The sequence below is a fragment of the Silene latifolia genome, chromosome 7 (genome assembly GCF_048544455.1).
Source record: "Silene latifolia isolate original U9 population chromosome 7, ASM4854445v1, whole genome shotgun sequence".
Taxonomy (NCBI): Eukaryota; Viridiplantae; Streptophyta; class Magnoliopsida; order Caryophyllales; family Caryophyllaceae; genus Silene; species Silene latifolia.
Window position 1 is genome coordinate 120,502,369 of NC_133532.1, and position 70,009 is coordinate 120,572,377.

The 70,009-nt window shown below is 38.7% G+C and overlaps 7 protein-coding genes across 9 annotated transcripts; 3 read left to right on the forward strand and 4 right to left on the reverse strand.

Annotated features, from left to right (window-relative positions):
* Window positions 1-591: 591 nt before the first annotated feature.
* LOC141591320 (uncharacterized) lies at window positions 592-4,780 on the reverse strand. Its single transcript, XM_074411642.1, has 2 exons — window positions 3,579-4,780; window positions 592-1,955 (listed from the first exon to the last, which is right to left on the reverse strand). Exons 1-2 carry the CDS (start codon window positions 3,829-3,831, stop codon window positions 1,888-1,890), a joined length of 321 nt encoding a protein of 106 aa, XP_074267743.1. The 5' UTR covers window positions 3,832-4,780; the 3' UTR covers window positions 592-1,887.
* A 770-nt stretch (window positions 4,781-5,550) lies between these two features.
* Window positions 5,551-13,182, forward strand: LOC141592785 (carboxyl-terminal-processing peptidase 1, chloroplastic). 2 transcript variants are annotated; one of them, XM_074413609.1, is made up of 12 exons: window positions 5,551-5,982; window positions 7,176-7,295; window positions 7,716-7,853; window positions 8,339-8,443; window positions 8,539-8,707; window positions 9,065-9,141; window positions 10,355-10,399; window positions 11,126-11,206; window positions 12,112-12,150; window positions 12,228-12,290; window positions 12,611-12,740; window positions 12,833-13,182. In XM_074413609.1, the coding sequence occupies exons 1-12, from the start codon at window positions 5,602-5,604 to the stop codon at window positions 12,886-12,888; spliced, it is 1,404 nt and encodes a 467-aa protein (XP_074269710.1). In that variant the 5' UTR covers window positions 5,551-5,601; the 3' UTR covers window positions 12,889-13,182. The 2 variants fall into 2 exon arrangements, with proteins under 2 accessions (XP_074269710.1, XP_074269711.1); XM_074413610.1 differs by having other exon boundaries at window positions 5,568-5,982; window positions 7,677-7,853.
* Window positions 13,183-14,985: 1,803 nt separating this feature from the next.
* Window positions 14,986-17,654, forward strand: LOC141591321 (uncharacterized). 2 transcript variants are annotated; one of them, XM_074411643.1, is made up of 4 exons: window positions 14,986-15,357; window positions 16,022-16,615; window positions 16,953-16,992; window positions 17,071-17,654. In XM_074411643.1, the coding sequence occupies exons 1-4, from the start codon at window positions 15,300-15,302 to the stop codon at window positions 17,297-17,299; spliced, it is 921 nt and encodes a 306-aa protein (XP_074267744.1). In that variant the 5' UTR covers window positions 14,986-15,299; the 3' UTR covers window positions 17,300-17,654. The 2 variants fall into 2 exon arrangements, with proteins under 2 accessions (XP_074267744.1, XP_074267745.1); XM_074411644.1 differs by having other exon boundaries at window positions 16,031-16,615.
* An 829-nt stretch (window positions 17,655-18,483) lies between these two features.
* Window positions 18,484-28,051, reverse strand: LOC141592786 (uncharacterized). The gene is made up of 14 exons (XM_074413611.1): window positions 27,734-28,051; window positions 27,397-27,535; window positions 26,157-26,278; window positions 25,315-25,353; window positions 25,071-25,163; window positions 24,873-24,989; window positions 24,425-24,520; window positions 22,922-23,035; window positions 22,063-22,116; window positions 21,559-21,606; window positions 20,042-20,192; window positions 19,293-19,458; window positions 18,989-19,058; window positions 18,484-18,852 (listed from the first exon to the last, which is right to left on the reverse strand). Exons 2-14 carry the CDS (start codon window positions 27,470-27,472, stop codon window positions 18,595-18,597), a joined length of 1,404 nt encoding a protein of 467 aa, XP_074269712.1. The 5' UTR covers window positions 27,473-27,535; window positions 27,734-28,051; the 3' UTR covers window positions 18,484-18,594.
* Window positions 28,052-35,016: 6,965 nt separating this feature from the next.
* On the forward strand, window positions 35,017-40,498 carry LOC141592793 (uncharacterized). The gene is made up of 10 exons (XM_074413622.1): window positions 35,017-35,292; window positions 36,360-36,496; window positions 36,581-36,715; window positions 36,995-37,105; window positions 37,270-37,539; window positions 37,658-37,857; window positions 38,155-38,449; window positions 38,995-39,105; window positions 39,331-39,522; window positions 39,926-40,498. Exons 1-10 carry the CDS (start codon window positions 35,097-35,099, stop codon window positions 40,271-40,273), a joined length of 1,995 nt encoding a protein of 664 aa, XP_074269723.1. The 5' UTR covers window positions 35,017-35,096; the 3' UTR covers window positions 40,274-40,498.
* A 1,669-nt stretch (window positions 40,499-42,167) lies between these two features.
* LOC141592794 (pentatricopeptide repeat-containing protein At5g46460, mitochondrial) lies at window positions 42,168-44,702 on the reverse strand. The gene is made up of 2 exons (XM_074413623.1): window positions 42,703-44,702; window positions 42,168-42,349 (listed from the first exon to the last, which is right to left on the reverse strand). The coding sequence occupies exon 1, from the start codon at window positions 44,570-44,572 to the stop codon at window positions 42,863-42,865; it is 1,710 nt and encodes a 569-aa protein (XP_074269724.1). The 5' UTR covers window positions 44,573-44,702; the 3' UTR covers window positions 42,168-42,349; window positions 42,703-42,862.
* Window positions 44,703-52,537: 7,835 nt separating this feature from the next.
* On the reverse strand, window positions 52,538-56,267 carry LOC141592796 (uncharacterized). The gene is made up of 9 exons (XM_074413624.1): window positions 56,113-56,267; window positions 55,359-55,776; window positions 55,174-55,275; window positions 54,771-54,852; window positions 54,623-54,642; window positions 54,483-54,543; window positions 53,750-53,829; window positions 53,367-53,468; window positions 52,538-52,867 (listed from the first exon to the last, which is right to left on the reverse strand). The coding sequence occupies exons 2-9, from the start codon at window positions 55,764-55,766 to the stop codon at window positions 52,844-52,846; spliced, it is 879 nt and encodes a 292-aa protein (XP_074269725.1). The 5' UTR covers window positions 55,767-55,776; window positions 56,113-56,267; the 3' UTR covers window positions 52,538-52,843.
* Between the last annotated feature and the right edge of the window lie 13,742 nt (window positions 56,268-70,009).

The following is a 70,009-nucleotide window of genomic DNA, read 5'->3' on the forward strand; positions in this document are numbered from 1 at the left end:
AATAATATTATTATTATTATTATTAGATTATTGTTTTATTATTATTATTATTATTATTATTATTATTACTAGTAATTAGTAGATTAGTAGAAGTGGTATAAAAAGACCACAACACTTACTCATAAGACATTACACATTACTAGACTAGAAATTAGATTAGAAATTAGTCTCTCTTACTCTCTCAATATTTGTAGAACCCTAAATATTTCCCTTTCAATATTTCTTCAATAAAATTTGTAATCATTACTTAATTAGTTTAATCAATCTCTTGTTTATCCAAGTTATTCATTCCATCAATTCAAGTCCCCATGTTATTGGTATAATTCCTTACTCTTATTTCACTCTTTAATTTCAATTGTTTACATTTGCCTTCTTGTAAGTTTTGTTTAATTGTTTATGTTTGAATACTACTTCTTATTGTTTAATTGATGTTATTCTCTTTCTTGTTCATCTTTTCTTTGTTTTCCATTGTTGTTGTTCTCAAAGATTGAGTCTTTAACTTTCTTGTGTCAAAGATTGAATCTTTGAGTTGTTTGTGTTAAAGGTTGTGTCTTTTAGTTTAATTCTCACCCATCTTTAATTTAATTTGTCTTTCTTCATAATTTGTGTTGGATATTTGCATGATTAATTGTAGAATCCATTTTCACACCATGTTCATGATTAAAGACTCCATCTTTGTTGTTTCTATTGCTCTTAGCACCATGATTAGTGAGTAGTCTTCTACTAGGACTCGGTTTGACCCGACATGAGTAATTTCACTAATTGAATCTCATAAAGGCTAATTATTTGGGGAAATTGGTGAGGGTAGTTTGGAGGATTGATTTGGGATTATGGATTGATTTTTGGGTAGTGTTGATTTGCGACCCTTGTCCACCAACGAGAGTTGGTTAGGTTGTGATTTGGATACCCTGAATTCGACCCTATTACTAACCTAGGTTGAGACCGAAAGGGAGAACCAAGGGAGGGTACCTTTAGGCTAGCGTTTGAAATCGACCTCCGAGAGGAGGAGTGGGATGACCCGGAATACGATGGGGGCTTAATGACCTTGACCAACTCCTTGACCACCTTGGAAATATGCATGTTTTTGGGGTTGTTGGGTGTTGAGTTAGGGATTCCGACCTTCGAACCCGAGAGGGGGGTTGGTGGGTAGTGCTAGTGTCCTACTTCGAACCCGAGAGGGGGGTCTTAGGCGAATTAGAGTCATCTCCTCCTTGCCCGTTTACCTAAACGATTAGCCTAGGGAATTAGTATGTGGAATTACGAATTGTTGTGGGAGAACCGAGTTCTAGGCCTTTTAATTATTTGATTAACTCTTAATCTATTTTAGCTTGTCTTTACTTCTCTTGTTTATTTGCATTCCATTTTGCTAGCTTAGTTGTTAGAATTTTATAATTACCTTGTTATTGTTCACGTAGCTAACTTATAATGTAAGACAAAACTAATACTCAAACCTTGATCTCCTTGTGGTTCGACCTCGACTACCCTCCTACATTAGTTGAGTTATTTGTTTGATTTGGGGAGTGCGACAATCCCCGTTATCATAATGCCATTTTATAATGAGGTGGTCACAAAACAAACTATCTCTTAGATCCCTCAGACATGAGAGACTATAATTATGTTCCAAAATAACATATCCTATAACCAACTATCAAGTACTAAACATAAGTCTTATTACAAACTAACAGTTAAACATATCATAGTCCATAAATTGCCCCTGTCCCCTTCTTTACTTTTTCTTGGCAACACCCTATTTGTGAGGACCGCCTAAGTTTGTTGCTTCATGTTTTTCTCTAGCACGGGTGTACTCAAGACTGTACTTGGTGTCTAACGGTGCATTCTCAGTGGCGGTAGTTGTACCTCCTCGCAATTTCCCAATGCCGATGTCCTCTAGCATGATGCCCAAGTTAAATGAGGGTGAATGTTGTTGTTAGCTAGGTTGACTTTCTCTTTGAGGTCTGACAACATTTCAAACAAGGTTACATTTCGATACTAAACTGGTAACATTTATAACACAAATCATATGTCACCATGTTTATTCATAATTGTTATCATTATAACATTCATTCACACATTCTAACTAATATGTCAACAATTCAAACATGGTTACATTTTGACACTAAAGTGGTAACATTTTTAACACAAATCATATGTCATCATGTTTATGCATAGATGTTATCATTGTTACATTCATTCACACATACTAACTTATATGGCAACATTTAAAACACGGTTACATTTCGTGAGTAAGGTGGTTACATTTTTAACACAAACCATATGTCACCATGTTTATTCTTGGATGTTATCATTCATTATAACATTCATTCAAATCCAAACAAACATATTGTATAATGGTTACATTTCGTTCTAAGGTGACAACATTGCTACAAAAACCCCCATGTCACATTTTTTGTCATATATGTTTCTATTTTAAGAGGTTTTGAGGTAAAACCAATTAACTCGTATAATAGTTACATTTTCCAGCTAAGGTGATAGCATTTTCTTATGTCACCATGCTTATTCATAGATGTTATCATCATAACATTCACTCACACATTCTAACTAATAGACAATATTTCAAACAGGGTTACATTTCGATGCTAAGGTGGTAACAATTTGAACATAAATCATATGTCACCATGTTTATTCATATATGTTTACATGTTAAGATTCATTTAAACTCAAACAAACATAAATATAATGTGCAACACACTTAAACATAAGTACATTTCTCGGTTAAGGTGGTCATATTTTCAACAATAACACATATGTCACCATATTTACTCATTTATGTTAACATCTTAAGATTTATTTTAATCAAAACAAACATTTCTATAATGTTCAACACACTGAAGCATAGGTACATTTCTCAGCTAAGTTGGTCACATTTTAAACATCAACACATATGTGACCATGTTTACTCATTTATGTTAATAGGTTAAGATTCAATTTAAAACCAAAGAAACATAAATATAATGTGGAACACACTCAAACATAGGTATATTTCTCGTTAAGGTGGTCACATTTTGAACACTAACATATATGTCACCATATTTACTGATTTATGTTAACAAATTAAGATTCATCATAAACTCAAACAAACATAAATAAAATGTGCAACACGCTCAAACATAGGTACATTTTAAAGATATGAAAGATATGAAATATGTTATGGCCACATTTATAAATTCAATTGATCACATTTTGCAGATAAGAATTTCACATATATATTAACAGGGTCACATTTTACACATAACAAAAATGTCACCATGTGATAATTATAGCTGTTACCCTGTTAATGTTAGTTCAAATCACCCAAATTGGTCACTTTTTGCCGATAACAATCTGACGTATATATTAACAGGGTCACATTTCTGCATAAATTGGTCACAATTTCCAAATGTCACTATGTCATTGATAGATATGTTATGATGTTATCACAAATGCAAACAAGTTTACTAATTTACCATCTAATACCCACATTGGTCACATTTTACAGCTAACAAACATGACAGGGTCACATTTATCAGTTAAAGTGGTCACTTTTTGCAGATAAAATGGTCACATATATAGCTAATTACCATCTGCCGTGCTCCTCTCTTCCTTGCTTATCTTCTTTGCACCAAGAAATGCGGCCATTTTCACCACTTTATTCAGCACCTCTGCTAAACCACCATCACCACTGCCTTCCTCCTCAGCACTGCCTCCCTTCTCCTCCTCACCACTGCCTCCCTCCTCATCAGTGTCTTCTGTATCCTCTGAGATGTCGTCTGACGCATCACTTTCTTCTCTTTCATCTGTTTCCATCGGCTCTCTAAATGAAACCCCTAACATTTTACCAACAAAAACACGTCTAATTAATTCATTTTACCAACAAAAACAAATTCAATAACCCTAATCTCAACAAATCTGACAAAACTTACTACCATTACAATTTCTAAACAAAACCCGACTTCACCTGACATTATTGCATACTAAACAACACTAACAAAACCAGATCTGAACTTTTTTTTTCCCATTACACTAATGATACCATCCTTAATAACAAAACCTGATCTGATTTTAAATACATTAACCATACCATCCTTTAGAAAATTAAAATCACCATGTTCAACAACTGCATTTTTTAAATCTACTCATGCATGCACGGTTCATCAACAATATTTAACAATAAAAACCATTTTTTTACCTTATCTTTTCTGACAAAACATTCAACAACAAACAACATTCAACAAATTCAATAATATCATACCTTCCATATTTTTCTTCGGGGGTGTCCTCCTCGCCATTTGTTTCTTGCCCATCGAATATTCAATTATTGAAGAGATTAAGTTGATGGACGAAGCTTTCGAAGCTGTAAGACTGAGAAAATGGCGATTTTTAATGGCAAAATGTCTATTATTGTAGATGATACAGTGAGAGTGATGAGAGAGTGTGAAAAAAAATGGTGTTTACTGAGAGTGATGAGAGATGAGAGAAGTTGAGGTTGAATTATTGTTCTGACAGTAGACGAAATATGGGGAGCTCCCCATTTCTTTATTATTTTTCCTTTTGCTTTCCCAACATGCAATATATTAAGGGTATTGCTCTTTCACATACGCCTTTTACTTTTTCACATACGTAGTTTACAATGTTACCCTTCTCATTTCTTTCTTCCTTTACCCATTCAAAAAAAATTCTCCCTTTGACAAACCCCTTCCACCATTAAATCACCACTATCCATCTCCATTAACCACCACACACCTCCATTGACCAACACCTTGTCGAAAACTCAAAGTAAAACTAAAACTAAAATTAAAAATAATCAATAATGATTTTCAAAAAAAAAAAAAAAAAAAAAAAAAAACGATGAACAAAAAGTAGCAGTAACCCAGTGACCCCTCCCTTGCACTTCCCCTCCCCGACACTCCCCCTCCCCTACGACTCCGATCACCACCGACCGGCCGACTACCTGACCGACAACCCTCCTTCACAGCCCACCTCTCCCTTTCCCTCGCACTGCCCTTCTCTTCTCCGATCACCACCGTCCTCTACCATATCCCTGCTCCGACCACCGTCTTCCACCATGCCCCAGCCCCGAACACCACGGTCCATCAAACAAACCACCATGCCTTCCGTCATCAAATTAATTGAAGAACTTTTAATGTGATTATAATCCCTAATTTTAAGACAAAATAATTAATAAACAATGAACATGAACAAATTTTTAATAATTGCTAAACAAATTAGTACTCGTATTACTTCATTAATTGAAGAATTTGAAAAATTGTAATTCATTGTTCAAGTTTTAGAAGAATTAATTTTTAATTTTAGGGAAAATGGTATATAAAAAACCTAATTTGATTAGATTTATGAAAAGGGTAAATGATGGAAACTTTATGAAAAAAAGTATGTGAAAGAGTAAAAGGCGTATGTGAAAGAGCAACACCGTATATTAAATAATAAGTTACACATGGCTCACTAGTATCCACATTACTCAATTTGGTATCGAATTGGCCCGTCTTCACCTTGTGACGGATATACTCCGTCACAAGAGAGACTAATTGTAACTCAAAACAAATCACAAGCGCAAGTAAATTAGTGTACCACTTAAAATTGGAGAGGATGAGGCTCCTCCTTCCCCTGTCCTCACCGCACTCCACACTAATCCACTCTCACCACCACTCCCTTCATCCGCCACCTCATCTCCACCGCACCACCACCGTCACTGCCGCCATCGACGACACCGGAACCATAAATTGGCTTCGAAAGCCGTTATTCAACGCCGCAATCTCGTTAACTATCTTACTTAATTCTCCACTCTCTTACGCTCTCGATTCTCCCGCCGCCGAGGTTTGTCGCGAGGACGCGACGGAGATTGTAGCGCCGCCGTCGCCGGAGAATGTAGGGAGTAATGAGGGAATAGTGGAAGAAGCTTGGCAGATTGTTAATGACGGTTTTCTTGATGCCGCTTCTAGCCGTCGCTGGTCGCCGGAGATTTGGCTGGTATGATTTCCGTATTTTCTCGTGTTTTTCGTTATTTTGAGCTTACTGTTTGTGTTTAGCGCGTTTTATAATTGCACAATGTTATGTTTAGTCTGTTGTAGAATTGGCGAATTACTTACTGTTTTGTTTAGTGTGTTGTAGAATTGGCGAATTACTTACTGTTTGTGTTTAGCGCGTTGTAGAATTGGCGAATTACTTACTGTTTTGTTTAGTGCGTTGTAGAATTGCTTAGTGCTTTGGTCAGTTGCGATGTAGAATTGCTTGGTGTTATGTTTAGTGCGTTATAGAATTGCTTGATACTCCGTATTATGTCGTGTGTTGGCGAAATTTGTTGTTCAAATGTTCAGTAGACGATTCCTTTGCTTCAATGTTGTGGATTCTTTGAGTTATCAAATGATCAATGGTGAAAGCATTTGTCAGAAGTCAGAACCAAGCGCGTTTAGTATTATAGTCGACTAGTTGTAGTCAATTCATCAAGTGCAAGAAGTATACTATTGGAAATAGCTAATTTACATAGAAGCAAAAAAGAGAACATGTAAATTTGCGGTTGAGTATGTTTCATTGAGAGCTAGTTGGTCGAGGATTCTATTTATCTTACTCTTGAAGCTAGTTGGATCTTATTATCACGGTTTTACATTTCTGCATTAACTTGAGTAACCTGTACAATGAAAGTGTTACGGAGTAGTAATCAGTATGTGATGTAGTGTAGTTAATACTACTGTAGGGTTTAAACTTTTAACCGTTGAGTTAAGGACTTCTAGAGGAAGTGGAGCTATTGTAAATATCATTGTATTCTTCTATTACGGTCCATGATTACTATGTTGTGAAAAATGCAGCAAGGAATGAGTTAGTAGGCGTAGTAGTAGCTAACTAGCTAGTAGCTACTCGTATGTAGTAACATGGTTTATGGAAAGAGGGAGTAAGATTAGATAAGAACAAAGTAATGTTAGGTTTGTTGGGAATTGATATGATATGATATCACTTGCAGAGTTGCAGGGGTTATTGTTTCCTCTTCTGTGCTTTATATAAAATAACACGGAGTATGTTACTAATGTTTACCATCAGATAATTTTAAGCATGGTTGTTGATTTCTTCTGTTGGAGAATTGTTGTTCCAATCTTTAAATTTGATTGTATTTGTCGGTTCTGTAATCTGTGTACAAATGCTGAAAAAATGTCTCTTTATATGTGCAGAAAAAGAAAAAAGAAATATTGAATAGCCCTATTACGTCAAGGTCAAAGGCCCATAATGTCATTCAGAAAATGCTGGCCAGCCTAGGAGATCCTTATACACGTTTTTTGCCTCCAGAACAGGTAATCAGTTATTCAAGATTACGTTTTACTGTTTATGTCTGCTATTACGAATCCTAGAGGTGCTACCTGAAGGGTATCTCTAACCTGTACTTTGTGGATATATTCCTGGAGTTGCTGCACTGTTTAGAATCTTTGGTTGTTCTTGCTAGCATTGAATTCAGGTTTATCGATGTTTTTGGCTGCTATGAGTATCTTCATACTTCAGCTTGCATATGTATTATATTCCTATCATCATTTGTCCACTTCAAAACAATTTTTTTTTATATGAACTTGTTTGATTCATGGTTAACATTGTTTCCTAGTTTGTTGAGATTTTTAGTTGTCTGGATTATGGTTCTTAACTGCGTAGTAATCTCAGGTGTTAACTGACATGTTTTCTAGTCTTTTTTCATTGGCATGTGAATCATTGGTCGATGGAAGTTTTCCAAGATGGCAAGATATGACATGACTGGGATAGGATTAAATCTCAGGGAGGTTCCTGACAGCAATGGAGGTTTCAAAGTGAAGGTGCTCGGGATCCTTCTAGACGGTCCTGCTCATACTGCTGGGATTAAGCAGGTAGGCTATCTGTTGTAAACGACATTGTGTTCTATATCTTAAACAAGCTTCTGATACGACCTGCTCATTTGTAGTTTATGGTTATAATCTAAACAAGCAGTACTTGAACTGTAAAATAGAATTTTCTGTTGCTATGAAATCACATTGCAGATTTAACCCATCATCTTTAATATTCTAGAAGAGAATTTTATATTGTATTGTTTGTTCTGGTCACTTCACTGATCTGTGTTGTAACCACAAGCACTAATAGTTTAGCTCTCTTATATTATTATGTTCATGCATGAGGCATATATGAAGTGTGTCACTCATTAAGACTTTTGTCTTCGTCAACGCTCTAGTCGGCTCTACTGTCTCTACTTTGATCGCCTTCTTCGGTCACTTGGTTATTTCTGAAGATATGTGTAGGAATCATTTGATCGCCTTCTTCAGTCACTTGGTTATTTTTTTTCTAATTATTTTATTGCTACTGTTTTTTTTCCTACTAGGGAGATGAAATATTGTCTGTCAATGACATGGATGTGAAAGGCGCATCAGCTTTTGAAGTATCGTCACTTTTACAGGGGCCTACTGAAACTTCTGTGATAATCAAGGTGGTGATTTTTGAATTACTAATCCTGAAGATAGCATGACAAAGTTATTTTTACTGTCTTTTTACTTTGTTGACTAAGTGCCTATCATTATGTAGGTAAAGCATGACAACTGTGGCCCTGTTCAAACCGTTAGTGTCCAAAGGCAGCTGGTAGCTAAACCACCAGTGTTTTATCGTTTGGAGCAAATTGACAATGGTGCAACATCTGTTGGATATGTGCGCTTAAAAGAGTTCAATGCACTGGCGAAGAAAGATATTGTAATAGGTACTTAAATTATTTTGATGATAGAAAATGGAAAAATTGTAAATGAATAAGTGATGGATAAACATTTGCAAATCATGCTGAGTCTTGGAGAGAGTATATGAAACCAGCAAATAACTTTCTATGTAGTCATGTACAAATGCGTTTTTCACCAATTTCAGAATGTCAAGTTGACAAGTTGATAATATTTCTTCATGAAGCTGTTGTTGCTGATTTACCCTTGTGTGATTTTTGTGTATGTTTCATTGATAGGTTCTTGCACCACTAGATGTAGATAAATATGTATTCAGAGCATTGAACTATTTCCTTTTACTTATTGTCTTAATAGCATAGTAATATTGTTTTTAAAACTGTTTACAGCTATGCAGCGTCTTCAAAACCTAGGTGCTTCATGCTTTGTTTTGGATCTAAGGGACAATTTTGGTGGCCTAGTGCAGGTAAATATCTTATTAATATGTGTGTCAGTGTACAAATGAGCGCCATTTAGTTGGATTCTTCATCTCTTGCATTTCTTGTACTATTGTTAATGCTGGGCCAATGAAGCAATGAGTCTCGTGGTGCCATAGAAACCTTGCAGGGTTGCTTATTGGGTGATTACTTGAAACTCTTGACAGTGCGGAGACCACTGCACCAGGGAGTGGTGTGATTTTTTTTTTTTAGAATACGACGGTAGTTGAATACATCTTCCTCCTTCTAACATGAGAGGGGCTTTGACGTTCCAGCGTACAGGTCTTACAGGAGCCAACCATTTAAAATTGATCTTTAGCAACACGGATATAATGTATGCAGCAGAAAAAAAAAATGCTATGGCAGTTTGACCTATGATGACCTGGCCTCTTGGTTTAAGGAGCAAAGATCTGAGATTCTGATCTTTTTGTATTATACATTTTTTTGTTTTAGTAGTTTGGACACTTTGACTTTCACAATTCAAAAAGCAAATGGTATGTTTGAGCCTTTGAGGTTTTGAAAGGAGGTAGTATATTCATGTTACAGTGAACAAAAGAATCTTGTTTTCATTGGATGTGGTTCAGGGAATGGGATGGGGGAGGAGGCAAGGATGGTTTGAGCCTGAGGGATGGATGGGAAATTGGGATACACTGATGTGGTGTAAGTAAGAGGAATGAAGAGGCAATCAACTTTTCTATTCTGTTTTATTCTTAAACGCACTTGTAAATGCATTGTGAGAAAACCTGCAGCTTGAACAAAGAATTACATTTGGCTAGTGGTAGCATAAACAAGGTCTAGTCTATTGGATATCATATGTATCATTTTTTTTAGCCAGGCTCGTAATCATTACGGTCTTATTTTGAAAGGCGCTGTTAATAATTCCATGGAGTTCAATTGTTTGAACGAGTCTATATATAAACCTCATCCTAGGGATATGTTGCTTTTCAAGGTCTTTGCTTTCAGAGTTGTTCTTGATGCACAGATTTAAAAAAAGAAAAAAATTCAAAAGAATTGTTTTTAGTGCAGGTGACACCATGACAGCAGATTAGCCATTGCATAGAACTATATACCACTAATTGTTCAGTTACTCCTACAGACCAATATATTTGTCTTATTACTATGAAGGAACGAAGCAAGTTGTGGTTTTCAGATTGGTAGTATATTTGCGTATGTAGTGATTTGTTCCTGACTTGTTTGTTGCAGGCTGGTATAGAAATTGCAAAGCTGTTCCTGGATAAAGGGGATACGGTATGTTGACAGTTGACACTTCCATAGTTCCATGTATGCTTGCCCTTGCATTCTTTTTGTCATTTATCCCTACTTTCCTTTATGTTTTTTCAATTAGTCTTAGATTACATGTTGCCTAGGAGTGTTATAAACATTGTGTCTGATGTAGGAAAACCTTGGTGTTTATGTTGACGTCAAACTTTATAGACCTTTGCATCCCCCACTATTGGTTAAATGTTCTATTTTGTTTTGGACGCATAGCAATATCCAAGAAGTATGATAAGTTTAGGAAATCTGGGGTTGCTTTGTACTGTTTATAGTCCTATAAAATGTCTCTTCTATTTGACAATGGAAACAAATTCGGAAGAATGATACGGATCACATCTTTAACGCATCATCATGATGCTGATCATCATCATAGTTCATTTCTCCAATGCTTTAAACTTGGCTCTTGTTCCAAGCGTGGTGTTTATATGGAAGGGAGTGGGGTCGGTTATGGCTCTTGTTCTAAGTGTGGTAATGATATGGGTAGCCTTTCCTGGGGTCCGGTTGACCCTTCTGCCAAAAAAAAAATTAATGATTTTTGTAAGTGAGTAAAATTTCATAAGATATAAAACAAGACCGTCTTTCTTTAAGTGAGTAAAATTTCCCAGGGTCCTGTTATTTTTCTTTTACCTGCTTCAAGACTGTCTTTCATTAAGCGAATTTATGGCTACTTTTATCAACTTATTTTGTGTCCGTGTACAGGTATTATATGTTGCTGGAAGAGATCAATCTCCGAATGCTGTTGTAGCAGAAACGTCACCACTTGTTACAGCTCCGGTTATTGTAAGAATTATTACTTTGTGGACAGTTCACTTTCCTTCTCTTTATTGGCTTTATTTGTTAATTTTCTGGTATGTAACCCATTTCTTGAGTACCAAGGCTAGAAATTCACTCCCAAGTTTTTGTTAGCTTTCGATCAAATAAGAAAAGATAAATCTCTATGGTTGCTAATTTTCTTTTACTTAGATATCTATGGATAAAAATTAATTTGATCTCTAAACACTGGCACAATGTTTACAAGGCACAAGATTGGATTTAATTCAGTATTTCAGTGCCATCTTGCCTGTGGCTTAGTGCAGCATTCTGCTAAATAAAGTCTTTCTGATGTCATTGTATGAATATAATCGCTGATGCTCATAAGCTATTAAGAAGACACTGAGTGGTCTGAATTCGTTAGTGGTGGAGCAGGATCTCGACAGTCTGTAGTCTTACTATGATCATCATTTTTAATTTTTCTCTCTTTTGGAAGCTTCAGTATACCGTTCTTGTATGTCCCAGATGGAGAAACAGTTGGTCTCTCTTGTGACGAGTCACAATTCAAATTGTGACTCAGGAAATGTGACCATTTTATGATAAAAAAGTAACCCGCCCACAAATTCTTAATTATCAAATAATGGCGACATTTTATCATAAATATGGTCACATTTCTTCGTCACAAGCTTGTGACGCGTCACAAATGAGAAATTGTGATGGAGAAATATTTAATTGCTTGATATTTGCATGTGTTGTTTACTGTTCGATTTTGCTGTTACTGTATCACTATGGTTCATGGCTTGTGCGTGCACCGAGTAAACAGAACCTCCTTTTAACTGGAAATTTCCACTTATTAACAAACTTTTTTTTGCTCTTCTTGTAGCTTTGGAACACGTTATAGTTTCTAGGTTTCTCTAACACCTGTTTTTATCCAGGTTATGGTGAATCATAATACCGCAAGTGCAAGTGAAATAGTAAGCTCATCGTAATTGTATTTATCTACTGATGGTGTGATGCCCGATTGTCGCAGCCTAACTCTTGCGCTATATAGGTTGCATCTGCTCTCCATGATAATTGCAAAGCTGTCCTTGTCGGAGAAAAAACCTATGGAAAGGTCTGAAATCATTTTATTGGTATCATTCTTCAGTTAGTTCGTTTAGTTTATTGCTATTCTATTTGGACCCGTTCGAAATGGAAAGGTCTGAAATCATTTATTGGTATTACTGCCATAGTGCCATGGTCATGATGACCTACTTCTTTCTAAATAAGAATGAAACCGAGTTTTTTTTTTTTTTTTTTTTTTTGCCAACGGTAAAGAAGATTACAAGCTCAAGGCTCTTGAATGACTGAGAGTTAATACCATGCATCAGTGTAAAAAAATATACTAGAAAGAAAATCACAATGTAGATAACCATGTCAAATTATCGTGCACAGGGTTTGATTCAATCAGTTTTTGAACTCAATGATGGTTCGGGCGTTGCTGTGACAATCGGAAAGTATGTTACACCTGGGCACTTGGATATCAACGGCAATGGAATCGAGCCAGACTACCCTAATATTCCACGTAAGATTCCTGTTCGCTCTCCCTGACTTTCACAGTTCGATATATCAGATTTGTGTTTCCTTAATGTGATACTGATCACAAAGTGACTACAGGATGGAGCAAGGTTGCAGAACGTCTCTCAACCTGCAATATATCAAGACAGGGATGAATGAAACAAGCTAATTTTGTTTCTGCATGTTGTTTCTGTGACATGAAGTGTTACGGAACCATATCGCAGGCACGAGAGTATAAAAAAACACTGCCATTAGGACCAGAGCACATCCCTTTTGTGTCAACACATGTAAATATGCCCCGGGTGCCCGATTGATGAACCGTTAATGTGTTCATCAAAACTCTTCGATGTATATTCTCAGTTATGGCGCATTGGTATAACTATGGTTGAATTATACTCTGCGTGTTCTTTTCTTAATTGTATTACCGCCGCCACCACTCTCTTCCTTCATTTCCAGTATGCATTTTTTTCATGAATGGCCGTCATGTCGTATCAAGAAAAGGCTTAGCAGACTAATTCTGTGGAACTAAGGGTATGATTATCAGTCAGACTCAACAAAGTCTTAAGACTCTGCCACATCAGCTATCAACTAACTTTTATTATTTTTATATTGTTCAGACTCGGCTCAGACTCTATACATTATCAGTCAGACTCATCTCAAACTCTATTTTTTACCCTACTTATTTTTTTCTCCTTATAAAGAAAAATGAAAAATAAAAAAGTACACATGTCAATTGCTAATTGGAAGACTTCAGACTTTGTCAAGATATCAAGACTTTGGTAGCTTATTGGTAGTCTTGAGTGAGTCTTGTCTTATCTCAAGACTACCAATAATCTTACCCTAATTTAAATCGGTTTATTACATTCAGTCAACTTTAATAATCTCTATTGGATGTTTCATACATGCACTTTGGAGTTGGGATTAGATCTACCGGTAGGATTGTTCGTGTAAAATACAATACGTCACAATATATTATTATGTCGAGTTGGATTGGGTCATTTTTAATGTTCTGGCCTCTTTCGAATGTAGTATGGTGTTTATTTACGGGGAGGGCCTGTCATGTTGTCGAACTCAGCATTTTTGTAAATTAAGGTCATTTTGGATCGACTCATATTTCACAAAGACTATGCTGAGTCGCTGACGGGTAAAAGTGAAAAGAATCACTTCAGTTTTTCACTTACATTTTGCAATTCTATTTAGGTCTCTAATCCAATTATTTTTACGGAGTCAGTTTTACGAGTTTAAAATTGTAGCAATACTAGCAAAACAAGATATCATTTTACTGCTGGCAGGAAAAAAAAAAAGCACAAATTCCTATTTAAGACGACAATATCCACTTAAACTTAAAATAGGTTAACAAAAGATTAGTCCTATATATGCAAGTGAGCATATTTAACCTGTTTTCATCTTAAGATGAATATTGCCGTCTTAAGAGAGACTGAAGAAAGAAATTAGCGGTTGCCAGAGACGATTTACAATGTGGAATCTCTTGTATAGTGTACAGGGGAAAAGGATAGTTGCTACTTTAGACAAGTAGAATTGATACTCTTAAAGTATCCAAAAACAAATTGGATATTATGTACCACTTGGCATTCTTCAATCAAAAGATTTCAACAAGCCAAAAAGGAAACCAAAGATAACAGCTGAAACAATTTGTACCTTTTATGATCAGCTAAAGAATTAGGTAAACTAAAAGAAAGATAAAGTTCACAATAACATGTAAATGAAGTTTTTGCATGAAATCTAACCAAAGAAACCTTAAGATTCAAATCCCAAACAGATCAATCTTTCTTTGCCCCTTTTTTTCCACTTCCCCTTTTCCCATCTGAACTCATTTCAGGGTCTTTGGACCACCTTGGAAGCCAACATTTAGTCTATTATAATGATAAACCAAAAAGAACAAGAGATAGCTCAAGTGGTAAGGGCTCTTTTACTCCAACCGTGAAGTTGGGGGTTCGATTCTTACCCGCGACATAGTCAAGCTTTATTTGAACCAAAACAAAAAAAATACTGATAAACCAATTACCCCACGGATGCAGAAAATAGACATCTCATTTGCTACGGTATAATATATAAGACATTAAGGGGAAACTTTTGATAATATTATCATAAGACTATTATATGCGAATTTTTGACATGACCGAAGATTGTTCATAATGGCCATTAAATCAACGACTTTATTTTACGGAAAAAAAGAACACACTACATGGAAAAGAGGAGATATATATATTTATATTTGTACTACTCAGAACATAGCTTGTGATATCCAACTATTCAATTGCCTCAACTTTCAAGTTTGCCCTTATTCCTTACCTCTACTTCTTAGTCTCTCTTTTCAGCTATAGGGAAAGCATTGATTCTGCTATGTTCTCACTGCAACCTTATAATACAATGAAGCCAACTATGATACTCCCCTCTTTGCTCACACACCATCAAGGTTTTCCTTATTTCTCAAGCCTCGACTGCTATTGTCGTCACCATTGTCGCACCATTGAAGAGATTACTACTGACACTAAACCAGGACAGTTATATAATTTAAATCACAGAGATTATAAGGCAGCTCAAGATGGATGTTGCGCTTCTTCGATGCCTATCATTCCTTATCTTGCTGAGCATCATTTCAGGTGATTCATATGGTCTTACTATATAAATTCATGTAGAAGAATGTACAATATCGATAGTTTTATTGTCAGATCAAACTAGACTCTTATTTTCAGATGAAACTAGACACTCATTTATTCAATACCCCCCTCTGCTCAACAGATTGTTTACATTTGATTAAAATGCTCCTCACAAAATAGTAAAAGTGGAAACTTCCTTGTTGAGCCGGAGGGAGTATTTTAGAAATTGTGTAAACGAGTACTCGTATTTATCTTGTTAAGACAACAAGCTAGTGTTGTTGAATCTATCAAAATTTGCTTTGCCGGCATAATAGGGAAGGGGAAAAATGATATCACCCAAGAACATAAAACATAAATTAGGTTTTCATTATTCAGGAGTCCTGAGCTGTGTTACTCCGACACGGTGTCGTGTCTTACACGTGTTGGAGTGTCAAAGTGTCGGATACGGCTGTTTTGTGTGAATTTTTCTATATTGTGGTCTAAAGTGAAGTGTCGTGTCGGACACGTGACGCGACACGGCAGCTAAGTGAAGTGTCGGATAACAGAGGTTCTGAGAACCATGAAACCCTTGTATAAAAAGTGTGAAGATTATTTCATCACAAATGGCAAATGAACAAAATGACAAAGAAACAAGGATGAAAGTGTTGAATAACTTACAAATGTTCAGATTGTTCAGGGTCAAATGCTGAAGTAAACAAGCGAGCACAGAGACACAGCAATCCACAGGGCCAGATGGTGTTTGAATCTTACGAAGCCATCACAACGACAATGCACGACGCTTACCCAACAATCGTTGGCAGTCCTGGCGACATTCCAACTCTCGATCCCAGTCCAACAACCCCAACCACAACACCGTCCACTATGCCATTGACGCCAATGACAGGTCCACCAACGATGCCCACCACAGGCCCACCAACCACACCAACCACCACTCCAATGCCACCGTATGGAGGAGCAGGAGTCATAGGGGGAGGAGGAGGAGGAGGCGGAGGTGGAGGTGGAAGTGGGAGTGGAGGTGGAGGTGGATCTTGGTGTGTCGCAAACCCGGGTGCTTCAGAAAAGGCTTTACAAGTAGGCTTGGATTATGCTTGTGGATATGGGGGAGCTGACTGTTCTCAAATACAAACAGGAGCAAGCTGTTTTAACCCGGACACTATTCGCGACCATGCATCATATGCTTACAATGACTATTATCAGAAGAACCCAGCTCCCACTAGCTGTGATTTTGGAGGAACTGCCCAGCTTGTCAACTCTGATCCAAGTAAGCACCAATTATATCAAACTATCAAACTATCAATAATCTCCGATAACTACCACGTTTATCCTATCCAAGTAAGCAACAATTATATCAATAATCTGAAACCTCACGTAGGATCATGGTATTAAATCACAATTTGAGATTTGATCTAGAAATTGATCATCACAACCAGATCTTTGCTGTTGCATAAAAAATCTGGCCGATGCCGCTTCAAAAAACCTTCAAAACCTAATGTTGATCACTATTTTGTCGAGTATCACAACCAAGAAACAATCAGATTCATACTTTATATCACATCACAGAAGTATATCAATTAACATCCAATTTCATTGACTGGCAGGCTCTGGAAGCTGTCACCTTCCATCAAAAGGATCAACAAGGTAGGTATCTTACCCTAGTTTTTCAGCTTTCAGATCTCCAAAAGAAAAGCAAAGACATAACTCTTGTTTCTGTGACAGCCTAACACCTACAACCCCAACACCGATCGTGCAAACACCACCAGCCATGTTGAGCCCCCCGAGCCCGTCAAGTACACTTTTGCCAGGAATTCCTCCTGGAGGAGGATCGGGTTTTGGTCCGGAACCAACAGCAAGCCCTAATATGGCAACCACCACTCATCAACAATTCTTGCTTTTCTTAAGTTCAACAAGCATATTAATATACGTTCTTCTAGCAAATCCTGTATAAAAATATGAAGAATAGGAGGCATCCACCTTTTTCCAGACAGAAGTAAATATCAACTTCAGTTAATGTAGTTGTTTGTAGACATCACAGAACTCCGCAGAGACTATTCTAGCTTCCAGAGCCTCAACATAATTAGAAGATTCATTCCTCACTCTCATAAATCATAGCTTTTGCTAGGCGGAGGATCTGAGACATTGCCACTAATGGAATATAGCAGTACATCAGATAGATCTTTTAACCCTTTGTATTTGTAGAAATCCCTATATTATATTATGTGTCAACCGCAAATAAATAAGCAGGAACATCATATATTCATACGGATTTAGAACATGTAAAAGAGAGCACAAGAAGTAGTAACAGCATATTATTTAAATTGCAGCCTAATAAATGGGGAAAATGATAAACTGAAGGTAAGAACCCAGAAAATAAGAGGATAAGAGGGGAAAAACGAACAATCATGTATCAGGAACCTATTTGAACCTAGCAAATTAAATCTTCAGCATCCGTGTTTAAAGAATAAAGAACATGGGAAGAGTTACCGCAATTATCAAAGAATATCAGCCATCCTTTTACTTCCGTGGAGGAATTTCATCTAATTAGCTTCCAAAAATGGTTTCTCGTCTGCTTCTTGGAATTACTCCGAAGTCCATAAACCTACTTTTCTAAAATTTATTATGCTGAATAAATATCATTCTCTCTAAAGCCACAATAAAAATTGCAAGCAGACAAAAGACTTTGGGCAACAAAGTAACGACCCGTTGATTGCAAGCAGACAGCATCGTAAAAACATGAAAACGAGCAAAGATGCAAGAGCATAAAAACAAGGGGGCAAAATAACCTTTATTCCAAGATATTAGATGGCGCCAGCCATAACAAAACTCCATCAGTCTAACTATACAAATATAAGAGCAACAATGACCACGACAGACCTGTCAACTGATGACTAGAAGGTTTTGTACTCCTGCAGTCCTGTCCATGTCCTGGAGCTGGTCTCTGTTTCTCGAACAGAGGACCTAATGAGTAATGTCCATGAAAATCAATCTTGCTGGCCTCAGTTTTCGCCCGTTCCACCATCCAGGGACAAAGACTTACATAAACGCAATAACACAAGGACAAAAAATCCACACAACCATAGTTTCAACAAAATAACATGGCACGTCTCAAAAATGAGCAAAACAACCAAGAAAAGAATGAAACGTAAAATTTTATAAAGAATGAGGGCAAATTTCGAAAAAGAAATACACCAAAATGGTCTCTATAGAACATCAGATACATGTGAAGAAACAAACTCCAGTATTTCATACATTATGGTTCGCAGCGTCTAACAATTTAGTATCCTCCCCGACCTTATCGGTTTCTGATAACTGAATATGTGATTTAGCACTCATTTTATTCCACTCATTTTCTACACGGAAGAAAACCCATTGAAAACGGCGGAAAATTTCCAGTGCTGCAATCGTGAAAACCGTTAAGTAATTATGTCGAAGATGAGCAGAAAGCTTGTAGGTCCATGTGCATCGCAGTATCAGGTTGCTCCCAAGCACCCAGCAATAGACCTAGAAATTGCAGAGTAAATTTATCAACTAACAACATTGCGATGTTCAACATCCCAAAGCCCCTTTATTCAAGATTCAAAAGCATTAGCATCACCAAAGAGGGAGTGATAAGGAAAAACAAGAAGTGAATTATTACCCATATCCGCCCGTGCAATAGGTATGAGCAAATATTAGGCTTCCCAAACTTGAATATTCGAGTGAAACAGCTGCATAATACATGCATATGAATAGTAAACTTCCCATATCTAGTCATACGTATATCATAAAATCTGAAGGTTTGCGAATATCATGAGGTGCAACAAGGGAATAGGGAAATCTTTTCATAAGGTATGACTACAGGTTTCAAATATTAAAATTATATATTCATAGCATGAAAAACTGCTAACAAAAAGCTGTAGCTTCAAATTAAGAAACAATTCAACTAGTTATTGACATGTTACCTCATGTCCCAATCTCGTGTGACATCCCAGTAAAAGGAGTACAAGGAGTTCAAAACACTTGAGAGCAACCATAGTGGTCGGTATATGTTTGTCCACTTGTCTGGATACACATGATATTTGAGTGCTGAAAGAAAGATAACGGGCACTGCTGTGGAGTATTTTAGAGCTGCAACAAACAAATTGAAAACAAGGTTACATTTTGTGTTTATATGTTTAAACATCTATGAAACAATACATAATAAAAGACACAATACTTAAAAACACTCTAAAAGGCAAAAGCGGAACATAATACTAAAAAGAGACAGTCATGTCGAGTAGGCTAGGCTGGTAAGCAGCAATTTCATCTCAGGAAACAAAAAATAGGGTAACTCACTCATGAAAGAAGAAAAAGGATCAACATTTCAACAACCCTTCAAATTAAAACAACCAACTTTTGTAGCTGGCTACAGCAAGGCAGGACAAATTTTTGTTGACAGTGGCCCAACTATAAGATTAATAGATACATCGAAACCGGTCAAGGCATTACTGCCAATGATTATCTCTGAGCCAGGCCAGGAAACCAATCGAGATTAGTGGGCAATTGCAAGATATCAGGAGCTTCATTCAGGTGACTTCGGAATTCATTACAGCTCTTTGCTGTAAAAAGTACATACATTCATTCATACATATCTCTAACAGAATATACAATCAGTGGATGAAACTAAATCAGAGAGACTCATGAAAAGCAGTTCACAAATAGGTTATCTTACCATTCAGAAGGCTCGACTTCTCTCCAGTGTCCTTGTATTGCCGAAGGCATTGGAAAAGCCGGAAAAAATATGGTAGAACAAGAACCACAGGAATTGCAACTGAGTGGCTTCCACATACAGAATCAGCTTCAAACCATGCGATAGTGGCAACCTGTGCAGACAAATAAAACCCAAAAGTTATCCTTTTTTTTTTGAGGGGGAGAAATCTTGCACCCATAAGCAAAATGATGGTAGAAGGTAAGAAGTATTGGCAGTTTATGGTACACTCGAAATAAATAGAAGTTTGTGTAGTTTGTCCCATGCCAAATTGTCATATTTGACAATTAACAATCAAAATTGAATTACATTCTGGCCTCTAGAAAGGCACACTGTGACACAATGCATGAAATTGGAGAAATTGGATACAACAGCATAGTATTAAGCCTTTCAAGGTAAATGAATATTGGCATGTGAAAATAACAGGTTCAACGTACAAGACTACTTGTATTGTTACATATTTGTATAACGTGCCTAAGCTATAGTTACAGCTAATATTTTTTGATTAATAAAACGTACTTTCAAGAATCATTACATTTTACATTATGGGCCATCCGAAAAACCAAAAATCACCTCTAGGGTAAGGCTGCATACATAGACTCCCCCCTCCCCCCACATTATTTATGTACATTGTGGACACCAAGAGCTGACTGTTTGACACCCATATGAACTGGACAAAAGTTTAGGCTTTTAACTATCAGAGAAAAATCTCACCAACACATTCAGGATAAAATTACAACCTTAAACTCTAGTGTACATTGAGGACACCAAGAGGTGACTGTTTGACACCCATATGAACTGGACAAAAGTTTAGGCTTTTAACTATCAGAAAAAAATCTGACCAACACATTCAGGATAAAATTACAACCTTAAACTCTAAAAGTTACGTACATATCTAAAAGAGTGTACCTATGTGTTTCTATCCAATGAATTAATCATTAGGAGGATGGTTCGAACGTACATGCGACAATTGCAATGGAATATAAGCTCTTTAACACAGGTCAGGGCTTTTTGAAAGATGTTCACACGAGGAAGGTATAATTAAAATGTGATAAGTGGATAATTGTAAGACAAAAGCAAGGTGCATTCTTCCATATTGAGTGATAAAAAGATTTTTGTTCATTGATCAATAAATTAAAGCTTGGAAAGGTCCACTGAGCAATAAAATGTGTTCTAATCACTGTCAATATGAGAAAACTACTGTCTCAAAATTTTGGGACACTTGAACAGGAAAAGGGAGAATAACAGAAAATTGTAATTTAACCCCAAACAAATGTCTGAAAGATTACCAACTCCATAAAACAGGAGACATGTGGCAATAAAGCCACACAAGAGCATTATAGTTCTTTTCTCTAAACCAAAAAGAGCTTTTTCTACTTTCTAGCCTTATGCATTTGTAATAGTTTCATGATTCTGAAAATTTGGTTGGATTTTCATCCTTGGTTTTTTTGGTGGAACAAGAGTGGGAAAGAGAAGTCAACCTGTCGATGAACCATGCGGCAGACTGAACGCTCCAAGTCCGACAATACCTGCACAAGATTAATTGTTACCAATTTACCATAACTCAAAAGTGAAAGATAACTGATATAGGTGATTACACTGCAGAATGTATCACAATGCATTACTACAAGGTTAAGTCGATAAGGTCGTAAGACTTATACCCTTATTGCCATTTAGAGTCTAAAAGTGGTGTTTACAAGAATCGCGCCATATTATAAGCTCACAAATTTTACATGGTACAACTACAAGCAGATGACAAATTTATTTGAATTTCTCTTTAAAAACTACATGTCAAATTTCCCCAGAGCCCAGGATAGGCAAACTGACAACATTTAATCAAATAACATATCTGATAGAACAAAAAGTCAAAAGAGAAAGCCACAGGGACAAACATTACTCGTATTTTACAAAAATAATATCAAAATCCACATGGTCAAATGAAAAAGGGAATTCAAACAGCCATCCAAGAAAAAAGATAAGAATACCTTAGACATGGATGTCAAAATATCAGCCAGAAAGAAGTCAGAAAAAGATATAGCCTGCATAATGACGATGTGGATCATTCACAGGAAATAGAGAAATTAATTATGTCACGTCGAACAAAGTTAAGAAAAATATAAGCCTTATTGAACTAGCAGACAAAACATCAGCAACTACTAGTAGAGTGAAAGCTTTCCCTCAGTATCAACCAGATGGAGGAGGATGGCAAATTGGCAATGATGGAGGAGGATAGTTTGGAAAGGGGTGTCATGATTTACGATAGTCAGCTTTCGAAGCGTGGGATTGAACAAGTGATGCAGGACTCAGATAGCTTTTCAAAAAACCATCAAGATGATGACACCAATGCACTATCACCAACAGCATCCCGGTGCTATAAAAGCTCCCACCTATGACGGAATGAGGGGTCGGATGTACTCGGCCTAATACAATCATTTACCCTTGCGTCAAAAACTAAGAGAAGTCGTTTCCAGTTTGATCTTGGCTGAGTCTACTCCTGAATAAAGGCCAGTTTTCAACAGCACCACATCTCCAGTGACCCATAATTAATGAAAATCGTGTCGGGAATAGTCTTGATCGGCTCTTCCTTTGCCATATAAGAAAGCAGTCTAAAATGTCATTTTGCTTTTTTCTATTGTATCTCAAAGCTTAAAAAAAAAAAAAAAAAAAAAAAAAAAAAAAAAAAAATAGTGAAGCAGTGAGCCAAAGAAGTTGGTGCCATCTAAACCACTAAATTTATTGTCCACCAAAAAGACTATTAATTAGCCATCTTTAGCACGTGCATACCAGCATACTTGGCAAAAAAAGCAGACTATTTGCATGATCATTAAGCAAAAGCTAACTTGCCTGTAGGGGAAAAACTATCCTCCAAAGAGTTCTTAGCAAGTAGTAACGCGATGATAAGTAGAAAATATCAAAAGGGAATATCAAAAGCATGACAGCAGCTACATAGAGAAGAACCTGCAAAACAATAAAAAATTTGGCTTTCAATGTTGATCTGACAAAAACAGTATTATAATGCCAGCACTCTACCGTCTAATATAGCAACACACAAATTCTATGTTGCTCGGACTCGTTTAGAAGTCTCCGACACGGGTGCGTGTCATGTATCGGACTAGGCCATTTTTATGAAAAATATGCATATTTTGGCTTAAAATGAGGTGTCCAAGTGTCATACCCTTGTCCGAGTGTCGAGTGTCGGACACGGGTACGTGGGAAAATCAGAAGTCGGAGTAACATAGCACACAACTATCACTGAACACGCTATGCATCAAGTGGAGACACTGCTGACAGTTAGATTCAGACACGATGAGAAGAAGGATGTTCAATGTTGCCGTGAGGCGCACAGAAGCGACTACGCACAAGGCACGAGCGACATGCGGCCCACTGCATTTTGCAAACAAATTTGCATCTCCAAGAACATTGTTTTTAAGAATTTGAAAAGGGCTAATATGTTAGGATAGCGTGGCAAAGGCGAGCATAATAAACGAACTGGACGGAAAAAAATATATAAATTACATGGAAGTGCCTTAGTGCCTTATCTCGAGGCAAACTTAAGGCTCATAAGCCATTTTTTGCTATGGCCTGACCAACGCTTACAGGCACGCTTTTCGCTTTTCTAAATTAAGGATGTTAAAGACTGAAGCAATGACAAACGAGCACAAGTATAAGTGTTAAACACTTAAACACGATATCTTGCAAAGGTAATGATAAATTTATGTTTTCTAGTTCTGGTACCCTCAAGGAGTAAGTTGATAAAAACTGTCAAAGATGAAGGACTAAAGGACATCAATAGAAAAGTCGAGCACTATAATATGACAAGATAATTACACATTGTTCACTTATTTGAATATCTTCAAAAACAATGTCATTATGAAAAAGTAAACCCAAGTATGGATTAGACCATATAAATGAAGTGTGGTGTATACACAAATATAAAAGTGAAGGCAGCTAAAATACACAAATGGCTTTTTGCAATCTTTTTGTTTCATAAGGAAGCAAATAAAGCTCAAATTTATGAGCACTGCATTGCTAGAACTAACACCAAGTATGACTCCTGCCAAAGGCGGGGTCTTGGGTCATTTAAACAAAACAAGCAGACTTCCTTATTCTTAGCTAGCAGAGAAGCACACTCAGTAAGACAGCTTAATCATCATCGCTATCAATATTCAGTGGCAGGGAAGCATGCATATGGAGAGAAAAGTCACAAACAGAGTAGGATTATAGGCATAAAAGGCCATCAATTAGAAAACAAATTTAGCTCGCTTATAATTCAAATATGAGTATGGAATTAGAAAAGGTAAACAGAGTAAAATTGGAAATATCAACAAAAAGAGACATCTATTACACTGGTTGAGATGCAGCCAATGATACTTCTCCGTCTGAGTATAGATAAAGATAGGCTGTCATGCTGGTTGGAACTACAATGGTCATCCACATGGCACACTGCAACAAAAACACTACCGTGAATTATTATTCGAATAAAAAAGCATGTCATTAGTTCATTGCCTAATAGACTGAAAGGCTCTTGTCTATGCTGAGGTAAGGTGAGATATAAGAGGCCGTAATAATGAAAATTTTGTCAATAGTTACATTGACAAAATAGACAATAGTGTCGTGAACTATTTTCTTCCATCATATTTAGAAGTCAAAGAATAGAGAATTTTAGCCCTACTAGACGTGAAAAACTGATTGGCATGTTTAAATGCTCATAAGAAGCTAGAATCTAATGAAAATGAGACTTTAAAGTCCATCAAAGTCGTGAAAAATAGAGGCAAAGAGAAGAAAAATTTGATACCTTCCATATTTCACTGTGAGTTAGATGATTCTGATCCAGATCAAACATTTTAGTGTAATTGACGTTGGCCTGAGAAAAGACCCATAGATTTATCCCCCAAAGCCATACCATCAACGTCTGCAAAGACACTACATGTTATTACCTTGCACGAAAGTTTCGAATATAACAAAACCAAAAACATAATTTAATGCCACTAACCACAAGGAGAAGTGGATTGTAGTACAAAAATGCCTCATACAAGAAAAGATCTCTAAGATCTGCACTCATCCTCATTACAGAATCCCATCCAATCTGTTAGGCACAAGAACTGTTCCTGTAAGTCAATGGCTCACGCAATTGCTGTATAATAATAATCATAAGCATGATGACGATCCTGATGATGGGTATATACATATTGTGCATGTACAAAAGAAAAGAATGCCGATGAACTGAGTAAACAAACCTTGCAGCAGCACAGGCCCCAGATAATGAACAACAGCACCTACACATCAATCAATCAATTGAGAACAGGGGACAGAATAAGCAGAAACATAGAAAGCAGACACTGAAGGGTGATCTTCAATGAACAAAGCTACACAACAATGAAGCCTCACACAACAATGCATTTTCCTTGTATGTTATCGGGATTTCTTATAAATTATGGCAGAGCTTCCTATTATACTTGATGTACACCATGTGTTTGCGCTGTCTACTATTCCCTCCGTCCCGGTCATTTGTTGTCCTTTTCCATTATGGGGTGTCTCAGTCATTTGTTGTCCTTTCTATATTAGGAATACATTTGATGAACAATTTGGTCATTCACACTCAATTTGGTCCACGTGTCATTTAGTAATTGGCTCTCTCCTCTTTTCTTGGTCTTTGTGCCAAAACCAAAGGACAACAAATGACCGGGACGGAGGGAGTATCATTCTTTTCAAAGTCAAAAATTATTCAGAGTACTATCATTCATTTGAGAGTCTATGATAGTCGTAGCGGTACTTATACCCAAACATAGGTTGGCACACAATGTGAAATATGGGATGGAACTAGGGTATCAGTGTATCACACATCAATAAGAAATATTACGATGACCTTTACATTCAAGCATACAAAACCATAAAATGATGAAGGGAACAAGAGGTAAATGCTTCAGGTGAGGCACTAAGGCAAAAGATACGTCTAACATGATGTTAAAACACGTAACAATAAAAAGCAACAATTATCATTGCAGGTAACCCAAACGGGAGGAAAGATACAAAACACAGAAAAGAAAAACATTTAAGAGCTTCAAAATGTTTAAATCACCTTAAATCTCCACAAGAAAGTTGGTGATGGCATCATCACTGCGCCAGCTAGCGGGGTTGTAACACCCTTCATTTCATTACCCCCAGGTGAACGGAGAAGAGCTTCTTCTGTACTGATGTCACCTATCATGCACATTGTACAAACAGTATTCACCACGCTACAGGATACATGCTTCAGGGTTTCATTGGTCGATCCTCAAACAGAAATAACCATAATAGAACAGATATCGTATTTAAATCTACTTTGGGGTAATTAGTGTACATACACAGCGTTCAACAAACTCCAACTCGCTACCCAATCCGAATCAAAGACCAGACCATGCAACAAGAAGCTGAAAAGACAGATGGCAGTGATTGTGTACGGAATATACTGCCAAGATGCCATTTAATGTTCTCTGTTTATCATCTCATATGATAAATAACAGTTCATGATAGCCAATCCAAATCATTTTGGACTAAGGTTTTGTCGCCATTGTTCTTGTTGTTGCACTTCAATCATTTGTGTTAATTTACTCTTATCTCCTTCCAAATCAATTTGATTATCCTATTTCTTTTAATAAGAAAATAAAATAAAACTCATTCCTATTTCTGTTCGAGCAGCCTGATTTTGGTGGCCAAGTATGACAGCATATATAGAAAACAATAGGGCATTATATAGTAAACTCCAAAGAGGAGCCAACATGGTTTAAGTTCTCTAGAAGATAACTACTCCATCTAAGGCTGTGTTCAACATAAATCATACAGTACTTATCAATCCAACTAACAATAACACTCTCATCTGTCCTTCTTCACTTATCGACTCCAATCGCACTAAATTTTGCATTACAATTCTAAATTCCATAAAGCTCAAACATTTTAGGTAGTACCCTAAATATTAATTTCAAATTAGCATAAAAAGGGCATCACATTCTCTAATCACCTTTATCAACCCAACCTTCGAAGATAAACCATCTTTATCAACCCAACTTTCCGTAATACTCTCATCTGCTCTTTTTAAATCGTCGATTCTAATTGCACTAATCTTTTCACTACAATTCTAAATTCCATGAAGCTCCACCATTGTAACTACAAACCTAAATTTAAAACTCACACTAGCATAACAAGATCATTACTCCATTACCTATATACACAAAGTTGCACCCAAATTTTTCATAAACCGCGATTTCTTAAACACTAACCTCTTTAAAAAAAACAACAATGGCAGTAAATAAAACAACTTTTGTGTCATCGAAGCAACATACCTAAATCACCAAAAACGGGTCGACTGCCAGATTTGCGAAGATGGGGACTATTACCATTCACAGGTCCCCCAAACATAGATAACACTATATAATTATCAGTTTTCGCCGATGTAATTCCACTACACCGCTCCAATTTTTCCTACAAAACAACAAATAAATTCAATGATAAACACAACTACATTCAGCAACGGAACCTTCGTAATTACTAGTTCGTCGCGAAACCTACAAATCCTGGTTCCGCTACTGCCTACATTGCCAATCATATACTCGTATTCATTCGTACATGCAGTTAATGAAATAAGTGAAATTAATACTGAAAAATCGACAAAAAATTTACCTTGATTCAGTTACCAAATGAATGATGAAGCAGGTAGAATTGGAATTGTGAGCAATCAATTAGGATGAAGTCATCGGCGACGGTGAGAAAGTTGCGATCGAGGGTGGAATTTGGGGTTACGGAGGAATTGAATTGAGGAATGAGATTAGGGTTAGTGAGATTGTGGTGAAATTGGGAGAGAAATTGGGATCTGAAGAAGGAAAAGGGGGAACAAGTAACGTAAGAAGGAAATGATAGAGAGTGGTGATGAGTAGAAGACCCGCAATTTGGGGGAGTCGAGTTTCATGCACTGTTTTGCACGCTTTCGGCTTACGACTTGTGAACAGTGAACACTCGGATTTGAACCCGCAAAAAAAAACGGATACGGATAATGCATTTTTGAAATTTTAGTCGGCTAGGTTGATTTTAGTGGTGACCGGTGATAATGAGACGATGTATAAGGTAGTTTATGAGCAATTTGAGTGTGAGTTCGGTTCGGTCAAAACCCGACTCCTTTGAGATCGGCTTGAGAAACTCACAAGAAGTTGGAACTTGTATGATTACATGATATTTTGCTCTATTTATTCATGGTTATATCTTTTTTTCGTTGTGTCAAATATTTTATTTCACTTGCCCAATATTTTTATATACAACCTCTGAAACTCAAGTCGTTCAGCAATATCAAACGAACAAGACAGAAATTTAACAAATATATACGGTCGAGGTTCAACTCAAGCTCGGATTTAAGTTCGTAAGTTTGATAATAAGTTCTGTAATACTACGGTTTTATGAGTCTTTGGGTATTCTATCGAGTGGGGCTTACTCTGTCGAGTAAGTATGTTTGGTATACGAAACAGTAGTCTGCCTGTAGGGTACTCGATCGAGTAGCCTTGGCACTCGATCGAGTAAGTGCCACTCGATCGAGTACGTGACTTACTCGAACGAGTAAGTTGGTTATCGGGTGATTTGCGACGGGTTTGTTAATAATGCGGATTAATATATAATACTCCGTCATCTTTTTCCTAAACACTTTTACAAACCTAACAACACAAAAAGGAGAGATTGCAAGTTATGTTGTTCGATTCATTCGCATTATTGGCAAATCCCGGAGCTAGAGGTGTCGGTTTCCTTTGTTCTTTATACCGTTGTGATCCTTGCGTCAATGGTAAGTTCTACATATCATTTTTATAACATTTGGTTAATGTTGGTTAAACTCTAATTTGGGGGATTTGGGGGTTTTTATGTTTTGTGTGACTAAGGTAGTAATTGTATGAATGTATGTATAGGAGGAGGTTTCGTAGAGGAGAGATTTTGAGACAGCTACTAGATCGTCTGATTCTGTGATTGCTTTCCACGTAGGGTTTCCCTACTCGGTATTAATTACATGTGGTGTGTGGTGGTTGTATTGTTATTGTTGACTTATCATCTTTGTTGGTGTTTATGACGGTTGTTGATTAATATCGTTGATTGTTGTTGTATCTTTTGTGGTATTCGGGGTGCGTCCCCGGCTGAGTGGAGTCACTTGCGGGAGTGGCTTCACGCCCTTGATTCGCTTTCCGTGGAACTCGCCACAGAAGGGATGTGCACATTAATGAACATGGGTTTATCGCTCGATGGAGATGAGCGGGGCTTAGGTGGGAACGACTGCGGTCCCCCACTGGCGGTGTGGAGTACCTGTTGCGATGGGTACTCTGGCAGGACTACACACTTTAGTGTCTAGTCAGTTGTGTGGAGTTTGGTTATGGAGACTGGGGTCTGATGTGACGATTGAGCTGTTTGGCATTTGTTTTGTTGTGATTTGTATTGTGTAATTAGTCCTGACCCCGTTGTTTGTTTTGTAAAACTGTGGTGATTCATTCGGGGATGATGAGCAGTTGTTAAGCAGGTTTGATATGATGCTTTTGGCTAGCTGGGATGAGTCACCACTTGGCAATTAGAAGAGTCTTCCGCTGTGTCAGATGTCCTTAGTTATTCAGTTTTGCTAGTAGACACTTTTGGATTTGGATGTATTGGATTTATCAGTTTTGGTTTTGAACATGTAATCACTTAAACTACATTTACTTTTAAAGTACATTTCTTTATTGTCTTATGATATCCATTGCCTCGGGTAACCGAGATGGTGACGTTCCTATACCTGAGTGGTCCTGGTAAGGCACTTAGAGTATGGGGGTGTCACAAGTTCGGGCTACTTCAAGCCTTTTTTTTTTGTACTGGATCGAGCTAAATCTGTGGTTTTTAAGGCTTAATCGGAGGGTCAAGTCGATCTTGAACCAAAAACTGAATTTTCAAGTTAGCCTTAAATTTATCCTTGCTTAAACTCGACTCAACTTTCAATTAATTCAATTAATGGAGATTCAAAATGTTCTTTAATTTTTATGACTTTGTCAACTTTTTGACCATTATTGTCTCTAAACATTGCATAATCAAAAGTTTTATCAATGTCGAGTAGGTTATCAATCCAATACGATTTCCTAAAAAAAAAAAAAAAAAAAAAAAAAAAAAAAAAAAAGGTTACACAAAGCTAACTAACACAAACAACGGCTACTGCATATATGCTCAGGGAAACGCGGCTATGCATAGGGGTAGTCACATAACGTGTAAAATGGCAAAGTTTGGGATACCACGTGAATTTTCTGAAAAAATAATGATTATAATTGATTACATCTCATTGTGTGGTAAACCTCTTATCATCTCATCATGAAAATCATTTTTTCGGATAATTTGTGATAATTAAATAATTAATTACCTCCGTTCTTAGTTAGACTCCATTATAGTTGGTTTTGGTTATTTCTATGGAGGGTCTTACTAAACTAACGCCAAAATGGCCTTGGATCGCCTACTCAACATTGATAAAACTTTTGATTATACAATTGATGGGGCATATTCTGCACCCGCTGACCGAGTCAACATATTGAGCAAGGTCAAAGATATCCACAGCAAGTCAACGACTTGGACAATCTAGCCGATGCAGCCCATCGGCCCGTCAGCCTGGGTCTCGGCATGGTAACCCGCCAGCCGGGACACATATCCGCGTACTCATATCCAAGACCCCTCGGCGGCGAGTCAACAGGATCCGCCGGCCAGCCATAGGCCCCTCGGCCGAGGGGTAGATCAGTCTTTCCACCTGCTAGCCACTTGGCCACTACGTGACAAAAGGTGAAAGCCTATAAATACTCCTCAACCTTCATTGAGGAAAGGATCCAATCCAGAAATACACAACTTAACCTAAATACACTATTCATCTGGTATAATCTTCCTTATCTCTCTACAATATATTCCTAGCCAATTAGCATACAACTTATACATCTAAGTTTACTGACTTGGGCGTCGGAGTGGGTACGCTTGGCTCAAAGCCAAGCCCTCGCCTGTTCATTGTTGCGGAGAGGCCGAGAGGAACGATTAAGACCAAGGGAGAATCCAACTCAAGACATCATTCAACAAGCCACGGGTGGTAACTATACTTGCTCTGGAATTACACCCGGAACAATTGGCGCCGTCTGTGGGAAAAGCATACTAAAAGCTAATCAAATCCCTTAAAAACAAAAAAAAAAACAAACACAAAAAAAGAACCCACCCAAGAAGCTAAAGAAGATGTCAAAACAACAAGAGGTATTCGTAACTGACGAAACCGCATTCTACCAGGACGACACATTCCCTAATTCTGAGATCGGGCCGTCCTCCACCGGCCGAGTAATTCAACCGGCGTACGGGATGCCAATACTACCAGAACACAATGCCGCTCACGCCAGGTCACTATCATGGGACATGTGGTCGATGCAAACAAACCGGCTTACTCCCGGACTGATGGGTAATACGCCGATCACCCCCGCCGCAACGACGGTGACGGCAGCACACCCGCAGGTGACCCGGACCCACAAAGTGACCCCGAACAACTTGTCAGGGGCAGTGCAAGGAGCGGAGCATATTAGGACGCCGGCGGAGCCCATACTGCCAGTGGCCGACCAAAGTCCTTCCCCCACTCGCGGGAGGACGGCGTCGCCGCGGCAACGAGGCCATCCCCGGAGGAAAGCAAACAGCGCCAAAACCTCGATCACCTCGGCCAAAGCCGGGAGTGACGGGGGAACAAGCCGATATGCCTAGATATTTACGACGGCAGACAGCGCCAAAACCTCGATCACCTCGGCTAATTAAGACCGAGAGTGACGGGGGAACGAGCCGATATGCCTAGATATTTACGACGGCAGACAGCGCCAAAACCTCGATCACCTCGGCTAATTAAGACCGAGAGTGACGGGGGAACGAGCCGATATGCCTAGATATTTACGACGGCAGACAGCGCCAAAACCTCGATCACCTCGGCTAATTAAGACCGAGAGTGACGGGGGAACGAGCCGATATGCCTAGATATTTACGACGGCAGACAGCGCCAAAACCTCGATCACCTCGGCTAATTAAGATCGAGAGTGACGGGGGAACGAGCCGACATGCTAATATATTTACGACGGCAGACAGCGCCAAAACCTCGATCACCTCGGCTAATTAAGACCGAGGGCGACGGGGGAACGAGCCGATATGCCTAGATATTTACGACGGCAGACAGCGCCAAAACCTCGATCACCTCGGCTAATTAAGACCGAGGGCGACGGGGGAACGAGCCGATATGCCTAGATATTTACGACGGCAGACAGCGCCAAAACCTCGATCACCTCGGCTAATTAAGACCGAGAGTGACGGGGGAACGAGCCGATATGCCTAGATATTTACGACGACAGACAATAATAAAACCTCGATCACCTCGGCTAATTAAGACCGAGAGTGACGGGGGAACGAGCCGACATTCTAGATATTTACGACGGCAGACAGCGCCAAAACCTCGATCACCTCGGCTAATTAAGATCGAGAGTGACGGGGGAACGAGCCGACATGCTAATATATTTACGACGGCAGACAGCGCCAAAACCTCGATCACCTCGGCTAATTAAGACCGAGGGCGACGGGAGAACGAGCCGATATGCCTGGATATTTACAACAAAGACAGACAAATGCCAAAACCTCGATCACCTCGGCCAAAGCGGGAGTGACGGGGGAACGCGACTTGCTCTCGGCAAATTAAGACCGAGCTTAAGAACGCATAAGTACAACAGACGCAAATCGACACCTCGGCTAACTAAGACCGAGCGTGAACGAGGACGCGATCAATATCGTCTATAAATACGAACGCGTCGTCGCGCCGTAACCCCGATTCCCTCGGCCAAAGTCGGGGAAGCGGGGGGACACAACGACCGATACGCTAACATGTTCACAACGACCGTTGGGAAGCGCAAATACGACGCCTCGGCTAATTAAGACCGAGCACGAACGAGGACGCCACCGACGGTGCCAACATGTTTAAAAACGTTAAGTACCGCTTGAGATACGCATTCTAACCGCCCGCTAGGCCGATGGTAGAAACGAGAAAGAAGCGCTCAATTAATAACGTAAGAAGACAACTCATATGAAAATGAGATAAAGACCCCGGCCAAGCCGGAGGCAAAATAAACAAGCTTTATTAAAAATGATCGCAGAATATACGCTCAACACACATCGAGCCCATACCACGGATAGATCGCGCTGGGGCAAATTGATGGGGCATATTTCGCACCCGCCGACCGAGTCAACATATTGAGCAAGGTCAAAGATATCCACAAAGAAGTCAACGACTTGGACAATCTAGCCGATCAGCCCATCGGCCCGTCGGCACTGGTCTCGGCATGGTAACCCGCCAAATGGGACACATATCCGCGTACTCATATCCAAGACCCCTCGGCGGCGAGTCAACAGATCCGCCGCCGGCCATAGGCCCCTCGGCCGAGGGGTAGATCGGTCTTTCCACCTGCTAGCCACTTGGCCACTACGTGACAAAAGGTGAAAGCCTATAAATACTCCTCAACCTTCATTGAGGAAAGGATCCAATCCAGAAATACACAACTTAACCTAAATACACTATTCATCTGGTATAATCTTCCTTATCTCTCTACAATATATTCCTAGCCAATTAGCATACAACTTATACATCTAAGTTTACGACTTGGGCGTCGGAGTGGGCGCTTGGCTCAAAGCCAAGCCCTCGCCTGTTCATTGTTGCAGGAGAGGCCGAGAGGAACGATTAAGACCAAGGGAGAATCCAACTCAAGACATCATTCAACAAGCCACGGGTGGTAACTATACTTGCTCTGGAATTACACCCGGAACAACAATAATGGTAAAAAAGTTGACAAAGTCATAGAAAGAGCATTCTGAATCTCCGTTACAGCCTGTTTGGGAACACACATTTGATTCGCAAATCATAATTTGGCTAAAATCCTTTGTTTGCCAACTTCACAAAATGTGCATTTGGATTTGAACAAAATTCTGGAGAATTTGAAAGAAATTCAAATAGGCATAAGACATATACGACCTCTATACCTATCATTTTTAAATCCCACACCCAAAACAGTGTTTTTCCATACTCCATTATCCAGCCGCGTCTCACTCTCTTTTCTCTTCACTCTTGCTTGCATCCCCAATTTCATGGTTTTATTTACACATTTCCCCAATTATTAATAATATAAAATATAAAATATTTGCTATTTTTTCTCTATTGAGATGAAGGATTGATTATTATGAAGATCGGGTAAGATCCAATTACCAGAAAATTTCAAAAAAATGAGGTTTTGGACAATTAGGATTTTAACATTCTAATATTTGATTTTGTTCTTGGTCGAAATCAAAATCATGCTTGTTGCAATCATAATTGGGTTGATTATTGATAAGAATTGTTCAATTATTTTTTTGAAGTGAATAATCATAATTATTTGATAATTGTACGCCTTTTTCCTGTACAATTTGCTCAATTTTTACCTATTGAATTGGTAAAAATTAAGTTTATTACCATATTTTTTATTTTTTATTTCTTATGAATTTCGAATTTGAAATTCTTTGGATTCATGTTTCTGTATTTTAAATTTTGCATTTGAAATTATGATTTACAAATCAAATTAGAATATCCAAACATTACCTTAATTTAATTAATTGAAAGGTTTAAGGCTAACTTGAAAATTCAATCTTTGATTCAGGATTCACTTAACCTCCGATTAAGCCTTAAAAATCAAAGCTTTAGCTCGATCCAGTATAAAAAAACGGCCTGACATTAATCCGAACTTGGTCGATCACCACTCAATTTACAAAACACCGAAACAAAAAAAATATTGTGAAATCAATCCAAACGAAAATGTTACAAGGTCTACCGGGACTTAACACGGACTTAAATCGCCCAAACCCCACCCGAACTTTGAACAATCGATTCGACTTAGTCGCTGAGCGAACCCAACTCATTTACCTCCGACGAGTCAAGTGCGCAATATAGATTATGTTGCCAGTCACTCCATCATCAAACTGAAACAAGATGATGATAGTATCTCAGAACACCTCATTCTATCTCATTTGCCCTTCAAAGTTCAAATACCCACTTGCTTTTTCTCCTTCATACTCTATTCCTCATCCATTTCATACCTCAAAATCATCATCTTCACCGTTTTCATGGCGTTTTCACTGTCTCCAAGCAACTCATGGGCTCAGAGTTCCTCCCCTTTGCAGTACTGGTAAACCCAATTCTCAGTCATTAAATTTTCCTGTAATTTGTTAGTTTTTGGGATAATTTGTTGGTTAAAGTTATTATCTTGGAGGGTTTTGCATAAATTCATTCTTGGGGTTTTATAAATTTGTTTGCTTTTTGAAATTTGGGGAGCAAATTTATGGAGTATTGTTTGTTTTGGTGAGAAAGCAACATGTAGGAAAGTGATGGTACTGAAGATGTTGCTAAATTGGGTTGCTTTATGAAGTACTCCCGTCATCTCAATCATTTGTTTACTGTAGTTTAAAATACATCTCACAAAGAATAAAAAACGTAAACAAATGATCGGGGTGTAAGTAATACCTTTGTCCTTCATTTGTTGTCTTTTATCATTTTGGGTGTCTCACTCAATTGTTATCCTTTCTATTTTAAGAATGAACTTGATGAGCAATTTGATCATTCACAATCTATTTGTACCAATTGTCATTTAGTCATTGGCCCCTTCATCTTTCCCCCTGGTCTTTGTCGCAAAAACAAAAGGATAACAATCGACCTTATTTGGAGGAGTACTTGATAATGTGTTTAAGGAAGAGTATTTTTTTCCATGTTTGCATATGGTATCATCAACAATAGAGCCTTAATCACAAAATGATTTGGGGTCAGCCAACTAAAGCATCATTTGAAACCGTCAATGACAGTTGTTCTTTTCCATATTCGTCTGATTGCGGATATGTCAGTGTGAAGTTATGGATGACTTCTGTGAAGAATGTTTGGTTTGTGGTGATAATAGTTTAGCTTAGCATGTTCTTAATTTCTCAAGTGTCCTTCTGCCTCCCATCATTTGCTTTGATAATTGCACATAGCCAGACTAGGAGTGTGATTCTCTATGAATGGATCATCGGCTCATCGCAAGCTGTTATTAGTATATGCTTCCAGTGTCTTGTGATTCTCTTGTAATGTACCTTACCTTTTGTGCAATATGTTTCATCAAGAGTGTGTGAGAGTCATCGGGAAAGTAGGAGAATTAGGTTTTTCGTGTAGTGCCCTGTCAAAAGTGCCTCGTCAATGATACTCGTTCGTTTTTCTTTTGTTCAGTTACCACGGAGATTGTAGAGACAAGTGAAGAAGAGTTGGAGTTTGTGGAAGTTGGATACATATCTGATGTACATGGGCTTCAAGGAGAGGTTCGCGTAAAGCACAACACCGATTTCCCTGAGTTGCGCCTCTCAAAGGTACAAGCACTACTTTACAGTATAGACATTTGTTGGCTTCTCTATTTTGTGTTTCTCTTACAAGTTCCATTTTTTTTTTCTTAGCCGGGTAAAAGATGGTTGCGTCAACAGTTCTATGGAAAGGATAAGGTTCTTGAGGTTGAGCTCGTAGCAGGAAGAGGTCGTCCTGGAGACAAGAGTTGGATTGTTAAATTGGATGGCTTTAATGACGTGGACGAGGTGTTTTTTCTTGTCTGACCTATAGATTCTTCTCAATTGTCAGAAACTTATAAGAGCATCTTTAAAACCTGTAGAACACGGTCGAGTTTTTGGTGTTGCCAACTTGCCGCCTTGATGTTTTATACTAAAGCACAATATCAGTTAATGTTAACAGATATATACTCCTTCATAAGGAATTTCTATGCCTGAAAATTTTCTGTTTTTAAAGGATATAAACTAGAAGGTGGAAATGGTTTAACAAAGAATTGATTCTAAGGTATAGTTTCCCTTGGTGTTTAGGCCAGACAGCTTGTGGGGTCAACATTTCTGGCAAATAAAAGTGACAGACCGGATCTGGACGAAGGCGAATTTTATAGTCGTGATCTTGTTGGCGTACGAGTCATTCACAAGGTTTGGTCTTTCCTGTTCCTTTCTGTGATTGATGCATGTTTAATGTACCTAATATCGTGCCGTTGCTTTAGATATCTCATTGCATCACTAAATGCACGTGTACTCGTCGACTAGCATTTAAACTCTTTTGAAAGCCTGTTGATGGTGTCCTTTTCCCTGTCTAGGACACAGGTGAAGCTGTGGGAACTGTTGTTAATGTCTTCAACAATGGTGGCAATGATTTATTACAAGTGAAGCTTGAATTAGAGTCTTCCTCTGAAGATAAGATGTCAGAGATATCTGAATCAGCTCCCCTTGTTTGGATTCCGTTTGTTGAAGCAATAGTTCCAGTTGTTGATTTGGAGAAAAGGGAAATGCAGATTTCTCCTCCAAAGGGTCTTCTAGAGTTGAATATACGTACTAATGAGAAGTCGAAGAAGGAAAGGCGTCTTCTTGTGAGTAGTTTGTATATCTTATTAATTTGTATTTATGTTAAATTGACATTGGACTTCATTTTTGTATTCCTCCACTGAAATTTTTGAACACGTACTCGCATAAAATGTTCCTTTTTAGGGCTGGAGAGAAAGAAAGAAGTTTCAGAGGCGTCTGATTTCGGCAAAGAAGAAATTATGTGATTTAGAGCAACAACACATCCTTCATGGACTTAAATATGGAGAAAGAACTCACAGGAATATCCTCGCCGAGCAGATTGTCTCTGTGAATTCAAATCTGCTTCTGCAGGCAATAAAAACTCTTGAGACACCCATTAATGGGTGAGCATGAATAAATTATTTCGTCTTATATCTGATTTGTGTTTATCAGTTTATGTTGCGATGGAAAAAACTGTTTGTTTCGAGATGTTTCAAGAGCTAGTGGACAAGATGGTATTATTCAGGTCAATGATAACATCTTTTAGAAATTTTCCCCCAAACGGTTCTATTGGTATTTGCATTGAGTTTTTTGTTCTTTTTCCTAATATCAATAAAATCCTTAACCTAATCATTGGGTAAAAAAAGGTTTTATTTATCCATACTATTTCACAATATTAAATTCTTAATAATGTGTATCAGGTGCAGTATAAGGGAGTCCAATCAAGATTTTTTGACATGGAAAACTGGCAAATCTGTAAAAATATCCGAGAATAACCTTGCAAGTGTAAGCGAAGATGAGCCAGCAGGATATCTTAAGCATAGAGAAAGTGGACTTCAACTCATGTCTGAAGGCAAACTTGCTACTGTCCTAGTGTTGAGCCATAGAAACCGAGAAAATTACCATGAAGTGGATTGTGTAGACCTTGAGGACCGTGATAGCTCAACGATTTCCCTATTGGAGAGTTTACTTGTGGACATGAACAAATCTATAGAGGTACCTTCTTTTTTTGGCATTTTTCTTAACAATGTCTGTTTCCAGTCTCTTTGTGTTGATAACATGTGGTAAATTGAGAAAGGCTCTGTACATCCGGTTCCTTCTTAGCTTGCCATTTAGGGGATCCCTTAAGGTCTATATACATGCATGAAGCTTGTGTTCCGCTTGCTTTGTTACCCTTAATCATGATACTCCCTTCGTCCATGAGTAAACTGCTTGCCCTGGTTTGTTCAACATAAAGATAAAGAACATAATATGATGTGGGCGGAAATGCAAGTTCATAAAAGATGTGGGGTGACAAGCCAAAATTCTACCAAATAACTTACAAAAAGGAAAAGATTTCAAATGAGAAATTTATTCACGGACACCGAAGCAAAATAGGATAGAGAGAGAGTAAATCTTACTTATTGACTCAGTCTTTCATTTTTCTCTTAAATCCTTGCTCATTCTATGGTCTCCTGTTATGTTATCAACTCATTTTCGGTGTCAGCCATCTTGTCTAGGAGGTCTCATCACCCAATTTTAACGTGAGCTGTTTATTTCAGGCAGAAAAGCGCAAGTCTATGCCCATTATCTTGATCTCACGGGAAGAAAATATTCAACATCTTGAAACGTTATTTGCCAGTCATGATTACTTCAATTATAACTCAGAAAAGGTAAAGTCTGTTTCAAGTTTTGCATTGGTGATTACCCTTTGTTCTTATGGTTCAACTATTGGGTATATTTGATTTTCCGCTTGAGGTGGAAATTCAACACTACAACTGAAAACAGTAGACTTTTGGGTGAGTTAAGGGCATTAGTGATGATTGTAGCTGTGTAGAGAAGGCGCCTCATGTTTTTCATACGAATTAACGTGTTTGACATGCTAACACTCTTAACAGGTGAGATTTCTGGCAGAAGAGAAACTTCCTGTTGTTAACAACACAGTAGTAGACGACAAGAAGAATAAAGTGCTGATGAAGTCACCTTGGGAAATACTCCAAACGCCAATTGGATCAGGTGGAATCATGACCGGACTTTTATCCAATGATATATTAGACGATCTGCTTGGGGCAGGAGTAGAGTACATAGAGGTAAGTCCTTCATCCAGTCCTGAGAATGCATTTTGAACGAAACAAAGGAATTAGACTGCGATGACAGCTTAAAGATCAAGTTCCAACCCGAGATTTAGTACCAATGTACCATGTCGCCAATGGAGCCTGAGACTCATTATTCTTTGACTTTTGAATACGATAACAAACAACAAGTCAACAACAACAACAACATCAGAGCCTTAATCCCAAAATGATTTGGGGTCGGCTGACATGAATCATCCTTTAGAACCGTGCATGGGTGAACGCACACCTCAAAATGATTTGACTTTTGAATACGATAAAATAAATAAATATGACTGGTTATGCACTTATGCTTGCCCCTACTGCTGAAGTAGCCGTCTTATTTTTAAACTTTCCTGATTGTTGCTTGTGCTGTCCTTAGGTGTGCACGCTCAACGAGAGACGTCTTTGTGGAAACCCCTTGTTCATCGGCTTTGTTCATTCAGTTGAAACCGACATTGGCATCATGACTTTCGAAGATAAATTAGAGTTTGAAGAAAACTTCCATATTGTATTACCCTTGAAATCATTGAAAAAGTTGGCTACACATATTGAGAAAGTTCCATGGCGAGTTGAACTGAAGTCGAATTCACATGTCGAGTTGGTAGACAAGAAATGGGTGGATGTCGTTCCTCCCACGCCTAACTCGTATGAGTTCCGCCTTTCACTTGGGAGCTTACTCAATCCATCTGTACTACCCAATGCTTGCCTTGTTGAGGTTACCGACTAATGCATAGAATCGTGCAATGTCATGAGGCTTCTTTTTTGTACGCGTAGTAATTTGTAGCCTGTAATTCTTTTTCCCCGAGATAAGTAGTTTTTGTTACTGAATTTGTAGCACTATCATGTAGAACTGTAAATTTAAGAATGTGAGCTAAAGTAAAATGATATTGTACTACACACATTTGTAAAATGTAGGAGGATGATTGCCGCATTTCTGGTGAGCGAGAATTTCAGATGTTATAACTCTGTCAAGTTAATGCAAGAATTTCAATTTTGTAATCGAGAAAATGGTATGTGAAAGCTAATTGCAGATGCTATGATACTTGGTTTCTTCTCATACCTTGGGGTCTTGGTTTTCCAATTTCGCAACCAGCAACCATAACACCAGACTCGCAAACTCAGCATTCTGTACGGTCAAACGTTGTTGCAGAGTTGAGAAATTTCGATTGAAGGGGCAAAATGTGTCGAGAATTGAAACAAAAATGATAGGAGAAAAAAAAAACAGTCAATCAAATATGTAAATATATCAAAAATGTTTTATAATTAATAATTTTCGGCCTCATTGAGTCACTGATGCATTTAATAACATACCTAAACTTTCACAACTACAGTCACCCAAAAAAAAAAAAAAAATCACTACTACTGCGATTGCATTCTCAGGCCATACACTGATAGTCTGATAGAGCTAAAATGTCAAAAGAGGAAGAATATTCAACAAAAGAGATTAGTGAGCCTTGAACATGAAACCCACAATGCAGCTTCACTATGTCTGCTACCATGTCACCAACAGTGGTTATACTTTCTTTAACTGCAAGCGACATAAGCTAATGAAGTGGAGGTTTCAAGAATCGGAACTGATTAGCCCTAATCAGGTAGTTAAAAAACCGGTAACCCAGGTTTTCTGGATGGATACGGATGGCTGAATTACTGAACTTAAAACCCGGGTATTGTTCCAGTCTCGAAATTCAGATTCTTAGCCCTAGTCACCGAGCCAATCTCACCCCCATGTCCATTTGTCAGTTGCATTTTGCTTTTTTAATGAACTTTGAGAAGATTGCTGCCCCTGCTACCCACCTCCTCGCTCTGGCCTTGATCACACATTTGAGTAAACAACCCAAGTTCAGGTAAACATGGTTCTCAAGTTTAAACGTTAGATGCTTCTTAAGTCGCATTTCTGAATTTCGCATAAAAGCATGAGGTCAGAGACTCATAAGCTACTCCGGAATTTTTCAGATGCAGGCAGATCATCGGTTCATCATCACACTTATCCATATGGAACATAACTGAATAAATGATGCACATCTTATAATGCCCTGTATAGTTTAGTATGACCCAGAGGCCAGATTTCCTGTAGGATATCAGTGGTTTCCTTTTGGTGCCGACCTAGCTTGAGAACTTCTGCACTTAGCTTCCATCTATGCTATATATTACTTCGACAGTTCACTCTGGCTGCATGTTTCCGTTCGACTGGTTATGGCACTTCGACAATTTTAGCTATGTCTCTTATCAAAGGTTCGACCATTTTCCCACTATGGCGAGCTAAATGTAACATCACCAAACAACAAATACGGGGTATTTTTAAGCATAGTTTTTATTTGCAGAATTGTGTGAAATGTACCTTCGTATATACTTTAATGTTTCCTTTCACAATCCATTATACTCAAGGTCATCATAAATTCCGATGAAATTTTGGCCATGTTATTACTTAGGCCATCAGGAGTCAAAAGTGACAAACTTGTGTCACTTAACTGTGAAAAATTCAAAATTGAATCACCAAGATGGGAAATAACTGGACCTCGTGTCACCTAAGTGTAGAGTAACATTTCAGGGAACCAATGCTAAGAGTTTCTAAAATTCTCCCCAATATGACTAACAAACTGCAACAGGCATAAGTGTTCAACACTAGCAGCAAGCCAGCAGTGTATGAGAAACATGGATTGATCTTCTGAAAAGTGAGGTACCTCGTTCCGCTTTCAACCATATATAATGATGTGCAGTTGTGCACAAGTGCTGCACTATTATAGATATCAAACCATGGCAGCTCTGCCAGCAATCTAGATAAGGAACATCTGCAGCATGTGACCTGGGAAACAGGAATCTCTTAGTTTCATTAGAAAACTGAATCTTTTAAGCAATTAGGCTTGCCTAATGAGACTGGCGCATTAACCATTGCCTAGGAGTAAGGGAGTTCAGACGTACGCAACCTTTTTCTTGTGTTGAAAACACAATGGAGCAATTTCCAAGATCCAACATCCAACATCCAACATCCAACATCCTAACAACTATAATATCAGCAAGACAGCAACTATCTTAAATAAATACCCCATTTTGATACTCGCTAACCTACTCATATACTATGATAACATTTACATGAAACAATCGCACATGAGAAACTGTGTAATGTAAAAAGGGAGTTCGAGATAAATGCAAGCTTACAGTCATCTAGTCAAGACCCGGAGGCTGTTTCGAATCAGCCCATCCTCATAATAGTCAGACAAGTTTCTACCCTTTGTCCATAGCAGCTTCAACGTAATTTAAGCAACCATCACAAAAAATTGTACGTCTTTTTGCAATTTTTTTCAGAAAGAGGATCGGATTACTGTCCAGATAAGACTGCAAGCTTTTCTCCACCCTTGTCAATCCAACTATGCCCTCCTTGTTTTGTAATATTTCTTTTTATCATCTCTGATCTTATTCTTGTGACATCATCCCATCTACCAGCAGATGCATAAAGATTGGACAGTAAAGTATAAGCTGCAGTAAACTGTGGGTCTAGAAGAAGTATTTGTTTTGACACTCTTTCCGCTATTTCAATATTAGAGTGCACTCTACACGCACTAAGTAGCTCTAATAACACTAAGGAGTTTGGCTTTATAGGCATATTCTTAACGAATTCCTCTGCCTCCTCAAGATTCCCAGATCGGCAGATAATGTCTACCATGCACGCATAGTGCTGAAGGTTCACTTTCGTGGGTAACTTCTTGCAAAAATACATAAAAATTCCCCTTCCTTTGATAAACATTCCAGAGTGGCTTGCACAATGGAGCAAGCCCGTAAGGCTTATTTCATCTGGTTCTACCTCAAAGCGGATCATCCGAGCAAAAAATATGAGTGCCCACATAGACCGTCCATGATGTCCACATCCTACAATAATCGAGTTCCACGACACCAAATTCTTTGCTTTTATCCCTTCAAATGATTTTACTGCTTCTTGAATGTTTCCACACTTCGAATACAAAGTTACCAGTGAATTCCCCACGAATCCAGAAGCATCAAATCCTAGTTTGATAGTATTTCCATGAATCACCCGCCCTTTGTCTAGTGACACCATGGCACAGCAGGAATTCAACGCGCTAGTGAAAGAAGACTCGTTCGGAGAAATGCCCAATTTGGTCATATCACGGAAAACCGTCAATGCATCATCATGCATGGAGTTTAAACTATAGCCAGTCAAGAGTGAAGTCCATACTACGACACTATCATGAACCTTCTCACGAAAGACCCTGCAAGAATCCTCTAACCTCTTACAATTTGCATATAATGTAATAAGCGATGAAGCAACAAACTCATCCCAAATATACCCCAACTTCACAATTCGGCCATGAAACTGAGTCCCAAGTTCAACCACCATTACATTTACACAAGCCGTTATCAAACATGAAAACGTGCTAGCTGTCGGCTCAATCCCACTACCAATCATCCGCTTAGACAATCTAAAAGCCTCGAAACTTCTCCCATTTTGATCAAGTCCACTAATCATCGCGGTCCAAGAAATTACGTTTTTACTAGGCATCTCCTCAAACACCTTCATAGCCTCATCAACTCTCCCATTTACGAAATACCCGTGAATCATAGCATTCCAAGCAGCAACATCCCTAAAACCCATTTCCCTAAACAATTCCTCAGCAACCTCAACCTTCCCAAATTTCATATACCCATTAACCATAGTCGTCGAAGACACGACATTTCTCTCAGGCATTCGATCAAATAACTCCCTAGCCTTCACCAATTCCCCACAATCCACACACCCTTTAATCATAGAGTTCCAAGCCACAACATCCCTCACAGGCATTTCATCAAACAGTTGGAATGCATCATTAAGCCGATAATTTCTCATATACCCATTAATCATTTTGGTATATAAATGTGCATTCGGACATCGGATTTTGTCGAAAATACGACGGGCATCATCTAATCTATGACTTTTAATGTGACAGGATATTGTGGAGCAAAATTGTGTTCTTGAAGTCCATCGAAATTTGAATGGTAATCTGATGTGTGGGAAAGTGGGGGAAAATCTTTGCATGATTTAGGGTTTGTAGTAAATTTGATTGATCATCACTATTCAGATTGTTAGTTTTTCAGTTTACTGAGATTATCAACTTAAAATTCATACATTTGCTCATAAATTTGGCGGGAAGAAGCAAGGAAAAAAGTTTCTATTTGAAACTAAACTGAACCGGTGCAATGATAGTGTATTATCGGGGGCCGCTCTACAAGTCCTCGGTATCGATTCGGTTAAAGCTCGGCTCGAGATCGGTCAAATTGAGTTCGAGCTTGGGATAAAGGCAAGCTGAATCCAAATCGAGCCGAGCCTGAAGACACTGGAGCTTGCTTCAAAAGCTCGTTTGAGCTCGTTATTTTTTAAATTACTTAATTTTTTATCGATACGGTTTACTTAACTTATATCAGTTTTATGATAAATTAATTAATTATAATATTAATTTAGAAAAGAAAATAACATAAGAAATGTTATTTTAAGCTAATAAACAAGAAACATACTAGTTTAAAATGAAATATTTAATTTAGAAATTATGTTAAAAGTAAATAACGCTCGGAAAAATGATACTCAAACAAAGTTCGCGCGAGCTCGGGCTCGTAAAATATCATATGAGCGATCCCGAGCCTTGATTCCAATAGCTCGGGTCCGGGCTCGGACTCGGCTTTTACATTATGAGCCGAGCTCAATCATAGATGAGACGTGGAATAGCAAAGCTTGTCATTTTATACACTACGGGTAATATGGTATATGGAATCTTTTATACACTACGAGTAATATAGTGACAAGTGACAATGATGGGGTATGAAATAGAATCTCTTATAACAATTATTTTGGTAAAATTGAGAGCCAAATTTAAACATATGATAATCTTTGTGTCAAAATAAAAGGGGGGAAATTATTGCTGACGATGAATATCACCAACTTTCTTCTAGGACCGTCATATAGCATATGACTGACCTAAAAGGAGTATAGCCCAAAATTAAAATTTTATTTATCTATATTTTAACTTTATTTTGATAACCCGACATATTATGATAAATACCAGCGCATTTAAATATGCAAGTTATCAATATAAAATATTAGGTTATCAAAATAAAATATTTTAATATTTATTTATTAACTAATTTTATTGGGCTTTCTCTTGTTGGGTTAGTCTTATGTAAAAAATGGTACTCCCTCCCATTCATCATAATCTTCCCATTTGATTTTGGTACAATACTTTAAGAAAAGTATTAAAATAAGGGTAAAAGAGTTGTGTGGGGTTGGTGATAGGAGAGAGGGATGAATCTATATATATATATATATAAAAGAGAGTTTTTTCGAGCGATTCTAGAGCGTCCACATCATCAAAAATTAATTTAGGAAAGTTTTATAAATAATATTTTCCACATAAAAAATAAAGTGGAGAATCTTTTAATTATTATAATATCTATATTTCCTATTTTATATTCATGAGAAGTTTCTAATTTTTATATAAAAACTTTGACATTTCATTTGGCAAAAAAATGTTGTTATAAAAATTATGAAGATAATATAATTAGATTCGTGGTAAAAAATGCTTTCATTAGAGTATAGATTTCATATGATTTACACACACGAGTATTAAAGATGGTGTACTTCTTTTAATATGTTATATGTCCCACATTGAAAAACAATGTTAGTGTGTTGATTATAATATGTATAAATTATAGAATTGTCCCACATCGAAAGATTAACATAAGGTGGGTGATCCTATGATTATAAATAAGAGTCATCATTGGAACCTATATAACAACCAAAAACCTTTTGAGTCTCTTCAGTATTGTTTTGGAGAGCTCTTAAGAGTTTATATCGTTATCTTCACAGTATGATATATTAATATTTTTTCTATATTATGTACTATATTCAAATGATGTTTATAACCTTTTTATAAAAACTTATACATTTCATTTGCCAAAAAATTATTAGTAAAAAAAAACGTACGAATATTAATAAATAGTATTCCCTTCATTCAAGACCAAATACAACATTTTCATTTACACACTTGCCAAGACACAAATTACAACGTAAATATCTTTAAGTTTACATTATAAAAAATTTAAAAATTTGATATTCTCATTGTACTTTATAGGTGAAGCAAATAAGATCCTACATGACCATATTTTGTCTTACGTATTGCAAGGAATCATAAAGATTTTATTCGTTCATGAATAGTGTAAAAAAAAGGAATGTTGTATTTGGTCTTGAAACGAGGGAGTATAGTATTTGCTCATTATTATTAACCTGAGTTAGATGTCGAATTATGTGCGAAAAAGATGGTGTATTTCTAAGTATGTTATTTGTCCCACATTGAAAAATATGTTGGTGTGGTGAATATATTATGTATAAATAATAGAATTGTCCCACATCGAAAGTTTAGCATAAGGTGGATGATCATATGATTATAAATAGAAGAAATCTTTAGAACCTAAATACCAACCCAAAACTTTTTGAGTATCTTAAACATTGTCTTGGAGAGCTCTTAAGAGTTTATATCATTATCTACACGATATGATATATATATTTTTTATATTATGTCCAAGTGATGTTATAATTTTTGTATAAAAATTTATACATCTCATTTAACAAATTGAAGCAACATAATTTTTTTATTTTTTTGAAAAATTATATAATTAGATTCGTGGTAAATAAAAGTCAGCATTAGAATATAGTATCATATTATTTGCACATATTTTAATTACGATAGGAAGTTAAAAAAAAAATGTACTACGCGAATATTAATAAATAGTATAGTATTTTCTTATTATTATTAAACTGGGTTAGATGTCGAATTAGGTACGAAAAAGATAGTGTATTTCTAAGTATATTGTTTATCCTACATTGAAAAATAATGTAGGTATGGTAAATATACTACATATAAATAGTTAAATTGTCCCACATTAGAAGATTATCATGAGATGACGTATCACATGATTATAAATATGAGTCATATTTGAAACTTAGGGGTATCAACCCAAAATCTTTTGAATCGCTTGAATTATCGTAGAGAGTTCTTATAGAGTTTGCATTAGCGGCAAACCTTAGTTACAACAATACTATACAGATATTAATCACGTAAATATTTATAAAAATGATTATATATTACTATATTAGTGATATTATAATGTTTATTTTAAGACAATCAATAGTATAATAACTTTATTTAAGACAAAATCATAATTAAAAAAATAAAATGGATGCTAAATATACATAAATTGGTTATTAACGTGTCATATAATGATAATCTCGACAATAAAATAGAAAATTTATGAATTATAATACAATCAAGTGTTGCATAAAAAGATTTTGAATCAACAAACAAATCAATAATAAGCTTTTTTAGTTTGATAAATAGTAGAATTAAATATTTTTAACTTTCAAATATAAGTAATTATTATGACTCATTATATTTGAGTAACTAAAACACATCATAATTTTTAACCAATAATCAAAATCGCACCAGAAAAAGAAAGTATTTTGCATTTGTTTATACATTTGATTGCTCCCTCAATTACATCTTAAAAGTCGTGTTTGGAAACAAAATGTAATTTAAATCATATCATTTGTACATATTTAATTATGACAAAAAATGGAAAAAACGTACGAATATAAATAGATAGTATAATATTTTCTTATTATTAAATCGGGTTGGATATCGAAATAGGTGCAAAAAAGATGGTGTACTTTTTCGCGTGTTATTTGTCCCACATTGAAAAATAACGTAGGTGTGGTAAATATACTACATATAAATAGTTGAATTGTCCCACATCATAAAATTATCATAAGGTTGGTGATCTTAAAACTTAATTTAGGAAAGTTTCCTAAATAATATTTTTTGATGTAAAAAATAAAGTGAGAATCTTTTAATTATTATAATATTTATTTCCTATATTATATTCAAGTGATGTTTCTAATTTTTATATAAAAAAAATTTTACATTTCATTTGGCAAAAAAATATCATTAAGAAAATTATGAAAATAACATAATTTGATTCTTGGTAAAAATGATATCATTAACGTGTAGATTTCATATAATTTGTACATATATAAAATTGTGTACTTCTTAGTATGTTGTTATATGTCCCACATTGAAAATAATGTAGGATTATAAAAAAATCGGTTTTGATACATATGGGCTGTATATAAGCATTAAATTTTATTAAAATTCTCTTATGTTTTCCATGTAAATTGGAATCTTACATGTTATTTACAATAAGTGTTAAGTTAGACTCTCTTGAAAGTTTAAATTAGCATTTAATTAGTATAATAAGTATTAAATTAGATTCTCTTGAAAGTTTAAATTAGCTTTAATTATCAGGAAAATTTAATGCTTATATACAGCCCATAGGGCTGTATGTATCAAAACCGTAAAAAAATAATAGAATTGTCTCATATTGAAAGATTAACATAAGATATAGTGGTCTTATGATTATAAATATGAGGCATCCTTGGAACTTAGGTATCAACCTAACATCTTTTGCGTCTCTTAAATAAGATGTTTTGACTTTTGATCATATCTAAATAACTAATATAAGATGTAAATATTAAGACCTTATAACCATTTTTTTTGGCTAAGTTAATTACCCCGTTGCAACGCACGGGCATCCAAACTAGTTATTAGTAGTTAAATAAAAAATTGTGGGGCCAAAACATAAAGGAAAGTAATAAAATAAGACTAAAAGAGTTGTTAGGGTTTGGTGATAGGAAAGAGGAACGAATAAAATAAGAGTAAAAGTTTCTAAAAATAGAAAGAAGAACATTAGTTAAATAACCGTTTCGGAAAAGAGGGAACATTATAGTGACTGAGAGGGAGTATTACACAACAAATATAAAACATAACTATAAATTAGAAATAAATACTTTTAAAACCAATAAAATTGCAAAAATGACCACCTTTGCTAAAAATGTGATCAAACTTAATAAATGAAACAATGCACCACAACTTTATTATCATCCTTCTCTATATCGATCGATACTATTAGCTAACGATGTCTCACTTTCCGTTCACTTCCGAATATCGACGACGAACTACGACTTTCCCATCCTCGTCTTTGTTACGATTAAGATTATTCCAAACGTAACATTCACCATTAAATCTACAAGGACCTTTTTCAACAATAATCCAATGACAATAACTATGACAAACTTGAATATCCGTTGTTTCTACGTAAATATCAAACCAATTCAAAGTACTATTTCCCCACTTAAATCCGCAAAAAAAATGGGTCGTAAACCAAATATTCGGTTTAAAATTGAATTCATAATCACTATTGTATGGCACCAAATGCACCCCTCGGTCATCGCCTTTTGATTTACAGTGAATTTGTAGATTTTGTTTACTGCTTAGTGTATTTGTAATTACCACTCTTGTTCTTGCTTCACTCATGGTAATTACATTGAATATTATAACAAGGATAATAAGGGTAATGAGATTTTTGGGTCTTGTGAAGGTTTGAACCCGTGTTATAACTTTAGCTTTTCTTTTATATATTTTCAATCACGTATAAAATGAAGCAAATTATGTAGATACATAATCTTGAGATACTTTTTGCGAGGTTTAATTACTATATTTACGAATGAAAAGAGATTAAATACTATTATTATTATTATTATTATTATTATTATGTGAATTTGATATCAATTCAACAATTCAATCCCATTGATTTTGTTGAGTATGTAACATATATAGGATATTATCGGTTAATGATTTCAAAATTAGGATTGCATTTTTAAAAATTCTTGTAGATCAAAACATTTTCATATAGATAGATATTTTTGGGAGAAAATATCTTTATGAAAATTAAAAATTAAAATCATATTCTATAATGATTACAATGAAGTACCTAAAATCAAAGAAAAAAATAATATCGGGATAAAGTGAATGTATTTTAATATTCTAATCAAATGTATATAATTGATTGAAATAGATGAGTATAATGTTAAAATTATTACATAATCAGGTGATTTTTCATACCAAAAAGAAAAGGAAATAAGGACTCGTTTGGTTATTCACCTAATTCATTGGAATTCTAAAATTCCATGAATTGTGATTTTTGAAGGATGTTTGGTTACTCAATTATAAGTAATTTAGCGAGGTTAATTAGATTACGCATCTGCAACCGTGGCTCGAACCTTGTAATTAAGGGTAGATCACAAAGTGTAGGAGGGTAGTTACGACCTCCACAGTACATTAAGGTACTCTAATCTTGTTTTCTCACAAACACCTATATTTAAGAATTGCATAAGTAATTACACAAAATCGTTAATTCCCTAGTTGTAAATTAAAATCGTCCAATTGGCATGGTGTCATAGAGTGTTCCAAAAGAGTCAACAACATCAATCGATCGTAGATCGACTAGTAGAATAAAAGAAAAGATAATATAATTCATTCACAATAAGTCTTGCTTACAAAGTGACCCGTCATTCACTTGTGACGGATAATGTCCGTCACAGGTAAGAATTTGTGTATGAAGTTTGTGATAAATTTTGTCATTGGAACATTGTTGAAGATGGTCCTTGTAGATTTCAAGGTCAATGTTTTATGTGGAATCATTAGCTCAATAAAGAGAATGATATAAAGTCAAATTCTTATTTGTGACGGACACTATCCGTCACAAGTGAATGACGGGTCACTTTCCTCTCACACAAATGCAAGTGGGGCGCTAGCGCCCCACTTGCCTCCCACTTGCATTTGTGTGAGAGGGAGGTGACCTGTCACTCACTTGTGACGGATAGTGTCCGTCACAAGTGAGACTAGCTGGACTTCATAATCCCTCGTAAATACGTAAATATCATAATTGACTATTTCCCCACTTAAATCCACAAAAATATTGGGTTGTTCCCCATATACTTGTTTTAAAACTGAATTCATAATCCTTGTTGGATGGTACCCAATGCACCCCTAGATCATCGTCTTTGGATTTACAATGAATTCGTAGATTTTGTTTACTATTTAATTTATTTGTAATATTTACCACTTTGTTTCTTGATCCGGCTTCACACATGGAAATCGCATTGGATAACGCAACAAGAAGAAGAATACGGGCAATGAATTTTTCGGGACGCATTTTAGTGTAATGAATTGTCTCGCGACTCGCGATAGTCTGAACCCAACTAATAAATTTAGCGATTCTTTTGCAAAGTTGTTAAAGATTATGATAAAGATTGTTATTATCTGTATGAATAAATTTTCTAAGTAAAATGTAAGAGGGAGCAAGCTATTTAAGAATACTTTGGGTCTTTTTAACATGTATATATTCATAATATTGAAATATTATTTTATGAGACTTAATTACTATTTTTACTAATGGAGGGAGATTAATTACTATTGTTATTGTTATATGAGTTGGGTATCATTTCAATAGACTCTCATTGATTTTGTTGAGCATATGGCATATATAGGCAAATAATATCGGGTAAAAAATAATTATTTCAAAATCAAAATATGGCACTTCTAGCAGGCATAATTGTCGAAAATGCAACATCAATATTTCTCCTTGATTTTATTGAGAATATAGCGTATATAATGATGTCGGGAAAAAATAAATTATTTCAAAAGAAAAATACATATTTCTCTCACGATTTGAGAGAAATAAAAATTTGAGATTGATGGGAGTTTGTTTTGGTGGAGCAGAGGATACTTCGAGAGTTCGAGGGGTGGTGATTTCAGGGTTAAGTAGATTTACAACGAATTGGGGGTTGTTATCCAATAGGTCTTGGTATAGACGGGTGGGGCGAACAAACGGGTAAAGACCTCTAATAAAATGGGTAGGGGGACAAGGTGGGACATCCCCCATGTGCTTCCCACTTTATGGCAAATGGGTATTTTGTGAGGGGAAATGGTATCCGTCTATACGTATAGACGGATAGTGTCCGTCTATAATAAGAATTTGTGGTTGTTATCAGGGGATGGGGAGCAGTGAGGCCTAGAAAAAGGAGTGGAAATACTTGCATCCGAACCTTACGGAAAAATAAAAAATATAAAACTGGGTACTAGCTCCCAAAATTGTAAACTGGACATTACATAAAATGTTAATCTTTGAATATATAAATTTGAAATGAACCCATGAAATAACAAGAGAATCAACCGAGACCAAGCGGTCATGCCTTAGCAGATAGGCAGTATAGGATGATTCAGGTTTAAAAGTCCGCAAGACAAAAGGCTTAGCATCAACAGCACAGATAGACCCCAGGCAAAGCGACATGTGAACAAGGACACCGCTTTAACTGGCAGAACTTCATCATTCGACACTTGAAGAAGTATGGCCTTAGCTACTGTTAGATGTCCGTTTCAGTTTCCTCCTACACATAATTCAGGCAGGCAATCAATAAATGTGAAAACGAATCAACAATGCTCAACGGGTCAAGCTATTTTGTAATTTGGGTAACTTCATGATTCCAATATATTTTCAAGATATATCCCTTTAAATGTAAACCCTCCGTCCCATTTACTTTTCTCCATCTGACTTTGGTGGTCAAGCAGTGTTCACTTTAATTGATATACAGTATACACTTCAAAAATGATACTCCCTCAGTCCGCATCATTTGTTTACCTTTTACATTCTTTGTGAGGGGTATTTTCATCAAAGGTAAACAAATGATTGAGATGGAGAGAGTATTAAAATAAAAAAAATTGCTTTAATAAATCAAAGATGGCAAATTTGAGGAATTGCAGAGTCAGATGAGAACATAAATTTGAAAAGCAGGTAGATTGTAGAACAAATTAGACTGATTTTTTTTGTATGAAAGGATCCAGTAGTAGACTAGTAGTAGTATAGTAACAAGAACCAAAATTTCTTACCACCGTTTTATCCCAGTCCTTCAATTTTGAATTTGTCAACATGAAAGAGTCGCGCAATGGAGCCCATGCAGGTTGATCATCGTCTTCCTTGCCTGTAGATGCCTGCATCTCACAAGTATTCAAGTCACTTTAAAATTAGAACATATTAATCTTCAAAAACAAGCCAGGCAGAGAAATTCCGACAATGTGTTCCTCATACATTATACAACCCATTAAAAACTTACTGGATTGTTCGAAAAAAGAAAATATGAAATAGATTTTGACATCAAACATTTACATATTAATAGAGGTAAGTGATCGTAAAAGTCGATAATCAAAGTCATAGGGGGAATAATATAAACGAAGCGGAGGCAGTATTAAAAGAATTAAGATAAGACGGTCACCTTAGTTCCTGCATCAACTGATTGAGATGACGCCCTGCTCAGTTCTGACATGAATGCTTCTTTTCTCCTCTTCGTCAAAGCTGGTACAAGAAAGCACGGGTTTCAAATTATTATGGAGGCCAGTTGATTTCTAATTTCACAGAAAGCCAATTATATGCCATGCTATGAAAGAACTCAAGGGGAAGAACAAGACGGAATTTCAGTTTACAGTGTCAATGCGAAAGACATAAAGGCTAAGAGAACAGGGTAGAGTCTTAGACCATCAAGATTTCAACATATGTAAAGATGTAGTGTTCTACACGTCTCCTCGCCTAAGTATCGACGAAAACCCCATTTTACAGAATTGGACCAAGTATGGTAAAAACACTCAAGGTCTCACTTATACAAACTGATCTAAGAGAGACGAATTTGAACACTAATGCTATATGGGTTGTGTAAAATTTATCCTTATTGATCTTAAAAGTGTTGTTTTAAAATCAGAAAAGAGATAAAATCCACTTTAAAGTTGTGCCTCTGATGTAAAAGGCCACTAAAGTAATGCACACGTTGAACTATCCAGACCTAGAAAAAGATTCAATATACACCGATTTGCTGTTATGAAAAAATTAAACAAGTTAATGACTGATGTAATATGGAAACACAATCCTCACAGAATATGAACATCTACATGACCTTCCTTCAAAAAATGATCATTCCCAAAAGTAATGGCGCGAATGCAGAATCAAATCAGTACCTTTTGCATCTTTGAATCTTGAAGGATTCAACCCTTTCTGTGCAGTTTGAGCTTTACTTACCTACAAAAACCGAGGCAATGCTTGTAAGTGAACTTCTGCATTCGCGTAAAATCAGACAAACTTGTGCAAGAGGACTTACAGCATTAAAAAACTTGACCACTGGAAGGTTGTTGATCGCCAGGATTTCAAGGAAAACAAAATTAGTAAAATAAACATGATGTACACTTTAACACGAAGTATTCAAAAACACAAACTCTTGCTCAAAAAAAAAAAAAGCAAGGCCGTACCTCCTTTAGTGGCAATTCCGATCAGAACTTTATCGTGCGTGTCCAAAAAGTTGGCAGGCTTCACATGCCCTCTTTCATCAACCTAGTATGTTACAAATAACGCCAAATATCTTAATAAATATCTCAAAAGTGAGCAAAATTAGTACACAACAAGAAAGTGAACAACTAAATACTCCCTCCACCCCGGTCATTTGTTGTCCTTTGGTTTTGGCACAAAGACCAAGGAAAGGGGGAAGGGGCCAATTACTAAATGACATGTGGAATAAATTGAATGTGAATGATCAAATTACTCATCAAATTCATTCTTAAAATAGAAAGGATAACAAATGACTGAGACACCACAAAATGGAAAAGGACAACAAATGAGCGGGACAGAGGGAGTAGAAAGGAAATAGTAACGCACCGAGATCTTTTTCTTCCTCTTCTCCTTATCAACCTTCTTTTTAGTATCTTCCTCCGCAAGCTTTTCCACAACAAGCCTCTTTTTTGCTGATAATATCGGACCCTGCAGAAACCATATTCCATACATGGGCAATAAGCAAGAGCTAAACATTCCTTAAAACAGAAAGTCATGAGCTAAAGCGTTACCAAAGATTCATCGTCTGCATCAACGCTCATAATCTTCTGAAATGCCGTCCTAAATGCATTACAACCTTCCACAAACTTGAAAAGTGGGCCATGATCTTCTTCATCTGAACCATCATCTCCTCTATCATGTTCAGCATCATCACCATATGCCTGTTCAGACTTACTATCTTTTTCGTTCCCCTCTTCATCCATACTTTCGGGTTCACTTTCCTTGTCACCATCCGAATCAGAATTGTAATCAGTCGCCCTTTTGCGAAACAGTTTCCTCATTTTTTTCGATACTTTGACCTTCTTTCCCACCCCCGGGATAACTTTCATTTTCTTAGCATTGCCGGGTTTTTTGAACTTATTCTTCCGTTTCCTCAGCTCAGTAGCTGCTGCCACCGGTGGACCTCTTTGCTCTACCATTTTATCGATCCTAGTTTTCGCACGAAAATGTTAATATCACATCCCAAATCTACAGAGTTCAATTTCTAAAAATTTGATTACCCAAAACAATCAGCAAACCACTCAATTATTCACCTCCTAACCAATTAACTACCCTATTGATTTGGGTCATATACGGTTTAACCAGGCATACGATTTTCGGGCAAAAATTCAATCTTTCAAACGAATCTACCAAAATATTACAACAAAAAATAAAAATAGCCCAATATCCAATCAAAAATCAAACATCAAACGATAATTAAAATACAATAAGAACGAACGAAAATATAAAGAAAATGAACAATACGAATGAGAGATAGGATATTACCTTGATAAAACGACGATTTGTGCGGAGAAATTAGGGTTGATTGAGAGAAGGGGATGAACTGGGTTGTTTGGAATTGGAGGAATTGGGTTTCTTTGTTGTTTAGGGTTTAGGGTTTAGGATAGGAGGAATGTGTAATTCAGAGTTGAGAGGTCCGACTAATTAGTTAAGTTTTTTTTTTTTATAAATTAGATTTTACTTTCTATTTTCTTAAATTGCATTTTTTTTCTAAAATTACTCTCTTAAATTGCATTTTTTCTCTAAAATTATATCAAAACCCCAATTTAAGTACTTTTTGCTAAAATTAGTCCCTTAAATTGCATTTTTTTCTAAAATTATTTCAAAACTCCAATTTAAGTTGACTTATTTCTTCTGTTTTTGAACTCTCCATACATTTGTCTACATAGTTGTACCTTTCGAAGTATAAATTGGCTAAGCGGCCACAAACGGAATAAGTTCATAAATAGACGAAATAAGTCACTTAAAAGTGGAGTTTGAGAGCAATTTTAGCAAAAAAAATGCAACTTAAAAGACTAATTTTATAAAAAAAAAAAGGAGTAATTTTAAAATTTTAGATTTCAAAAGCGAGTAAAATCTAATTTTCTCTTTTTTTTATTAAATCTAAAAGGTGGATTCTCTTTATTTCCTCAAAAGAAATTGACATTTATTTCCTATAAACGGTCTGGATTAAAGATTGTGATGATCCATGGTTGTAATCCTTTCATAAAAATAAAATTTTAATAAATGGAAAGAGAAAATATATTAAAATATGAGTATATTAAAGTGGAAATGAAGATAAAGTAATGATCCCAATACCGCTCCATGCCATCACAAATACACCTGCAAAGTTTCACTACTCCCCATTTGACGACAATATCAAATGGATCATCCTAGAAACAGACATATTAGGACAACAACCAAATAAACACCACAAAAGGTTAGTAACAGCAAATACCATTAACCACAAGATTACAAACAAACAGACAATTAGACTAAACATCACATAAGCATCTCCAACCTCCAAACTCTATAGTAACCTGTGTCCAAACCGCAGCACAGACACCACTAACTGTAATACTACGGTTTTCTATGTCTATGGGTACTATGTCGAGTAAGTATGTTTTTACGCAAAACAGTAGTCTGCCTAATGGGTACTCGGTCGAGTACGTGTGGTACTCGATCGAGTAAGGGGTACTCGATCGAGTAAGTGAATCTTACGGGTTATTTTAGCCGGGTTTTGTTAATAATGCGTGATTAGTATTGTTCCGGGTGTAATTCCAGAGCAGTTATACGTTACCACCCGTGCTTGTAGAATGACGTCTTTAGTTGAATCCTCCTTGCGGTCTCCTGAAACGATGAACAAACTGAGGGCTCGGCTTTGGGCCGAGCGAACTGATGTGAATACGGTACGAGAACTTTAACGAAAATTCTACGAGAAAATTACCGTATCAAGGGACGCGAAAAATAAAACAAAAACAGTCCGAATAAGGCTTGGGGGCCGTGCAAACCGTGAAGAAAGGGATGAAGAACCTCGGCAAAGACCAAGGCCAAGTGCATGGAACTACCTAGTTTTTTATATCACCTAGTTTTCTTAATCGCCTAGTTTTCTTCCTAGTCTTTTCTAGTTTTCTTCTAAAGTCTTTCCTAGTTTTTCTACACTAGTCAAAACTAATAACTAGGCACCTAGAACTCATGCAAACATTGAAAGCTTGCCTTGGAGCCCAAGCATCATTCGGCCTATATAAGGCTTGGCTCTCTTCATTTGTAGGCACGATGATGTTTTGAGTAAAAAGGTTCACCATGTGTGAGAAACTTGTCTTCTTATTTGTGTTGTTACACGAGTAAAAGGCTCAAGAGGTCGAAACGAGTTTTTCGTACCTTGCTTAGACCGAGGACGCGATCCAAAGTTTAAGTCGGATTGTTTGACGTGTATCAAACAATTCACCCATTGACGTAACTATAGGTCTAGTTACGGCAAATATCCCATTGTTTTCGAGGTCTTCATTGATCTTGAAACAAATATCCCCTTTATTCAAAAACACAAAAACAACCTTACAAAAATGTCTTTCCGCTTCCGCCAAAATTCACATCACGAACTCACTCCGACGCTCAAGTCAGTAACTTAGAGAGGTAAGTTGTTGTTACTTAGCAAAGTGCGTATTGTAGAGAGATAAGGAAGATATTACCCGATGAATAGTGATTCTTAGGTTAAATTCTGGATCCTTTACTCAATGAGAGTAGAGGAATATTTATAGACTTTCACCTTTTGTCACGTAGTGGCCAAGTGGCTAGCAGGTGGAAAGACTGATCTACCCCTCGGCCGAGGGACCTATGGCAGGCCGGAGGGCCCTGTTGACCCACCGCCGAGGGGTCTTGGATATGAGTTCGCGGATGTGTGCCCCGGCCATGGTTGGTTGCCCCGGCCGGACTCATCCGACAGTAAGCCGAGGCCTCGTCGGTCGTTTGTCTAAGCCGTTGACTTGTCAGGATATCTTTGACCTTGCTCAATGTGTTGACTTGGTCAGCGGGTGCAGAATATGCCCCATCAATTTGCCCCGAGCGTAGTCTATGCCGTGGTATGGGCTCCGATGTATCTTTGAGCGTATATTCTCGCGCAAGTGAAAATTTTTCGCCCTTTCTTCTACCTCGGCGTGACTGACTGTAGGCCGTACCATATCCCCCTCCACATGGTTGTGTAATGGACATCCGATGTGGAAAAGGCAATGACGCTTGGCCGAGACCAGGTGGAGAGTGCCGGTTGTTTCGATTGCCCCACGGCGGTGCTGCTTTCGGCATGGTTGATCATGTGGCCGGCGGAGAAACGGATACTTAGGAATTTGTTGAGGAAGATGAACAGGCAGAGAGATATGAAGGGGCGTGTTGAAGACGCTTGGTCGCTGTTGCATTGATTGACATTCAACTGTTGCAACGATTGACATTCCGCGGTTGCATGCTCGACACGTGTCTGTTTGTTGATTGGCTGACGTTTCATGGGCTGTGCCCTGATTGGTCCTTCTTCATGGGCTTTTCCTATAAATAGGGCAGTTAGTTTTTGAAATTGGGCACCAATTTCGCTCTCTTAAAATTTTCTTTCCTCCAAATTTCCAAGGGTTTTTCTCTCTTCTAATCTTCAGTGTTGTTACTTTGGCTAGTGTTTTTTTTCTTCAAGGTAAACAAACAAAATTTTTCTCGATCTCTTATTTTGTTGAATCACTATTGTTATCATGTCTTCTACTGAGGCCGGACCTAGTAACCCTGCGCCGGGGGGTTCCCCGTCGCGCCTGGATGAAGGGGAGGCACTGGCCGCCGTCCCACTAAGGTCCGGGGGTCCGAGGTCTCCTTCTCCTAAAGTTGATCCTCAAATTTTGGAGGAATGGGAGGATGATGATGATGTTGATGACGACGGCGACGATTTCGGTGATGATGCTGAAAGGGCTCATCCTAATGAGGGGAGGCAGTACGTCATGGATCACGGCGAGCCTTGTAAGGTCGGCCCTGACCGTACCTGGACCCATAAGTTCGCCCGTTGTTCCGGCGAGACATTTTTCGAGGGCCATTTCTACTTTGGCAGGGGATACAAAATTGTTATCCCCGAGAGGGGTCGAGCCATCTGTTGCCCTCCACCGGGTTGTACCGGCGTATATATGCGGCACCGAGTACGGGCTCCGGTTTCACTGAATGATTACGTTATGGCCATCATTAGGGCCATGAACGTCGTGTGGCCGCCTTCACCCGTTGGTGTTAGGACCATAGTCGGCTTTGTCCGCTCTGTCTCTTTAAGGGGAGGTCCCAACGGTTAATTTATTCCGTCGGCTTCATCGCCTTGGCGGCGATCGTTTCCGGTAAGGTGGGGTGGTATAGCGTGCAAGTGGAGCCGGGGTACATCTCCGTTGATAAGCTTTCCTCCTGCAAGGATTGGAAAGATCGGTGGGTGTACGTTGAGGTGCCGGATGACTATCCGCTGCCCCGGTCCTTCCAGCACCAAGTTAATTTGCGGTGCGAGACTAAGGCGGAGCATGACAGATGGGTTACCCGGAAAAAACTTAAGATGGACGCCGACAAGGTCCCTCTTAATGAGGATGAGAGGCTGGCGATGAGGCTCTTTGAGACGGACAAGAGCGGGGTGTCGAAAAGATGGATCCCCCCGACGCAGATCATCCTTCAGGATGAGTTGCTCTGCCATGTCGGCCTCATCGGCCCCGGCGCAGGTGAGTGAGGTCGGTGTGAGGCCCATGACCGCTCTCAATGTTTAATCTGTTTTGAATTTTGGTTCATTCCTTGCTTAACTCTTGCTTTGCTTCTTTTGCGAGATCATTTTGGCGCGGACCGTCCGAGGATATTCTTAAGAGGATGGGGCCGCACAAGGACAAGACCGTTCTTGATTTGCACCCTAAGGCTCGCCCGTGATCGCAGACGTCGCCGAATGACCTGATGGATCAGCGCTTAAAGGCACGAATGTGGAGGCGGCCCAGGCGAGGATTGCTAGTAACATGCCGCGTCGAACGCGGAAAACAAAGCCTTCGGCGGCGACGGCGTCGACATCCGTTCCACCTCCCGTCCCTTCAGTCCAGAAGTTGCCGGTGGAGATCGTTGACATCACCAACGGGGAGGACTCTGATGAGGAGGGATCTCCCCTCGTCCTTAAGAGGAAAAGGTCTATCCCCGCTGCTTTCTTTGTTGCCGCCGCTACCGAGGGCGGCAAGGAAATGGGCCCTCCGACAAAGAAGTCCAAGCCTGGTACCGATTTATCCTATGGCTCAAACTCAGCCGGCTTTCCGATATGTCTATGTATACTGACACGGATATTTTAATTGACTTGTTGTAGATCAACCGTCGGCAGCCGCCGTTCTCACCGTGCGACAATTGGAGAAGCAGCCTGAGAAGGCGGGTGATAGAAATGTCACCGTCGCTCCCCTACCTCAGAAGATTTCCCCATGCCGAGCTTGTGGCGAGGGTGCAAAAATATCCAAGAGGCGGCGAAGTGGGCTCGGCTAGCCGCTCCCACATTATGGAGCAAGAGGAGACCATGGTGAGGCCGCCTTGCAGCTCGAGCGGCTAAGGCCGGAACTTGACGCGGCGAACAAGGAGGCTAAGAGGGCCAAGGCGGAGGGTCAAGAGGCGTCCGTCTTTGAGAAAACTTAGGGAGGACGCTGAAAAGGAAGTCCTTCTTTGAGAGAGCCAAGGCCGAGGCTGCGCGCCGGCGCCAAGTCATGCGGGAGATGCGTGACTTTGTTCAGAAGCGCGCCGACCTTTACCTTAAACAGAGGAACGAATTTAGGGACCTGTTCCAGACCCAGGGGAAGGTGGTCCGGGACAAGGATGCTATCATTGCCCAAAGGGAGGAGGACATTGAGAAACTCCAAACCGTTCTTCTCCCTAACATGTGCGCCCAATATCGGGACCTGGCCGAAGGAGCTGCCAGGGAAGTGATTGAGGAGCTCTTCCCTCTCGATGGCTCCTTTCCGTGGGACAGATTTGACGAGCTGTTTGATGACAAGCTCGAAGCTAAGGAGGAAGAGGCGAAGGAAAAGGCCAAGGAGGAGGCAAGGGTGAAGAGGGAGGCGGAGGCGGCCGCGGAGAAGGCGACCCTTGCTGAGGAGGCTAGGGCAGCCAAAGAGGAAGCCGAGAGGATGAAGGCAGCTGAGGCTGCTGAGGCTGCGGCTGCTGAGACAGCTTCTGGGTCGCCTATTAAGGACGATGCTGCAAACGCTGCTGATGGTGAGCAGCAACAGGCATAGGGAGACGGGCGGTTGTCACCAGGCTCTCCCGGCGCCTCAGATAGCTTTAGCTTTAGATCAGTCTTTCCTCCCTGCCATCTTTTGGCGCTTAAATGATATCTGTAACCTTTTGCCTCTCTTTTCCTTGTATTTTGTACAACTTTGGTAGGTTGTCTTTTGGCTTATCCTTATGGGGACGGCCGTTGTCTGCATTTCTTGTAATTTGTCGAACATTTTTAATAAGAGCTCGTTTCCTTTGCCTCCGGCTTTGCCGAGGTCTTTACCCCATTTTTCTGAGTTTTCTTGCGCTAGTAGTTGAGTATCTTAACTGTAACCGTTTTCACTTTGCCTCTGGCTTGGCCGAGGTCTTTTCTCGTCCTCGTCTGAGTTGTCTTCTTACGCTATTAATTGAGTGCCTCTTTTGTTTTCGCCTCGGCCTGACCGAGGCAGTCTAGAGTGCGTATCTCAACTGTTTAACGTTCCTAAGGAATGTTGATTGCTTTTTATAGCGAGTATCGGCCGTCTTTGAAATGACTAGTAGTGGCGTCTACCACTGGAGTGACTAACTGCGGCGTCTACCTCTTGGGGTGATTGCCGTAGCGTCTACTACTTGGGGTGACTGCGACGGTACACCTTGTTGACGATGATTGCCGTGGCGTCTACCACTTGGAGTGACTGCCGGCGTCTACCTCTTGGGGTGGCTAACAGTAGCGTCTACTACTTGGGGTGACTGCGACGGTACCTGCTTCTTGACGATGATTGCCGTGGCGTCTACCACTTGGAGTGACTGCTGCGGCATCTACCTCTTGGGGTGACTGCCGTAGCTTCTACTACTTGGGGTGACTGCGACGGCACTTGCTTCTTGATGATGGCTGCCGCTCTTGTCGGTATGACAGTGTGAGCCGGTACCTGTTTCTGATAGTGACTACCGCTCTTGTCGGTATGACAGTGTGAGTCGGTACTTGTTTCTGATAGTGACTACCGCTCTTGTCGGTATGACAGTGTGAGCCGGTACCTGTTTCTGATAGTGACTATTTGGGAAATGAACACTTTGATGGAGAACTTGGACGATTCCTCATTAGATATAAACATGTGTCGGGGTACCCACAGTTGTCTTGGGCACCTCCGGCACTTTACAAGGTACTCTTTGAGATCGTCAGTGTTCTAACGGCTTATTAAAGGCACACCTTCCTAGTTAGCCGTCAGTTGCATCCATGAGGTCGCCCTCTTGTTGTAAGGATGGGCTTTTCCCCCTCTCTGACTTCTTTGCCGCTTTGAGGGATTGCAAGTTGCATCCTCTGGCGGATATCTGGACGTTGACCACCTCGTCCTTCTCGTCCTTGGAGACGAGCTTATGCGCTTCCCCCCGGTCCGAGACATACATCAGTGTCAGGGCCCGTATGGACATCACTGCGTCGGCCTCGCTCAGAGTGACTCGGTCGATAAGAACATTGTAGGCGGACGAGCCGTCAATGACCACGAACTCAGCTAGGACATTCTTAGCCGCAATCCCTTCGCCGAACATCACCGGCATCCGATTGACCCCGGGGGTACTAGTCCGGCCCGGAGAAGTCGTGCAGTGGACTGGTGCAGGGGCTTAGGTCCTTGACTTTCAGGCCGAGGTTGAGGAAGCATTCCCTGAACATGATGTTCGTGTAGGCGCCCGTGTCAATCAGGCACCTCTTGACCAGGTGGTTGGAGATGTCCAAGTGGACTATGAGTGGGTCGGCGCGAGAGGAGCGATGACTCCCTCGTAGTCCTTCTTCCCAATAGTCATATCGGGGATGTTGGAAGCGGGGACCGCTGTTTTGGGCACAAAGTTGATGGCCTGACGATACGCTCGTTCAGTGCGTTTGTGTCCATGAGCGGATCCACCATTCTCGTTGCCCCCGATGACAACATGGATCACTCCTATCCGTTCAAAGACGGATTTCTTATTTGAACCGCCGGCCTCAGTCTTTTGGCTTTTGGCAACATACTTGCCGAGGCTCCCCTTCCGGATTAGCTCTTGAATGGCATTCTTCGGATGCCGCGGTTGTCGATAAGGTGACCGGTGTGGCCGTGGTACTCACGATCGCTCGTGTCACCGTCTCCCTTCGGCTTGGGAGGTCTTTCCCACTTCGGCCTCGCCCTTGCTCGGGCGAAGACCTCGGCGGCTGATACAACCGGGGGTGTGATCACGGTGCGCCTTTGGTGGTATGTTCCCGAACTCCCCGCGCGCCCGCCGAGCTCGCTGCGCGATTTATCGAGACCGTGACCTATTATTGTCACGGCGTCTTTCATCCGGGTTGTCCTCCCGGTGGCTCTTCTTCTCTGAGTGTCCAGCTTCGATGTGGCCGACCCAGGTCTTGTGATAGTCCTCTACCTTGATGGCTTGATCGGCCATCTTCCTGGCGGCGTCTAAGCCCAGGCCTCCGGACTTGATGAGCTCGTTTTTAAGTCTCCCCGGGAGGCCTTTCATCGGCAACAAGGCCGCCAGCTCGGGTTTAATCTCCCGAATTTGCTGAACCTTGGCATCGAACCTCTTCACATAGCTCCCTAGAGACTCGCCCCCCTCCTGCCTAATAGTTAGGAGGTCCGACGTCTCCACGGCCTTCCTCTTATTGCAAGAGTACTGGGCTAGGAAGGCGTCCCTTAGGTCGGGCGTAACGATATCTGAGCCGTCGGGCGCCCTTTGTACCAACTCCGAGCCATCCCATGCAAGGTCGTTGGGAAGACTCGGCACCAGACTTCATCGGGTTGTTCCCACACCGACATGTACGACTCAAAGGCCTCGGCATGGTCGGTGGGGTCGCTATCCCCTTTATAAGTGAACGCCGACAATTTTAGTTTGGTTGGCACGACGGTGCCAAGGACATAGGCACTGAGGGGCTGTCCGACCACGTGTCGAATGACACGCGGCGATCGGCTTCTCGCGTTCCTAGTCCGGCCCCTCTCCTCGTACTGGGTGGGGCTTCTCCTCCGACTATGGTAAGTCGGGCTCCTTCTTCGACTCTGACGAGTCGGACTTCTTTCACTCCTCCGAGGCGGGCCTCGTCGGTCTGCGGCGACGCTGTCCTCCCGCGGTGCGGGAGGAGCTTAGTCTACCAGCGCACGCTGGCTCCTCCGGCGTCTTGACGGGGCCGGCTTCTTCCGGTGCTTCATTCAAGTCTCTTGGAGTCACATTCAGGCCCTGGTTTCTGGACGGGTTCCGCCGCTCTTGTCGGTGTGACGGTGTGAGCCGACGTACCACTAATGAGGTCCGGGGTAGCTTGACTTTCTTTGCATCAACCACATGTCCCATGATGGTGACCTGGTTGGCGGCGTGGCGTATCTGGTATTATTGGCATCCCGTACTCCGGCTGAATTACCCGGCCGGTGGAGGGCTGCGAACTCCGAGTTGTGGACGGTATCATCTTGGCAAGAACTCGGTTTCGTCGTTTCGGAATACCTCTTGTTGTTTTGACATCTTCTTAGCTTTTTGGGTGGGTTTTTGTTTTGTTTGGGAATGAATGTGACTAGCTTCTAGTATCTTTCCCCACAGACGGCGCCAATTGTTCCGGGTGTAATTCCAGAGCAGTTATACGTTACCACCCGTGCTTGTAGAATGACGTCTTTAGTTGAATCCTCCTTGCGGTCTCCTGAAACGATGAACAAACTGAGAGCTCGGCTTTGGGCCGAGCGAACTCACTCCGACGCTCAAGTCAGTAACTTAGAGAGGTAAGTTGTTGTTACTTAGCAAAGTGCGTATTGTAGAGAGATAAGGAAAATATTACCAGATGAATAGTGATTCTTAGGTTAAATTCTGGATCCTTTACTCAATGAGAGTAGAGGAGTATTTATAGACTTTCACCTTTTGTCACGTAGTGGCCAAGTGGCTAGCAGGTGGAAAGACTGATCTACCCCTCGGCCGAGGGACCTATGGCAGGCCGGCGGGCCCTGTTGACCCACCGCCGAGGGGTCTTGGATATGAGTTCGCGGATGTGTGCCCGGTGGGTGGTTGCCCGGCCGGGACTCATCTGACAGGCCGACAAGCCTCGTCGGTTAGGCTGTCTAAGCCGTTGACTTGCTGTGGATATCTTTGACCTTGCTCAATGTGTTGACTTGGTCAGCGGGTGCAGAATATGCCCCATCAAGTATAAAAGGATTCCGTCATCTTTCTTAATCAGTTTTCACTTTTCTAAAACCTTTCAAGAGAGAAAAAGAGTTACGTTTTTCTCATTCTTCGCGTTGTTAGAAAATGTCAAGGGTTAGGATCGTCGGATTATCTTGTTCTTTACGCCGTTGTGATCGTCATGTCAAGGGTAAGCTTCTTGTATAATTTTTATAGTATTTCGTTGAGTTTGGTTAAACCCTAATTGGGTAGATTTGGGGGATTTGGGAGTGTTATGATGTGTTGGTAGTAATTGTATGATTGTGTGTTTATAGGAGGTGATTTCGTTGAAAAACGATTATGATTAGCTGATTGTGACGATCTTGGTGATTGCTTTTCCAGGTACGGTTTTCCCTACTTAGTATTGATGTTGTGTTGGTAATTAATTGTTGTTGATGAATATCGTATTGGCATTGGATTCTTATTTGGTGATTGTTGGCAGTGTAATGTGATTATCGTATATCTGTCTGTGGTTTGCGAGGTGCGCCCTCGGCTGAGTGGAGTCACTTGCGGGAGTGGCTTCACGCCCTTGATTCGCCTTCTGTGGAACTCGCCACAGAAGGGATGTGCACATTAAGGAACATGGGTTTATCGCTCGGATGAGATGAGCGAGGCTTAGGTGGGAACGGCTGCGGTCCCCTACTGGCGGTGTGGAGTACTTGTTGCGATGGGTACTCTGGCAGGACTACACACTCTAGTGTGTAGTCAGGTGTGTGGTGATGTGACGGAGTTTGGTGGTTGATTGGATTGGATTGGATTGTAATGTTGCTTTTGTTGTTATTTTGTGTAATCAGTACTGACCCCGTTTAAATGTTCTAAAAATTGTGGTGATCCATTCGTGGGTGGTGGCAGTTGTTTAACAGGTATATCTTGGATACGCGCGGGATCTAGCTGGGCATGAAGTCATCACATATCAGAGTCTTTAGTCTTTCGTTGTGTCTGATAAGGCAGTTCCTTCTAGTTGGTTTACAGTTTTGAGAACAGTTGTATTTTACGTTACAGTTGGTTTTGTTATGTAATGACTTTAACTTATCTATTTAAGTACGTTCTTTTATGGTCTATTTGATATTCATTGCCTCGGGTAACCGAGATTGTAGCACTTTCATGCATTAGGTAGTCTTGGTAAGGCACCTTGGTGTATGGGGGTGTTACACTAACCCTCAACGCAACGAGTAGCCCGGTTAACCATCGCAACATGTAACCAACTCCTGCTAATGTCAAACCGCAACACTGGACATGAAAAGCCCCATTGAATCCCATACCTACCTACTCCCCATGGATTCAAGATTTCAAGTTGTACCTTTATGTTTATTTTTCCAGTGATCCAAACAAGTTTTGAAAGGTATGGTGTTGGAACCCCATACTTCTATGTTTTCTCATTCCAATCCATTCCATTACTAAGCAGCGAACCAAACAACCCTTACGTGATTTCTTCCCTCCAAATTAGATATTTCCTCTGTCCCACTCAATTGTTGTTTTTTGCCTTTTGCACGTTTGTCGATACTTATTTCATAAATATATTTATTTACAAGTGTGAAAATTATAAAACTTGGATATTCTTAACATATTCATTAAGACGAATCAAATAAGATCTCATGACTATATTTTGTGTTATACATTGGAAATTAATTTAAGGATTCTCTTCCTTTATGAATAGTATCCAAAAAGCAAATGATAACAATTGATCAGGAAGAAGGGAGTACATAATTGTCATTAAAGCACACCTCCTTTGCTTTTGGGGCCAATCATTACCATTATTTTTCAAAATGAAACACGGGAAAATAGAATCGGTTTACCAAATGCCATTTCAACTTTCAATTGACCTTTTAACATCTTTCACTTTTTCTTCGATTGGCCAAACTCCATTTCACACTACTAAAAATACAGGTAAAGTGACGAACAAGTCTTGACGAAAAAGAAAACCGCCAGTTTATAAGGAAAACTGTCGGACTTCTGACGGAATTCTAACTGAAGGAATTTCTAACGGAATATCCGTCAGAGTAAATTGGCGCGTTGAACAGTGTCAATGGCCCTAATATTGTGGGACGGTTGCTGATAGATATTCCTTCAGAAAAGTCAAATTTGTTGACTTTTCTGACGGAATAGCCGTTAGATAGGACAAATTAGGTAATGTAACTAAAAGGCCAATGTGAAGTAAGGGTTTCTGAATGAAATATCGTCAGAAAATAAAAAAAGTCAAACTTTTTGTTGGTAGTCAACAACTTTGACTTTTCTAATGGAATATCCGTCAGAAATGCTCACATACAAATGTGACGAATTTCTGATGGATAATCCATTAGAGAGTTACTTATTGTCGAAAAAAAATCGACAAAATCACTATCTTATTTTCCCGAATTCGATTTTCATCAAAAACCAAGCCTTAACACCAATAATTTCCGACAACCACCACACCTCCGACGCCCACCTCCTTTACGCCGACCACCGCCTCCTTCAGCTCCAGCCACCATCTCCTTCCACCACCTTCATTCTCTCACTTTTCCTTTTTTTCTTCTTCTTTCTCCTCCTTTTTTCTCCTTTTCTTTTCTTGCCAAGGCACTGCCACGAGCCCACGACCGCTAGACCTAACAAAAGCAACCCGACCCGATTGACCCGACCCGAAAAAACTGACTCGAGACCCGAGGTGACCCGAGCTACATCACCCAAATGTGACCCGAAAATCCGAATTGACCCAACCCGTCCCGAACATGACCCGGGCTTTCTTGACCTGTACTGGCCCGACCCGAAAATGACCCGATCCGAAACTACTAAACCCGAAAATGACCCGACAAAATATAACTCTAATTGAACCGAAAAGACTTGAAATGACTATTTCTCTATTATTCATTGACCCGAAAATGACCCGACCCGAAACAACCCGACCCGCTTGACCCGAAACAGACCCGACAATAAACCCAAAACAGACCCAAAACCCGAAAAGACCCGTCCCGATCCGAATTAACGCGAACTCAACGGTAGACCCGAATTGGCACGACCCGAACTCGACTCGTTAACCAGTTTTGCCAGGTCTAACGACCGCCACCTCCACCACCATCACCTCGCTGGTAAATCTCCTCCCCTTTTTTTACTCTCTTTTCCTTCTTCCTCTCTTCCTATTTCTTCTTATCTTTATTTCTTGTTTTTTTTTTCCAACCCAGGGGTGTCTAAGACCCAGTGCAGCCACGGACGGAGGAATCGGACATCCGATATTAAACACCGAATTTATAAGCTTTATTGATAAAACCCAATACAAACATCAAAGTATAATACACTTGTATATTCATATTTGGGGCCTTATTTTTTTTCGATGCACCGGGCCTTCATTTGTTTCAAGACGCCCTTATTCCAACCCATTAGCTCCGGCCACCACTATACGACGACTGGTAAAGCCCACTACTGCCGCCACCACAACTGAAGTCCGCTACCGCCTCCTCTTCCTTCCTTGTCTTTCCTCTTTTTTCTCTCTCTTTTTTTTTTTTTTTTTTTTTTTTTTTTTGTTTAATTAGGTAACTTTTCTACTCCATTTATTTTATTTTATTATATGTTAATTGACCTTAGGATGGTAGCAATTGTTGTTTTTTACGGAATATGTTGAAATTATTGTTGGTGTTAATGTTATTGTTGTTATTAGTTAGTTAGATAGTAAAACGTTGATGTTGTTAGAATGTTATTAAAATTGTTGCTAGAATTTTGTATAATGTTAATGATGTTAAAAATTAGAATTAGTGTTAGTTAGATCAGCTATGTTCAATTCAATTAACTTACATTAAACTTCAATGTAAAATGTACAATGTTAGTTAGTATAGCCATGCGCATTGACAAATGTATAAAAGATACTCTCTCTGTCCCGGTCATTTGTTGTCCTATTTTATGTTGGAGTGTCTCAGTCAATTGTTGTCCTTTCTACTTTAAGAATAAACTTGATGAGTAATTTAGTCTACTTGTCATTTAGTAATTGACCTCATCTCCTTTTCTTGGTCTTTGTGCCAAAAAACCCAAAACCAAAAAACAATTATTGACCGAAACAGAGAGAGTAAATGATAATAACTGGGAG

What these genes read in the sequence shown, in the direction of transcription:
- LOC141592793 (XM_074413622.1), top strand. Translation starts at nt 35,097, where the DNA reads ATGATGATAGTATCTCAGAACACCTCATTCTATCTCATTTGCCCTTCA. An exon ending in TCCTCCCCTTTGCAGTACTG is followed by an intron (nt 35,293 to 36,359) that starts GTAAACCCAATT and finishes TCTTTTGTTCAG; the next exon opens with TTACCACGGAGATTGTAGAG. An exon ending in CTGAGTTGCGCCTCTCAAAG is followed by an intron (nt 36,497 to 36,580) that starts GTACAAGCACTA and finishes TTTTTTTCTTAG; the next exon opens with CCGGGTAAAAGATGGTTGCG.
- LOC141592785 (XM_074413609.1), top strand. Translation starts at nt 5,602, where the DNA reads ATGAGGCTCCTCCTTCCCCTGTCCTCACCGCACTCCACACTAATCCAC. An exon ending in GAAGAAAGATATTGTAATAG is followed by an intron (nt 8,708 to 9,064) that starts GTACTTAAATTA and finishes AACTGTTTACAG; the next exon opens with CTATGCAGCGTCTTCAAAAC. An exon ending in TTGTTACAGCTCCGGTTATT is followed by an intron (nt 11,207 to 12,111) that starts GTAAGAATTATT and finishes GTTTTTATCCAG; the next exon opens with GTTATGGTGAATCATAATAC.
- LOC141592796 (XM_074413624.1), bottom strand. Translation starts at nt 55,766, where the DNA reads ATGGTAGAGCAAAGAGGTCCACCGGTGGCAGCAGCTACTGAGCTGAGG. An exon ending in ATGCAGACGATGAATCTTTG is followed by an intron (nt 55,276 to 55,358) that starts GTAACGCTTTAG and finishes TGGTTTCTGCAG; the next exon opens with GGTCCGATATTATCAGCAAA. An exon ending in TGGTCAAGTTTTTTAATGCT is followed by an intron (nt 54,544 to 54,622) that starts GTAAGTCCTCTT and finishes CGGTTTTTGTAG; the next exon opens with GTAAGTAAAGCTCAAACTGC.
- LOC141591320 (XM_074411642.1), bottom strand. Translation starts at nt 3,831, where the DNA reads ATGTTAGGGGTTTCATTTAGAGAGCCGATGGAAACAGATGAAAGAGAA. An exon ending in AGAGAGGAGCACGGCAGATG is followed by an intron (nt 1,956 to 3,578) that starts GTAATTAGCTAT and finishes AAATGTTGTCAG; the next exon opens with ACCTCAAAGAGAAAGTCAAC.
- LOC141591321 (XM_074411643.1), top strand. Translation starts at nt 15,300, where the DNA reads ATGGATGTTGCGCTTCTTCGATGCCTATCATTCCTTATCTTGCTGAGC. An exon ending in CTTGCTGAGCATCATTTCAG is followed by an intron (nt 15,358 to 16,021) that starts GTGATTCATATG and finishes ACAAATGTTCAG; the next exon opens with ATTGTTCAGGGTCAAATGCT. An exon ending in CCATCAAAAGGATCAACAAG is followed by an intron (nt 16,993 to 17,070) that starts GTAGGTATCTTA and finishes TTTCTGTGACAG; the next exon opens with CCTAACACCTACAACCCCAA.
- LOC141592794 (XM_074413623.1), bottom strand. Translation starts at nt 44,572, where the DNA reads ATGCAAAGATTTTCCCCCACTTTCCCACACATCAGATTACCATTCAAA.
- LOC141592786 (XM_074413611.1), bottom strand. Translation starts at nt 27,472, where the DNA reads ATGTTTGGGGGACCTGTGAATGGTAATAGTCCCCATCTTCGCAAATCT. An exon ending in GCCGCATGGTTCATCGACAG is followed by an intron (nt 20,193 to 21,558) that starts GTTGACTTCTCT and finishes TTGTCTGCACAG; the next exon opens with GTTGCCACTATCGCATGGTT. An exon ending in ACACGAGATTGGGACATGAG is followed by an intron (nt 19,059 to 19,292) that starts GTAACATGTCAA and finishes TGTATTATGCAG; the next exon opens with CTGTTTCACTCGAATATTCA.